This window comes from Beta vulgaris, chromosome 1 (genome assembly GCF_026745355.1).
Source record: "Beta vulgaris subsp. vulgaris cultivar EL10 chromosome 1, EL10.2, whole genome shotgun sequence".
Lineage (NCBI taxonomy): Eukaryota > Viridiplantae > Streptophyta > Magnoliopsida > Caryophyllales > Amaranthaceae > Beta > Beta vulgaris.
The window spans coordinates 45,922,373-45,994,461 of NC_079202.1; the positions used below are offsets into that span (position 1 = coordinate 45,922,373).

Here is a 72,089-nt window from a genome sequence, read left to right on the forward strand (position 1 = left end):
GTGTGTCTATTTATATATTTTGGTGAAAGAAAAAAAATAACCTAATACTTATTCGATTAGGATTATTTTTTCGAGTCCAAAATCTCAGCAAAAATAAAGCGTAAAGACGCATAATTGTAGAAAAATTAAAATCTAGCACAATCAAAACAACCGATCAACGACAAAGAAAAAAGATTTTAAAAAAAGGAAAGATTTTGAACTCTTTGCAAAATTACAGTAAAACACATCCTATTAAATTTGTAACATTCTTTTTAAGCGTTGGGTGTAAAATATATTATATATTTCGATATACTAATTTTGTTCGTCAAGTTATTAGTTAATCTGTTTATTACGGACTAATCCATCCATCTCACAACAATTTATTATTATTTTATTTAATAACTTATTATTATTAATAAATCATTATTATGAATCTATTATTAATTAAATAATATAATATAATATTATATTATATTATTATTACTATTATTAGTTATAATATAATTTAGTTCAGTTCAGTTAAATTCAGTTATTTCTGTTCAATTTAATTCAGTTTTATTCAGTTCAGTTCAGCTGTTTTATGCCGAAGAGAACAGGCCAGAAGTGGATTAGTGCTTAAACTTTTACATTTTATTTCAAAGGTCATATGTTCAAATTCTAGTAATTACATATTGTTAATATTTTTAAATAAAATCATAAACATGTGCATTAGAATTTTGACAGAGTGCCACTTGGCACCATTCCTTTGATAAAAACGCCTTTTAATATATTTGTATATATTCTCTATGATGATAAACTGTATGATTATGGTAATCACATATTATATGATAGAATTCATCAACAAGTTTATATGTTCTTCATATACAATTCAAATATATACTTATCATTTTATCAATAAGTTTTAATTCATGTACAATAAAAAAAATAAGAAATTGCATAATATAGGGTTTGATCCTGAGACCTCAAGTACACATATACTAGAGTTTTAACTACTAGGCTAAGTTATATTTAGTGTTATTATCATAAAATATTATATTAATAAATAATTGTTTTTTCTTACCCGGGGCATAATCCGGGCCTAATAACTAGTCTACATCTAAAAGTAGTGTCATTTAAAATCTTGTTAGATTCAATTCACTTAATTTTAATGTTACCATAAACTCTCAAGCTATCTCTAGACATGCATGTGTATAGTAAGGTCTATATAATCAAGAATTCCAATCAGAAAGAGAATATCTGAGGATATATTTTTGAGAAAATAATTGCTTTATTTGGTATGCAGGAGTTGTAAAAATATTTTACCAGTATAGAGTTCTTTGAATAATCATTTTCCTACTAACAAAAGATAACAGACCTTAAAGTACTTGAAGGTTGAGTATAAATTATGATGAAAGGTTTTTCTTTTTTCTAATTTGATATATATTATATTCATATTCTACATACATACTTATTTTTTTAGGGGTTCTACATATATACTTCATATAACTAAAAAATAATATCATATTCAGTCAACTTCTCTTGTTTACATTCATTTTTGAAGAAAAATAAACATATTATTGAAATTTGAGAATAACAAAAGTAAGATCTAAAAGTTGGAAATTCCTAATTCTACAAATATTCACCCATCTTTCTTTTAACTAATTTCACAGGCTAGAGTATTAATTAGTATGAAAAAAGAATCTTTGAACGCCAAAGTCTAAAGTCCAAACCCTTTACCATGCATGGTTGGTAACTACTACTAATTAGGTTCATGCATCCTTCTTCATTCCCGCATATTGCTTCCTAGATTTTCTACTGTACGTGGCATCCATCTCCATCATGGGTTGTAGCTCGATCTTCTAGTAACTGAACACGAAAAGGAACCTAAGATGTACGAAAACCTTTAGTATAACATGATACCTCTACACATAGTTAAATACTATTATATGAGGAATAAAATGTTAAACGGAAAGTATATTGATACAATAATTAAGAAACATTGTTAGTTGGTTGAAGTTAATTGGTGACCTACAAATTTTTTATGATTGGAAGATTGGACATGTGCGTTGGGTGTGAATCTTGTTGAGGATTGGATAGCTATAGATTGATTAGTTTATATGTTTTCTACATCGACAATCAATATATACACCAATTTAGAATACGTATTTGCATTTATCTTATATTTTCTAAACTAATATATATGAATTTATTGGACATTGTTTTCCTTTTATATAAATCTACCCCTTCCTATCGCTAGGGGTGTTCATGGGTGGTTAACCGTACCGAAATAAAATTTCGGGACGGTAACCTCGGTTCGCCATATTTGCGAACCGTAACCGTAACCGTTCAAACCGGTAACCGCATAAACAGTTAACCGGTTTTTCGGTACGGTTTTCCGGTTAACCATTAACCGTTACTCAAGTTTTATCAAATCAATTTACTTATTTTATATATTCGATTTTAATTTTTTCTCAACTAAAATAATATACCATTAATACCAAAATTATCTATAAAAGACAATTATCGTTAAAAACATTGCACACCATAAAATATTACGATATAATGAAATACATATTTCAAAGTTCTAAGAAAAAACAAGCACAAAGACATTAAACTATTACATGTTGAGCACATTGCCAGTCTGCCACACACTTGACAGTGAGAACTCAAGGATGCTGGATGGCGTGGATGCTGCTAGTGCAGTAGTGCTTACTGCTTACTGCATACTGCTTACTGCATACTGCTTACTACATACTGCATACTGCATACTTCTTACTTGCTTAGAGGCTTAGCTAAGGAGTCTTCATTATTTTGGAGCACATTGCCAGCTTACTGCTTAATGAAATACATAGTCCTTTACTCCTCTTAGGCTCTGATTCTCTTAGCCTTAGGCAAGTTACCAGTGACAAGAAGTGAAGTCACAGACTACATGTCTACACTTTATAATTAATGTCTTTAATAAAAAAAATTAATTAATATAATTATTATAAAAATTAAATAACAATAATAATAAATAAATTTATTCGGTTTTTCGGTTAACCGTTTTATAAAAAATCATAACCGTAACCGTACCATTTAACCGTTATTTTTACCGGTTCGGTAACCGAACCGTTCAATCCCAAATTTCCCGGTTCGGTAACCGCCCATTTTAATCGGTTTTTCGGGTTTTCGGTACGGGATTTCGGTTTCGGTTTTTTGTGAACACCCCTACCTATCGCTGCCTCCGCGTTTTGGCGACCATGATTCATGTCCCCGTCCTTGCACCTGGTAGGCACACTCCCATATTTAGGGTTATGGTTGTTTTAGGCTTCCCCTCCCCCTCCACCTTCCCCCAGGTTGTTGGGTTATCGGTTATCCAACTAAATTAGTTAGATTTCAGTATGTCAACTTTTTTCTTGAAATGCGTGTTTAATATCTGAATAAAAGGATTGCATTGTATTTGTGTTGTTAAAGTTGTTGCCAGTAGTTGGTTGTGGCCCTCGACAAGTGTTTATCAAATGGGTTAAGAATGGTGGTTCAAGATAGTATCAGTGCAGTATGTCGGTTTTTGGCAATATGTGCTGAGGAACAAGGCGAATCAAGAAGATCGTGCACATGGACGAGGCGATGATAGTTTTTCATGGTTGAGACGTTTGTTTTTCGATTTTAAAAACCAAAAGTGTGGTCGAGGGTTCAACTTGTTTGGCTCTATTTTTAGCTTGGCACTGATTTTAATGGTCTTTGCCACAACAACAATGTAAGGCTTTATCGTCCGACAAAATCGGACGGTAAAAACACGAAGACGGTCGCTAATAAAATTAGCGTCCGACAACGAACGCAAAACGGCTGATGCAAAAACCCTGGTCGCTAATTCGGCGTTTAGCGTCCGATTGACGGACGCAAAACTTTTGCGTCCGATTTTTTGAACGTAACGTCTGTTCCTTCAGCAGACGCCAAGTAGCGTCCGATATTGTGGCGGACGCTAATTAGCGTCAGGTAAGACGGACGTTAATTAGCGTCCGCCACAATATCGGACGCTACTTGGCGTCTGTTTCAGCGGACGCTAACTTTAGAAACCAGTCGTTAATTGCTCGACCTCTTGCATGGTTCGAATTTCTTTTAGCGGACGTTAACTTCATAGGCGGACGCAAATCTCCTTTTTTTTTAACACAAAGCTAATTGTATTTGAATAGTTTTTAACCTGTATCGTTTTCCAACAAAATATATACTCAAGCTGTCCGCTAATGCACGGAATTCTGCACTAATGACCTGTTTGCATTAAATATAAATTCATAAATACACTAATATAAATTCATACATACATATATAAATATAAGTTAACGGTTTTAACTAAATTATATGTTTTCACGTCCCGAAATGTAAACAAAATAGATAGTGTAAGCTAATGTAGGATCCTAAGTCGCACACGCATCACCACCGCCGGTGGGGGGGGTCTCGAGGCCCGGGAGAGGGAATGAACCACCACACTGGCTCATCATCTGGCTGTATGTCTCCATAGTCACCTCATCTGCGCCAGGTACTCACATACACCCTGCGATCCTCCTCTCTCTCCTTTTGCCTGGCGATGTGTTCCTCTTCTATCACCTTCTGCATCCGCTCACGTTCTCTTTGCATCTCGGCTCTCTCTTCCTCGAACTTCGCAGACATCTGAGAAAACATGGAAGGACTGCAACTGGAGGACGAACTACCTCATCCCCTCGAAGACCTCTCAAAATAGAGGTTACTCGTCCCCAAACCAGGAACCCACCCTTTCTTTCTGCCACCAACAGTCTCAAAGAAAATCTGGTTCGGGGCCTTGGTTTCACCTCTTTCTTCACATTGAGCAAGAGTTTTGTCATAACTTTCCTGCAAGAATGGATTAAGCAAGTTTAAGACACGTAGCCAATGAAAATGATAGAAACTAAGCCATTTCGAGCCCTTTTTTGGGTTTCATGTTCCTATAATCCTTCCTTTATGCCTATTTCAAGTTCTAATGCCTCATGCAAGTCCTAAAATACTCATTTAAACTTTCTACTACATGGTTGTATGATTCTAAGCAAGTTTAGACACACCATGGAAATGAGAAAAACTAAGCATTCAAGCCTTTTTTGGTATGTTATAATCCTACTTCTATGCCATTCCAAGTTCTAATGGCTCATGCAAGCTAAAATACTCATTTAAATTTCTACTACTTGGTGTATGATTCTAAGCAAGTTTAATACACGTAGCCAATGAAAATGAGAAAAACTAAGCCATTTCAAGCCTTTTTTGGGTTTCATGTTCCTATAATCCTACTTCTATGCCTATTTCAAGTTCTATGCAGAAGATGAAGAGGACCCCGTAGCACGTTCACCATGACATAACCAGTCAAAGTAATTCGGTTTAAAACCCTTACTGTACAAATGTACTTTGACCGTGTCCACATCCAAATAACGCAAGTTATTACACCTCATGCATGGACATTTTATCTTATCACCGTCATTTAAATGAGGATGTTGTAAACAAAACTCAATGAACTTATCAACTCCTTTCACATACTCAGTTCTAAGGGCACGCCCATCAAGTCTGTTATACATCCAGCTACGTTCCTTCCTTTTCATAATTTAAAACTCTACATACAACTAGAAAATATCAATTCACTATATTCACTACTTGTTAATAGGAGTACGTAAGGTATGTAGTAGACAAATATTAGACAATTTATGAATAATAAGAATTACTAACAAATCCAAAAGATTAACAGCACTACATAATAAATAAAGCAAATTAAGTATATAATAAATACATTCATATATTATATATATATAATATATATATATATATATTATATATACTGAACATATACTAGATCTATTATTCTAAACATACAAAACAAAGTCAAGACCGATACTTTCTTTGACTCAATAACCATGATAAGTGATCATCTGCCCTCAAAACTAAATGTTTTCGTTTTGTATTAAAGTTGAATAAATTGAGAGTCAACCAATAAACCCCACAAGCCAAACAGAATATCAGATGATACTCATTATTATAGGGACCACTAGTTATTTAAAATTGGGCATTTTCCTACATGCTATAACTAAGATAATGCTCAGATCAGTCATAACTTATATGGAAAAAAATGAGCAAACAATTCACCAACATTCAACTACCCATTATATTACATTGACAATGTCACACAAAATAATATTAAAACAATAGCTAGCAACTATAATATCAATTTAATTATCAACCACAAGTTCACTTAACAACAATAACAAATTCAAACACCACCAACAACAACAAATTCCCTTAACAACATCAACAACAATGCAATTGAAAACACCAACAACAACAATCATCTTTCACAACAACAACATCAAATCAAATATACCAAAAATCTCAATCAACAACAAGGAATTCAAGCCAAAAATTAACAAAACTAAGGTACAAGTTCATACCTTATGTTTCTGTAGAAGGGAGACTCAAGGCGGCGGCGGCACGGTGCCGGTGAAGTTCCGGCAGGAGCAGCGACAGGAGCAGCGGCAGGCGGCAAGCGTCGAGAGTGCGGACAGACACGAGGCGCAGAGGTGCGAAAGAATAGAGGGTTAGGGCACGCGATTGGAGTGGTGGTGGCGGTCCTCCGGCGACTATGGCGGCGCAGCGGTTCACCGGAGAGAGTAAAGAGCCGCTGTTCGCCTGAGAGAATAGAGGGGTTAGGGTTTGGAGTTTCGTAGATATGTGGTCGAAATGTGATTGCAAGGGTCGTGTTTGCTAATATTATACCCGAGATTTTAGCGTCCGTCAAATACCCTGTAGCGTCCGCCTGTCGGACGGGAATTTACCGTCCGCCACAAAGCAGACGGTAAGTTTCAAAAACGGACGTTAAATTCCATCTGTCTTTGTGGCGGACGGTAAATTCCCAAAATCGGACGCTAAATAGCGTCAGCGCAAAGAACGGACGGTATTTTGACGGATGTCGTCTGATTTTTTGGCGGACGCTACGTGCAGACGCTATAAAGACGGATTCTTGTTGTGTGCCTTGACAACTTCAAATATGCAGGCAGCACCCCAGTTGCATCTAGCAGGGGTTTTTAGCACGCCTACTTATCATTGTTTCTCCTAACTCATGGAGAAACCTTAAATACTCTCTATCGAGAGTAATGAGTCATAATGCAACGTGACTCCTCACATGATAATGAGCTCAGAATCCCAAGCGATATCAGATCATTGGGATTGCTCATGTGGCGAGATGCAACGCTCGCCGTTGGTTGGTCATCGTTCGGATCGTGATCATCATCTGATTCTTCTTCCACTTCCATTAGCCATCTGAGGTTTGCATCCACCATCACATGCATTGACCGGCGACGTCCCCTTCCTATGCGTCTTTGTATCATTTTAATTTTGTTTTGTTTTAAGTGGAATGTACAAGCTCCTAAAGCTCCTTTAGGTTTGTTTGTTTGTTTGTTTTAGTTTGGGTTGCATTAGCATTAGGTTGTACTTCCTTTTCGTTAATGTATGATTTCTCATTGTCAAAAAAAAAAAAAGATGTATACATACATGAAAATTAAAAAGAAATGGTCCAAAATTAATTTTGTGTAGATTAAGAAACTATGGAGTTTTATCTAAATCTATTGCGCTTCTAATTTGTACTTACTAACAGTTGTTTTGATAAGTTGTTACTTATTATATTCTAACTTATTTTATCATAATTTATCAGAATTTATCAATTAGTCTTGAAACTCACTTTTTGACAATAATACATCTAGGGCTCTATTATTAATTGAAATTTGTTGCATGATGAGTAAGTAACCAATTATGAGTTTAAGTTACCTTAATATACTAAAGTATGGAGTAATGTTAACATCAGTATAGCCCCCATGTGAGTTAAGGAGTATATAGTTGTCTCATATTGAAGAATTTAGTGAGAGAATGACTAACATACAGATTGGTGGGTTACTCTACCTATCACCATAATTAGTTTAGGATGGAAACCTTGCTAACCTTGTATGTGATCAAATTCTCATCCAATGTGAGATTGTATTAGGTGCAATGAAATTTATCATGGTATCAGAGCCGACAATCCTAGCGTATTATGACATGCAAGATGAAAGGTCGTAATAATAAGATCTGTTTAGGACAAGTAAGCCCAACGAAAATGTGATGTTCCTAGGAGGGGGGTCCAATTGACCTCATGTTGGAAGTAGTGATGGCCACTGGTGCGGGTCGGACCGTGGGCCGTAGTGGGCTGGGTTGAGATATCACGGTCCGGGACCAAACCGTGAAATTCATGGGATATTCTTTTTTCGTAGTTATCCATAATAGTGAGAACTTGTGATCAAACGTCAAAGTTTATAATGTTTGACTTTTCAAGTGGAAGTAATGCATGAATTATCTCTATTTTACTTGAGGATTTTAATGTCCGCCTTAAATTTCTAAAGTACCTCCATTAATTAATATTTAAATAATTATAAAAGAAGGCCATTGCTCGAGTCATGAATTAAATCCTTAATCTATGTTTATCTACCACTTATGTTTCTATACATCAAAGCACGCATCACGTGCATACAAGACTAGTATTGTAGGCTGTTTGAATGGTTTAAAAAAAGGCTTTAGCTTTTATTAGTAATTTGTAGTGATAGTTATAATCAATATTCTATTTTTTTTTCCTTTCTTTTCTTGAATTATTCTTGTTTTTTCTTTCTTTTAGGAAAATAGAAATTTTATTTAGCATCAACTTTTTTTCCCTTTTAGCTACGTTTGTCAGAAAGATGTGAAATATATAGAGAGAAATACAACAATGTCAAATAATGGGTGGGAATTTAGTTCCATTCCAAAGTGAAAAATAAAGCACGTGGTCCTGAAATATGATTCTATTCATCAACGCATGATCATGCATGTATAAATCATTAGGAGGAATCTAGAGTAGTTTGTTTGCTATGTAGAAAATTTCAGTTGCCGGTCCAATAAACATAAAGCGATAATCATACTCACTTAATTCTAACTACTAGTTTAATTAATCAAAGATGTCTTGGTTTAGTAGTTAAGATTGAGGTGCTGTGAACGATAAGGTCACAGGTTCGAATCCCCCCTCCCCCTTCTTTGTACTTTGTATCGCCTTTGTGGCTCATATGGATTAAAAAAAAAAAACTACTAGTTTAATTAGATAGAATCAATGTCTTATTATTTTTGTAAAAAAAAAATGAAAAACCAAGAAAATTTAGCATTGAAAGATAGATGATAATTTTCAGTGAAAAATTAGAGAAAAATATGGTCGTAAGTCGTAACTTTAACATGAATCTGAAACTCCATTAGGTAAGACAGAAAAGTCATGGGCACATGCCCAAAAACAAACAAATTTATGCTAATTATATGTACTATGAAAGAAACTTCCTTACCAACCCAAAAAAACAAAAAAAAAAAAAATGAAAGAACGCTAACAGTTTTGATTTTTGCTAAAAGTATTGGTGTTGCTAGTATTTCTTTTACAAGGGGCGCCTTTTATATTTTTGTTGGTTTTGTCTTATACTTTCTTTTCTAAAGTTCAGAAATTTAATTGAAGTGATACTTAATTTTATGTACGAGTAGATGCGTTTTGCCTAAAAGGGAAATGGAGGTGGAGGTGGGGGGTGGGGGGCATTTTCATGGTAGTTAAACCATGTAGTAACATGTAACTACTACTAAGTAAATGCGTTTACGTACTATACAACCTTTTGATAATACTAGAAGAAAAATTGCAATTTACTACCTAGAAAGTAGAAACATTTCTCTTGTATTCCTTCATAAAAAAAAAAATTCTCTTGTATAATGATGGTGGTCGTGCACTCCTGTGTTCCTTTTTTTGTTTATATATATTTAGAAGAAAAATAAGTTCGAATAAGTTTATATAAGTTCATAACCTTAAGGGCTGCATAATTTATTATGATTCCTACTTTTATTTATTAGTAATACCAACGATATACGTATGACAATAATAAACCTTTTTGCTTTATCATTATAAATTATGTAATAATCATTGTATGAACTTATGTGAATAGGTAGGTCTGAGGTTTGCTGTTCAAAAGGGAGTTTTACCGAAGGATGTATCCAAGTTGCCCAATCATCGGGTGGGTAAGAATGAAGATTGATTTTATCCATCAACCATTTCATTATCATCTTTTGATTTTTATCTATTTATTTTGTTATTAGTTTAGTTGAGGAATATATCACTAAAACTTTTCTATAAGTACTATAAAAATCTAATTTTAATTAATTATATTACCAGTATTCATGTTTGATCTAATCAATTTTGATCATATGAAAGTATCATAGATAAATCTTGTTTTAAAGTATTTTTCAAAATGAAACTAATTATCTAAGAATTTAATTATGAAGTATAATATATTGTAAATAGAACGTATAATTGGATTACTGTATTTTAAATGCTAGATTATAAATTATCAGCACGCAAGTTATACTCCAAAATTCTTTTTGGGAAAAGCTGTATGCAACCTAAGGGCTGTATATAAGAAGCTAAAAATGAAAATAAGTTGCATTAATTGATCATTTATTACCTCGGTTGATGCAAAATTCTTCCATAAATTTACAACTTATTTCCATTTTAAGTAGTGTATTTATGTCTTATATGCAACCTTAAGGGTTGCATGCATATAGCATAACCCATCATTCCTATTACAATGTAATTTATATTAGCTTTATTTTTCTTTTAGGGGAAATATTAGCTTTGTTTACTCGACACTTTATATGTTGCTTGTACAACATTTTATACAGGGACACATGGTGTTTATTTTTTTTAATAAGGTAAGGAGAAGTCTCAACAAGTTGGGGAAAAATAAAGGAGATCCCAATTTGTCAAGGATGAAAATTGATTACAAGACCTTCTAGAATCGGGATGGAAGCTCTAACCACTAAGTTATCCCTCACTCTCACACATGTTGTTTTACTTTCTCCATGACATTATAACTATTAACAAATAGTAAATTGTTTGTAAGGTATAAAATATTCATTTGTTGTATTTATTAGGTTACGGAGGAAATAATAGGAATGACAGGTGGGTTCCCTCACTCTATTGGCTTTGACTTTTGCTTTTAGATTTATTATATTAAATTAAACAGTTATAGAATAATGCAGCTAGCAAACTTTTCAACACTTAATTAATTATTGATTAAGACCATTAATAACGTGTCAAATTATATATTGTTGAGGAAGGCACGTAAAATTCCAAAGCCAATAATCCATAACTATAAAAAATTTCATTGGGCAAACTTAAATGATTTTACTCCCTCCGTCTCATGATATAGTGCTTGTTTTCCTCTCTTTGGATCAAAATTTAAAATCTTTGACCAAATATTCTCATTTGTATATAGAAAAAATACATATTCATACGAGATGTTGTTAAATTCGCCTCAATGTATAGTTTCATAATATCAACTTTTTATATTTTTTAATAATAAGGAATTAAAGATATCGAATGTCAAATGTTTATCTTAGAGACTGTGTACAAAAAAGAAACAAATACTATATTATAAGATGGGGAGACTATTTAATTAGTGAAACAGAGGGAATGCTCCTACGTTACAATAAATTTTCTTAGATTGTTCATGTTCTAAATAACCAAATGACCTGTTTGGTTCTCTCATTTTCTTTATCAAATGGACAACTCTACATGATACACGCGAATACATAATAGGATTTATCAAATATCATGTCTAAGATTTCTTAAAGGACATACTTTTTTTCAAAGGGAGCTTAAAGGACATACTTGTTGGCACATCAATTAGAGAATCTCCAATTTCTACGAAAATCAGTATATATATTATCTTAGGTATAATTTGAACATTTTTCTCCATTGCAATAAATTCCATATATATATATATATATATAGACATGGACTCAAAAAGAAATATGACGGTGGTATTACCGTAAATTAACATTTAGACGTTTATTTCAATAGTTGTAGTAGTATATAGGAAAAACAAAATGCTAGCTTTAAACCGTTTTGCCACCATGCATGCATTATTACGAATCCTAGTACAAAGGTGATAATGGTCCTCAAACCACCTTGATCACTCGTAACATATCATGAATATACCAATAAACATACCATATGAAACCATGCATCTTGATCGTCATTTACAATATAACCTGCATCACATTGAACTAGTACTACTGTCCTCCACAAACATCAACAAAAAGCAACAAACATTGCGTACTAATCTCACAGCTCACAACTACATACTAGAAAAAATACTTTGGTGACATATTTTGCAAACTTCACAATCACAAATTTACAACCAATAAGAAATTAAAGACAGTTGCTAACAACATATTTTGGTCTCATTATTATTGTTGGTAAACGTCATTAGTACGTAGCCGATACTGTAAAAGGATGTAACATAATAATGGACCTAAATGGAAAAAAAAAAGAGATCACATTTTATAAATTTTAGATTTTACACCTATTCCCCAAAAAATAATAGGCAAAGAAATAATATAAAGCACTATGATTTGATGATTTGTGTGTATTACATGCCCACACTATGTACGCTCGTTCAATTTGCGGACAAAGTATCATAAATGTGCTCTAATCTCTCTTCCTGGGACAATAAGCAAGCAATCAAACTTGATACTCATCAGTCAAATTTTACAAATTATAATTGTTATCAATGTGATAAATTTTCCTAAAAGTTTATATCTGAAACGGAAACATTCGATATTTGTTATGATTTGGTAATAATTGCTAATCTATAGTAATACTTCATCGTGTCATCCGTTTCTTAATAGATATATAATATTGATTTTTTACACTATTTGGAATTCAATTTTGATCATATTTATTTACTATTGAGTAAAGATAAATGTCATTATCTTAATTATTCTTGGGTTAATCTCAATGTATATTTTGAAAATATTATTTTTATAATTTTTAATAACATATAATCGAAAATATTGATGGTCAAAGTTGTACACGGAAAGTGCACCAACTCAATTATGATGCATCTATTAAAAATAGAGGAACTATGGGTCTGTTCTCTTTGGCATAAAACAGCTGGACTGAACTGAACTGAACTGAACTGAATTGAACTGATCTGATCTGAACTGAACTGAATTGAACTGAACTGAAATGAATAGTGATATGTGAGAGTAAAAGTATTGTCAAGAGCTGAATTGAACTGAACTGAACTGAATTGAACTGAACTGATCTGATCTGAACTGAACTGAATTGAACTGAACTGAACTGAACTGAATTGAATTAAACTGAACTGAACTGAAAATAAGCTGGGGAGAACAAGCCCTATATTAACAACTATTTTACTAGTATTAAAACATTTTTCCACAAATAGTAGTGTTGTATAATAAATGACAATTGTCATATACAAAACTATATTGTGTAACAACTTATATATATTGTATAAAAAATTATATAAATTTGACCATGGTATGAACAATTTTGTGTTTCTCCTAAAAAGGAATTGGGCAAAGCTCCATCATCACTGCCTAATATGCCTCGCTACATGCATAATATAGGGCTTGTTTATTTGGTTGCAAGTAGAAAGTTGTATTTTTTTTGAAGTTTCATTACCTAGGAAATGGTAAATATTGTTTGATTGATTATGGAAAGAAAAACTTTATATGGGAAGTTCTACTACCTAGGAGGAACTAGGTTAGTTAATTCCTCCATTTTATGAGAAGTAGAACTTCTGAAAATGCACAACTTCCTATCTTTTTGTCCGTCAAACAACTTCATCTTATACATTTAACTTATTCAGAAGTTCTCTTTTCATGAATTCTTATGTCAATCAAACAATCCATTAGGAAAACAAAAATGGTCACTTTTTAATTTGTTTGTTTTAATAGTAACAAAACCAGTTACTTATAAGCTTGATTTATATATAAAACGAATTTCCACAGAAAGAGAACCTTTATCTTAGGTTCAAAAGCCAAATTCTTGAGAAAATGAAACCTTGAAAGAGAGAGAGAGAGATTAGTTATGTTTGTGAAACTAAAGAGTTGGCCACTAAAAGTTTGGACTGCATCTTTTCAAGTGGACCTCCCCAATGTGAGAAGAGGAGCAGTTTATATTCAACATAGACATAGTTATACGTACGTGCATAATATATGCTAGTTTGAAATTTTATGTTCAGTAGTACATAGTATTCTTTAATTTTCGTATCAATTTTTCAGTGTGAAATTTTCCGTGTTGATTATCATTGTTGATCGATGTGATATAAGTTAATATTTCATGATTAAATTCGATAAAATCTTTATATTCTCTCCGTAGCTTAGGCGTGTGAGGTAGAAGTGTATCAATTATTTCTGTTTTATTGGAGGAGAATCATTCCTTTCTGTTCATTATATTTACATATGTGCATTGCTTAGCTCCTAAGAATCATCTTAGATCCATATCAAAATAACCGCATTTCCTCTTTGACTAATGTCCAAATAAATTTTGAAAACTTTTGCAAATTTTATGGAATTAATTACTAATCTTATCAACAGTCCCTTATAAATCCGAAGTTTTTTATCACAATTATCTTTCCTATAATGAATCCATTTACCGCGTAAAAGATTTAGATCTCACTATTTACGGTTTTCAAAAGACCTTTATATTATGATAAATATCTTAATTACGTATTAATATTAGTCTAATAAGTTGATATAGTAAAGTAAACATTGCGATAATTTTAGCAAGATTCCTTATAAATATGTTGCTTTTATTATATGCATACGAATGAAAATTTATGGTCAAAATTTATAAAGTTTGACTTTGAAAATACCAAATTAATGATTTTTTTTGGAATAAAGGGAGTAATTTTTACCCTCTCCCTCTTTTACACCTTATTCTTCATTACTCAAGATGATACAATAATCAAAGAAAGAATGATCTAATAGATACTATCAAAAGGTTTATAGTTTTTCTTGGTCCCACAAGTTTTATACTCCTACTTTTTGAGGAGACTCACGTTAAATCGTTTGATTGAGTATAAAAGCTACATTTGATATATAGTTTATTACAAACGATTAGAAAGTTTCACTTCACAAAAAGGATTAAAAGTTGTTTGATTGCTTGTAAAAAATAAAAATCTCCATAGAAAACTACTACTTCTATTATATAAGGGAAGGGGAGAGGTATGGTGTCCTCATTTGAAAAAATTGTTTTACCCTTCTTCCCTTTCTAAATTACAAAACCAATACCAAAACGAGACTTCAAAAAAAAAGAAAAATTGGCGAAAATACAATTATAACAATCAATCACAATTCAACTGAAATCAATAGAATTGCATAATTCACGTTATACAAATAACTCAAATGAGGAATCTTTACAAAAGCAAGAAAATTCAATTACAAACTATAACCCATTGGCAATTACATAATCCGTTCCCAAGAACCATTTACAATTACGTACTCCAAAAAAATTACCAATACACTACAACGTCAATACAAATTACAAACTAAGAAAAACGTATGATTTCGACGGGAAGGTTCACATTTGTCCATTGGTGATTTGCGAACTTCTAAAAAAGATACATAATTCTTTTTAATCTTGCAAGTTATTTCAAATTAGTTGGAAAAAAGCCTAACAACTCTTATATTCAAATTACATGAATAATTTAAGTTTGTATTGTATATGACATAAATTTTGAAATAATTATTTAAAAAATCAGTATATGTTTGTAAAAAAATTCCATTATAAAATATAAATCAATTTAGAATATAATAACAATTACACAAACATAAACTAAAAATGAAATTACACTAATTTGCCAAAACAAATAGTGAAATTGAAAATTGATGAAAATGATTAATTTTACTGAAAATTTCTTATGAATAATTTAAAATCCAGAAAAGGAGTAGAAGAAGTGAGAATGATTAAAAATTCAGAAAAAGGAGTAGAAGAAGTCTTGAAAAAAAAAAAACAAAGGGAAAGAAAAAGAAAAAGTGGATGATTCAAGAACTTCAGCCGCCATTTTGTTAAAAAAACCATCTTCATACATAAAAGTTCAAATATTATGTAACCGGATCTTTGACAAGTTTAGTTGATAATAACATTTTTGGGACGAAATCAGGAACATAAAACATAAAGAACGAATTACCTTCAAATTTGAGGTCCCATATTTAATTCGTCAACCAAATAAACTCTAACATTAAACCTATTTCCATGAACGTTTTGAACATTACCACCTAATCGAAATGAAAACCTAAAAAGACCCACAAAAATAGAGACAAAAATTACCTTAAAAATTAATGGAGCATTGGTTGAGTTAATTTTGACATCAGAATTGACTTACTAATGTGGTGTTTGATGTGGATATGAAATCTCGATCTTTTTGAGTGAAATATGAAAGATAGCGAGAATAAGGAGAGTAGGAGACGAGTCGTTCTAAAAAGGAAGATATAAGGTTGTAGGAGGGAAGATGAAAATGTGAAGGATTAGATGAAAAAAAAAGTGAGATACATCAATCATATGGGTATATGGGGTGGACAGTTATATGGTAGGTAGAATTGATAGTCACATGGATATAGGTGGATAAAATTATGTGGGGTTTATTACTTGCATATAAGTGCCTTTGTGACTTTTACCTACAATTTTTTTCCTATTAACAAACAACTAATGTTAATCATACTTAGTTAGATATAAGTGAAACACGATTATTATTTAAAATCATGAAAAGAAATTATATTTATCTTGATTCCTCTGTACATGATTTGACATGAACCTCAATCCATATCAATCTTTATTAATCGTATTTACCTCCTCTTTACATGATTTGTTTCGATACTGAGTAATTATTATGCCCAAAAAAATCTCGCACGTATCGCGTGCATAAAAAACTAGTATCTACATACTTGAAGAGAGTAGGGTAACCGACTTAGTTAGTTTTTGACAAGAGAGCCTAGGAAGTGATTTTTAAAAAGAAACTTTTGTGTTTTTTTCAACCAAAATTACTCTGATTTCTCATTAATCAAATTTTTTTACTTTTTATGCATTGTAATATCAGTCAAAGAAACACCCATCTATGTAAACATCATGACATAACCTCAATGGAGATACTCCCTTTTGGCCTTTTACATTTAGGTTGATCAATCATATTTTATTCCTAATATAAGATTCTAAAAGTAAAACTTGCATTTGTGAGAATAATTATTTGTATGATTTCGTGGTAACCTAAACACAATGGCTTCTATAAATACCCACCCTTAGCTTGCTAATTCATATCAACAAATGAGCACCACTTCTTTCAAAACACTATCTTTCTAGGTGAAGTACCGGTATCTTGAAGGCATTTCTGAGACTTTTGGCATTTGTTAGTTCAAGCCTCAAGGGTTGCTTACTTTGAACCAAGAGTGCCATCCATGAATATGGTACAACACTTTTCCTCTTATACTAACTTTTTCCGCCTTTATTTGTAGTATCCACAAATAATATACATACTATATATTTGCATTAGTGATTTAATTGTTTATTATTGATGCCACTATATATGCATTCATATGTTAACTTACCAGAATCAATGCTAATAAGATTATTATCAAGCATTTTTCTTGTTACTGTTCTCATAAATAATTATTCTTAAAAATCTATATTATTGTTGCTTTCAGTTTCTTCGAATATTCAAATATCGAACCAACAACAATATGAACGTAAGGAAATTGTTTCTACCTTTCTAATCACAAGTACTTGATATGAATTTGTTATTATGCTAAATCACTTTCTTTTCCTTGTTCTTAATGAAAGACCTTTTCGAAGAAAACTAAATCTATCACTTCTTGGAATAGTAGGAAACAGAAGTTCTCCATTCATTGATTTTGTTTTCTAAAAAGAAAAAAAAAAGAAAAAAAAAAAGTTATATAATATAGGTATGGTGGGTCCAAGAGAAGAACATAGATTGTAGGGTCCATAAAATAAAATGCACATTAAAAGAAAGACTTATGCGCTTGAAAGTAACTCTTACAAGGAGCTGGAAAGGTTGTGGTAGTTTCGTCCGTTTGTGGTTCGAACAAGTTATAAATTGAGTCCACTTCCCCCCTTAAGTTACTTGTGTCTTTCTCTTACAACTCTTTTTTCTCTCAAAGTTTTTCTCTCATTTCTATATATATATAAATATTTCCCCTGTTTTTCTCTGTTTGCCTGGTTTCTCTCTTAATTAAAGATAAAAACTAGACACATACATACACTTGTGAATTGTTTTTCAACAGAAGAAGAAGAAGCAAGAATCAGAGAAAATGACTAACCAAAATGTGGTAGTTTCTGATGGAAAACAAAGCTTAAAAGTGGCTGTTGCCATGGCTATGTCAAACTCTTCACTCTTCTCTCCGGCCGTGCCGAAGCCTCCTACATCCACCGCAGGCCGATTTATACGCCGAAAAGTGGTTAAGAAGCTTGAAACTCAAGGTGCTCCACAAAAGATCAATGTTTGGGTTGATTCCATGAGAGCTTCTTCCCCTGCTAAATCTCCTCCTTCTTCTCCTGAGCATGATACTTGGATGGTATACTATATAACTATAACATAATAATCTCTTAATCATCTTCTATAAGTATATCTTTAATTAAACTTTCTTAATCAACAACTTCTTTAATTTATTCAGGTCACTCATCCATCCGCATTGGGAATGTTTGATCAGATCATAAGAGCATCTAAAGGAAAGAAAATTGTTATGTTTCTTGATTATGATGGAACCCTTTCTCCCATTGTCCAAGACCCTGATCGCGCTTTCATGTCTGATGAGGTCCGTACACCATTACCATCATTTATGATCACCACCTGTATATGTATATATACATACATATACCTTAAAACAATATGTTATACATATCTAACCCCTTTTTATTGATTTAATATTATCAGATGAGAGCTGCAGTTAAAACAGTGGCAAGATATTTCCCTACTGCAATTGTGAGTGGAAGAGGCAAGGACAAGGTACATTATATACTCCTAATTATATCTATTTTTAGAACTTACACTATTTACTTTAACAAACTTTTATATATAGTAACAAATTCAAAATTTACTAACTTAAGTAACTTTGAAATATGCAGGTTTATGATTTTGTGAAATTAAAGGAACTTTATTACGCGGGTAGTCATGGAATGGACATAGAAGGACCCGTTAATGGAAGTAATGATAAATCAGTTGTATGCCAACCTGCAAGCGAGTTTTTGCCAATTATTAATCATGTTTACAACAAATTAGTTGAAAAAACTAAGTTCATTGAAGGTGCTAAAGTTGAAAGCAACAAGTTTTGCTTGTCGGTCCATTTTCGCTGCGTTGATGAGAAGGTAATATCCATATTTTAATTCTTAGGGTGCGTTCTATTCAACTTATTAGCCCTAAATTTATTGGACCTTATCTGAACTGAATTTATTGAACCTGAACTGAACTTAGCATCATATACATATTATTATTATTATCATGTTACATTATATTTTGTACAGTTTTATGAACCTTTATTTTTCTTATACAATTGCAGAAATGGCCTGAACTTGCTGAGATAGTCAAAGAAGTTCTTAATGACTACCCTAAACTCAAAATGACTTATGGAAGAAAGGTATTTTTTTTTTCTTTTTTTTTGTTTTAGTAGAACAAAAAGTTTAATTATTTGTGTAAGATAATTCTCATGATATTTATGTTGTTTGACTGAAAATTCAGGTATTAGAAATCAAGCCCACCATTAAATGGGACAAAGGCAAAGCACTAGAGTTTTTGTTGCAGGCACTTGGTGAGTTTTTGCTACCTTAAAGATTGATAAATCATTTTTTTTTTGGTGGGATTGAATTATTTATAATTATTTGTTTATAAAACTTGTTTACAGGTTATGCAAATTCTAAAGATGTATTACCAATTTACATTGGAGATGATAGAACAGATGAAGATGCATTTAAGGTACTTCAGAAGAGAAAACAAGGATTTGGGATCCTTGTTTCCAAATCTCCTAAAGAAACTTCTGCTGCATATACCCTACAAGACCCCTCTGAGGTAATTAATTAATGGACTCATTATTAACAAATGATTAATTATTAAACATTACTATAAATGTTACACTTGGACAATCTAATTATATTTAGAAAAAGTTGCTAATTCTTTTTTCTTAAAAATCGACTTTTTCAGGTAAAGTGCTTCTTACAAAGGTTGGTTGAGTGGAAGGAAGCATCTCTGCGCAGTTACTACAAATCTTAATAAGAACAAGAACAATCAACTTCACCCCCGAAAATTTTTGTTAATGGGGTTGATTGTGTAATTAGTTTTAGTTTTGTTTATGGTAATTAATGAAATGTAATGAAGTAGTAGTAACATATGTAAGTTTAATTAGTATGTAGAGAGCAAAAAAAGAGGGGAGCTTTGAAAATCAAATCTCCCTTAAGATTTTGTTCAGTAGCATATTACCCCCTTAAGATATTAGTATATTAGATCGGGAGTTTCAAGCTATGTAATTATTGTTTTTCCACCGTGAAGATATTAGTGGAAAATATGTTTTGAGAATTGGAATCTATCTACTTTTTTTATAATTATTATGAGTTATTCTTGTGGCATAAAGCACACCACTTAACCATAGCATTCAACAAGCGAATCCTTTTCATTCTGTGTATTTTAATTATACAACCTAAACCATTGAAAGATTGTTGTCTCATAACCAAATTCCAAGGAATATGCAAGAGTATCCTATAAGAAACCATCCTCTTAACTAATGGAGTTTACTACTTTACTCTAATCTAACCTATGTTACTCATCACTCATGTCCGATACGCATATATATCTATATATTCAAGTTGGCTATTCTACAGGAATTTTTCATAATAGAAATAAATACTTAAAATGAAGTGTCGAATTGTCCAACACCCATTTAAATCTTGAGGATCTAACACAACTTTTTGATAAAATAAAAAGTGTAAGGAACAAAGAATCTAACAACGTATATCAATTAGATACATACAGTATTTATAATTGGTCACATTTACCATGAAAAAATGTTTTAAACCACTCACAAACAACACCATAATTATAAGTAGAGCCAATTGATTGTAAAAATGATAGTTAGGTACGTTTTGTATATACAGCCAGATAGTTAGGTACTTTTGTTAGTACACTTGGTAAGATTTTAAAGTTCTAGAGTATAGTACTTATTCAAGACCAAGATTTGTTATCAATCTAAAACACTGTTATATGCCACCTTTTATGAAGCTACTATAATTAGTTATTGACTTAGACAATTCCCTGAGTCGTTTCATAAATTAAAACATATGAATTATTTAATTTTTTTTTCTGCCTTGTACTCCTCATCTTTCCATATGCCTTAATCTCAGCTGTAATTCAATCAACATGACGAGGATTGAACACTAATATTGAGGTGGAGTGATCGTAAACAGTAAACAAATATCTTTCAAATGGCTAGACGTTATTAACTTTTAGTATTTGAAACTTATTGGACTTAATTGGACCTGACTACTTATGCACCTGATTGAAACTTATTGGACCTTATTAGACCTAATTGGAACTTATTGCCTTGATTGGACCTGATTGAAACTTATCTGAACTTATTGGACCTGAAACTTAATTTATTAAGGTGAAGAGAACGCACCCTAATATCAGTCATTCACAAAAAATTAATATTAAAAGTCACCATAATCTTTGTTAGTATTTTACAGTAGCGAATTAATAATCTAAATTCATCACTATTAATAATCTTTCACATTTCAGTTTAATCATAAATACTACGGGCGCACGCATTGCATGCATATGAGGCTAATTATCGTTTAACCGAAGTTGCTTTAATGAAGAACTTATTATTACGTTCGAAATGGATTTTACTGATTACAAATTATCTAAAGTTATTTTTTGTCGAAGGGGAAAGATAAAATTTCATTAATCGAAAGCTATACGACATCTACAATTAATATTAAAGGAGAATGAAACACAACCTAACTTGATCAAATAGAGTCCGGCCTCTAGAGTCTAGGATATAACTATGATAATAATGAGCCAGATTTGACAATAGAGCATAGCATTCGTTTATACGCTGAATCATGTGACCTTCTATGAAAGCGTCTAGCATTCTGGCATGGTTTGATAAGATAAATCTTATTGGACCGTGTAGATAGCATACATATTCCAAATACTGATTGCAAATTTGTACAACAACCAATCAATAAACCGCATCTTTGCAACAAGCCATAAATTCAACTTAAACTCCCACAAAGGGAGACAGATAAATCAAACTCTAAACTCCCAATCTAGGAGGCAAAGAACCTAATAAGTGTGTAGAAAATTCTTGAACAGAGAGAGAAAAAAGAATTATTATTAATGAAAACTAGAAAATAAGTGCATAAAAGTTAGGGCTTACCACCATCGAAAACGATAGTGGCAACCTTGAACTTGTTGAAGAGAAACGAGGGTTTTCCGGAAGTAAAGAGAGACGATTAGGTTTGTGCCCTCCCTAATATATAGTGAACTTTATTGATTCAAAATAATTCTTGTTAATTCTCTAGTATTTTCATATAATGCTATTTATTACTCCCTATGTTATTATTTGTTCTTCATATTTCGAATATATTTTAGAGAGACAAAAGTCAAAGTAAGTAGAAGAACAAATAGGAACGAATGGAGTACTTCTTATGAGATGAATATGATTTTAACTTATTAGGCTATTTTGTCGTTTGAAACTAATATCTACTAAATTCTTTTTCTTGAGTTGAAGCGATCATAACAAGGCTAACGTTTAACTGAGATGAAAAAGTATGAGGGGGCGTTTGGTTCATATAGTGGTATGAGTTTGGAATCAAGAATGAAATCAAAGTGTTATAGGTTTGAAACTTGATACCTAATACCATGTGTTTGGTTGTATCTGGGAATGAAATATTTTCTTTTATTTGATACATAGAGGTATTGGTATGAGCCATACGCACCTCCTCCTTGGTTTTTTAAACCCTTTACCTTAAGGTATGGATTTCGCTCCTTCTAAATCCATGACTTGTACCAGAATCATATGAACCAAAAAGAATTGAAATTCTGTCTTCTGTAACATTTCATTGCATAGGGTACCTAACTGACAAACCATGGAACAGTAAGATCTTCAACCCAATATTGATTCATAAACTCCTGTATTAGGAGAATATACACCTTTGAAAGTCATATTCTAATATTCTATTAGTCAAAATCAATATGCTAAATTTCTCTCCACTATACCTTTTCTCCCCCTGTTTTTGTCCCATATCTTTGTTAAGTACTAAAAATTATTTGTCCAATAGGCAACTATGGGGAACGAAATATCTTCAATATCCTTAATAAATTAACATAAAGTAGTTAGACTCAAATTACTCAAAATGATATTAAGGATGTCTTAGCCTATTAGTCAAGATTGAGTTGCCGTGAACGATAGGTTACAGGTTTGAATTCCCCTTTCCCTTCTTTGTACTTTGTACTGTTTTTGTGGCTCATATGAATCAAAAAAAAAAATTACTTAAAATGATCGATATGTTTCTTCCTATCAACCAACTAATTGTTAGGCAATTAGCCGAACTTTTTTCTTATTCTTATAAGAAAGAAAAAAGGTAAAGTAGCAAAAAATTCCGTCAAATTAAAATGTAATTTAGTTTCTTACACTCTCACAAAAAGGTTTGATTTAAAAAAAACAGGAATTGCTCAAGGACAAAGGCCTTCCTTTGATTATATAAGGGTAAAACTAATCCAAATATCTTGCCCTACAATGTAAAAGCAAATGCATGATATATTGATATCTGCAAAGAAAGTAAGTACACAATAGATCCAGTGCTTTGTAATTAAAAAACCAAGTAAAATCTGATACATAGGGATCAATTCTGTTGTTTAAAAATCAAGTGCAAACTAGTACAAAATAGAAAAAGAGAAAGAGTATCATCTTTATACTTAGTTTATTGTTTATGCCATGATATTAAACTAACGCCTAAAAGATTATTCCATAAGCATCAGTATAATTGCATCCCACCTGAAAACTGAAGAGGGAGCACAGTAATTTATTGCTACAACTTACAAGTGTCACTGTGTCAGTCCAGCAACCATTACCCAAATAAAATCCAAAAACTTTCAGTTTCCCTTCAATATATGCTTTAGTTCCATACAGATTAATACTTAAATAAAAAGGAAAAGAAGAGTATAATCAGAAAAAAGTGTGTTGCAAGAATCTGCTGTATTAGCACTAGTAGAGGCATTTCATTGGCAAAAACATATGATAGCCATAAGACCCTAAATATTCACAGATATATCCAACTTACTCGTGTCTCGATTTACGTATGATTTAAGTCACTCGAACTTTTTAGTGTCGATTCCAATTGTTCTAAGATGTAAACAAACAAACAAATGATAAATCAACACACATACTGATTTACGTGGCTCACCAAAAATGCGTAGACTAGTCCATATAAGCAGAGAAATATATCTTATTACTTTTTTGAGGAGTAATAATCAATTAAAAAGAGGAAAATGAAAGAAAAGTACTTACTCAGCAAGTGATTCAACTTGTTCTCATGTCATTCAATGATTTTAAGGGAATGTCAGAGCAAAGTATATAATATCATTGTCATACTTTTCTAGTCATGTAAGGCACAATGCCACTTCTCATCAAATGATGCTATTAGCATTTCATCTTTCCATCTTTAATTTCCATTATAAGGTAGTGATTAAAGGTTTATCACGACTGCTGTAATTTGGAACTTCTGCTAATAAGGTAAAAATCAACAAGGAAATGTCTGAAATGGGTGATAGTCAAGCATCTCTTCTCTAGTATTGGCATCCAAGTGGAAGTAAAAATGCTCACTTTATTTGATTAATCAGAGGATTTTGGTAATTTGTAGGTATCTAGCTAGCTAGCTAACTCATCAGTCAGGAAAAAAACCAATTAGTACAAGGAAAGCAGGGTGTTCCTGAAATAGTGCAGCTGATATCTTAGTCTAAGTTAAGGATAAGTATGATTGCATAGCAATTTACTTCAGCCTTCCAAAACAACATATCAACATCAGTGTATGAATTAAACAGTTGTGATCAACTTTGGTAAGCCTCCAATTCTTTCACCTAAGTCTAGGATAGATCTATCCTACTAATAAAAAGGAAAGCCAACCCAAGTATGAAGCATAAATGCATGGGAAGTGATACATAGATGTACACTCAGTAGGGATGGGTATGGGCCGGATCTGGAGCTGGTCTAACAAGACCCAGACCCGCTTTTTTTATTTGGACCCAAACCCGCCAAGACTCACAGGGTCCAAAAATTTTGGACCCTTACCCAGACCTAATGGGTCTGGTGGGTCTTGGGTCCAAAATGGGTCTCAAGCATATTTTGACTTTCTATTTATTTTTTTACCTTGCGATTTTTTACGCACATTTCCTTAGTAATTAAAATAATATGGGACCAAAATAGTAATTTAATTCTTCCACAAAATATCCTAAATTAAACAACCACAACAATGTAATACCAAAATGTTACAACTCACAATTGGTCTACAAGAAGTTTAAGTTACTCAAATTTAAAATTATTAATAAAAATTCTTTCAAAGTAAAACTAGGGATTCGAAGTTCGAAGTGAAGCAGAGAGACAAAGAGAAACAGGAAGGTTGAAATTATATATATATATATTATATTATTTCTAATATATTTATATGTTAAAAAAATACACCGGGTCTCTGGGTCGGATCTGGGCCTGAATCTAGAAATATCAGACCCGGACCCAGACCCGTTTTTAGACACTTAGACCATATCCGACCCGGACCTAATGGGTCTCAAATTTTAGACCCAGACCCTTAAAAATGGGTTGGGTCCAACTGGGTCGGGTCCTGGACCCATGCCCATCCCTAACACTCAGGCTCCGTTTGGTAGGGCGTAAAACGTTTTTCCGGAAAACTGTTTTCCTCTATTTTCAGTTTTACATTGTTTGGTTGGCAAAAGAGTGTAAAACCATTTTCTCTTGGGGTAAAATTACTCTCCCAATGATGGAAAACCATTTTCCTTTCAAAATGAAGGGGAAACTATTTTTCTTATCTCTCTTGTACACTCTTCTCACTACCTCCTTACTTTCCCCTTCATTTTCCTTTCATTTTTCTTACATCGAACCAAACAACGGAAAACTAATTTTGGAATTGTGTTTTCCATTGTAAATTGTTTTCCATGAAAATCATTTTACACTGAAAATGTTTTACGCCCTACTAAACAGAGCCTCAGTGTATATGTACACCACTTTTATTAGTGATAAGTTTTCTTTATATTAAGAAGGAAGTTTGAGAGGCAAATTAATTATGATTTTGACCCAAAATTAAAGCAGCAAGAGTTTCCAAAATAATAGTGATATACATGAACACTAAATATACATATAACCTTTTCCAGTAAAAAATACTTTTGGGATCCATCAAGTATCATTGGGTCCAATGATGTAGCTTCTTATTTTCTACATGGGAGATCAAGGTTCAAATCTCAATGGAAGCAAATTTTCAATGTTGTGGGGGTGGGGGGAAGGGAATTGGGGCTTGTTGGATCTCAGGATGAGTAGCCTTATGTGAGGGCAGTCTAGAGAAAAAAAAATTTACCACGAGATTCCCGAAAAAAAAAATTTTTTGGGACCCAAGGTTGCCCAATTTAGGGTGCCTTTATGTTCTAAATCTCAGTTGTTTTCGTGCTAATGAAGCCCAAAAATTGGCAAGTTATAAAAGGTTTTCTAGTTTTAGAGACACTCTTGTATGTAAAATTGCAGATACAAAGGTTGTTTCCATGTTAATGAAGCATGAAAGTTATTGGGACTAGAAATTTTCCCTTTTGAGACGATTATGTTTTCAAGACCCAAAATATTTTCGTGTTAGAAACTCTTAACTTGTTTCATCCTAAAAGTTGTATAAAGGATAAATGAACCTGAAATAATGCGTTCCAAGAGGGGGAAATGTCAAGTTCCTACTAATCAACTATCATGTTCTCCATTTAATGCACGGGAATGGACTCGATAACATTGCAACCATTACTGGACAAAATACAAATGTATGAAATGGAAAGGACAATATCTTGTCCTTATAAGTTGTATTTATTCAATCATATATTCAATTGTGTTTCATATATATATATATCTCTATTATATAAGCCAAGGGAGGAGGTGTGGTGTCCTCTTTTGAAGTGACTAAAATACCCTTAATGATCTAATTAATGGAATGAAAAAGATTACAAAAGCAAATCATTTAAAAATTCTCATTCCAACTTGCCATTTAAAACAAGTTTAAAATGGTATATGCATCAAATACTTCAATCAAAAATTAAAATGGACAAATAAAAAAGATGGCATACATAACGTGCGAATTTTTTCCTTGAATAATGCAAAAGTGGGTTTTAATTCCCAAAATATGCCCAAAAAGATAAAAAATTTCTGTGTACCGTCCACGTAGGACGGCACGCGAGAAACTTTTTTTTTGTTTTGTTTTTGCCCACCAAAACCGCTACTCACAGTAGCGGTTTATTTTAAAATAAATCGCTACTTTAAGTAGCGGTTTATACACATATATATAAACCGCTATTCTGAGTAGCGGTTTTCCTTGGCAAAATATTGCAAGCACATATCAAACTCTGGAGTTAGGGATTTAAGTAAACCGCTACTTGATTAATGAACAGCTACTTGAAGTAGCGGTTTACAAAACAAAACAAAACAAAAAATAATTTTTTTTTTGTAAACCGCTACTTCAATTAGCGGGTTTTACTTAAGTAGAAAAAAAAATAAAAAATTCTCGCGTGCTGTCCTACGTGGACGGTACGCAGGGAATTTTTATTTTTTTGGGAATATTTTGGGAATTAAAACCCACTTTTGCATTATTCAAGGAAAAAATTCCATAACGTGCACATGAAAAGTCTGAACATTCACTACCTTTGATACTCTTTAATTCAGTTAAACCAACTCATTATTTTTGTTCTTTTTGTTCAATATTCATTCACAAAAAATTAATTTTAACAATCACTCACAACCTTTTTAATTTTTTACATTAGCGAATTAATATATCTAAATTCATCTAACTGTTGAATTTTTCACATTTAAGTTTAATCATAAATAAAGTACGAATGGAGTATCTAATAAAATAACAAATTTTGAAATTAACGCATGCATCGCGTGCATATGAAGGCTAGTAGGTCACTAAATGAAGTTCCTGTTTTTGAGACGATTATTATGTTTTCACAACCCAAAATATTATTGTGATAGAAAACACGTGTTTCATAAATGAACATGAAGTAGTGCATTCCAAGAGTGAAAAAATGTCAAGTTGCTATTAACCAACTCATTTTCTCTATTTAATCCACAAGAATAGACTCGATAACATATGCTATCATTAGTGGACAAAATATATATATGAAAAAGAAACATCTTGTCCTTTGTAAGTTGTTGTATTTATATTGAATTGTCTTTCATACTAGTCACCAAATGAAGTTTTTTTTTTTTTGGAGATGATTATGTTTTCAAGATCCAATATATTATTGTGCTAGAAAACACTTGTTTCACCAGCGCATTTCAAGAGGGAAAAATGTCAAGTTCCTACTAACCAATTATCATTTTCTCCATTTAATCCACAAGAATAGACTCGATAACATATGCTATCATTAATGGACAAAATATCGATGTATGAAAAGGAAATAGAAACATCTTGTCCTTGTAAGTTGTATCTATTCGACTGTCTTTCTTACGAGTAACCGAATGAAGTCTAATATCAAAATCAATGAATTAAAGAGTCCTTTTTAAGCGTGCTACTTCCTCGTTCTTTTACAAATGCAATATACATGAAACTAAGCAACGACAACTTACATGATAAACATTTTCTTGATAAAAGTATACCCTATCACATACAAAGTTAATACAAACGCTGCTATCAATCATAAAAGAACGAAGAAAGTAATAACTACTAATTAAGCTTTCACTCCTTTTCTTGTGCTGTCTTTCACCATTCTCCATAATCACAAATGGATTAACTCAAAGCACGGAAAATACAGTTATTTAGAGGCTAATTATCTAGAGGTACGGTTAATTAAGCAATTGATCCAAGGAATTAATATGAATATATATATATTACAATCTCAAGGAGACAAGATTTTATAAGATTTGATTTGTTAGTAACAAAATGAAGGTAACGAGGCAATTGCTCCCAATCAAAAATATGTACACTGTGATTGGGTACCTAGATTCAGCCGATCCCACCTTGAGGTTGTTTATACATTTTTTAATAATTGTTTGTTGTTTCCAAGTTTAGACTAAGTAAGATATTAGTGGATATCACAATTAATTTAATCAACAATATGTTTAATTTATTTTTAAAAAATAATAGAAAAGAGTAGGTGGTGAAAAGGAAATCCACTAAAATATAGAGAGGTGAACAAGAAAAACATTAGAAAGTAAAAAAAAAAAAAAAAAAAATTGGGTTGAAGAGGAGTTGGCTTCCACTAGTGAAGAGGAGAGAGAGAGAGAGTTGATGTGAAGAAGAGGACATATTATAGGAAATGGGGACACCAAACATAATGCTTCCAATGTCGAAGCCATGAAAATCTAAGTTTCTTTTCTTTCAGGCGTGTAAAGAAAGAGTTCCACTTAAGCTCATATCAGTTATCACCCATCATTGGTGTCTTAAAAATTCATAATAAATTAAACAATCCTCTACTCTTTACCCCAATTATTGGAGATAACACTACTACCATTTCCAAACCTAACTAATTACACTCTAACTATACCTTTTTCTTTTTCCAAAAAAACAACTCCCTTTTTTTTCTAAACTTTTATTATATTTTTAATTGCATGTTCCAAACTTTTATTTTATCCTTTATTCTCATGGTGTTTTTCGAGAAAGTCACAACCAATATAGATTGAATGTTTATTGATGGTATCAAATAAGCTTTTTTTGAGTATTAATATAGGCTAAGGTATTAAAGTACTAGTAAAAAAGCTAAGTTTCATATACAGTTGTACCCTTATATATTTCATTACAAATATGAATAAAACCTTTATAATAGTTCCAGAAATCTTTATAGTGTGGTACTTATACGCAAATTTAATTGGTAATCAAAAGTATGTATTTAGTTGGTATAACAAAAATATATCATTATTTCATCCTCCCCAACAGACATTGGGATCTTCAAAAACTATCTACCCTTTTGGCCGAACATATCGTCAAGATTATTAAAGGAATTCCGTTTCCAATGAACCCTCTTCCCGACGAAACCATCTCGGGGATTTCCTCATCCAGAGAGTTTACAGTCAAATCAGCCACTTGGCTAGCCCATTATGTTCCTCTTCAACAAGCCAAATGGGAATATCGATGGATCTGGAAGCTTCAAATTCCCTCGAAACTCCAGATCTTCCTATGGCAAATTTGTCATAATAGCCTCGGAGTTCGCCAAATTCTTGCCCAACGAAACATTATCCCTTTTAATCATTGTAGCTTCTGCAATCTAGCAGAAGAGTCTCTGGACCATCTGTTTCTTTCTTGTCAATGTATTAAACCCTTTTTTTTTTATAATTCATAATTCATTGCATTAATCAAAAGAGGCTAGAGCCCTCTACCAATAAACCAGGTATTCCCTGCAGAAAGGGAAACTTTTATAGTACAATGTACACCCAATTTAGAGGAGAGCTCAACCCTCTAGAATATACATCAATGTTTAGACATCATTGGTTGGACAAGAAAACTACAAAGTCTTACAATGCTAGTAAATGGACAACTCACAATAATCAACTGCCTGAATATTAACAACATGAATATAACTACTATGCTGCCACACAGAAACTTGCACTCCCTTTGCTGCTGCGCTGGCTTGATGGAGGATTCATGGTGCTTATAGAACCTGGCTCCTTGCTGCACCTGTTGCACTACCTAGAGCCATGCTATGAATTCATTCAGCCTTAGTAGGCCCTGCTTGGCAAGAGCATCTGCCACAAAATTTGACTCCCTCTTTTTGTGAGTGATCTGGACATTAAGGTCCTTCTTGCGAACGTTCCGGATGAAATTTAGGTGGTGGCTCATGTTCCACGGACCACCCACATCACTGTTGCTCCAATTTACTGCGTTCACCGAGTCCGATTCCAGAATGAGCGTGCCATTTTTTGTGATATCACATTTTTTTTTTTGTGATATCACATGATATTGAGATTTTTAAGGCCCAATGAATAGCCAAAATTTCAGCACTATTTATTTCCATGTGAGGTATGGGAGAGGAGAAGACACATAAGAAGGTTCCTTTATGGTTGCGAAGCACACCTCCAATGGCCGAGGATGAGAGATGGATGTTGACTGATGCATCAACATTCCACTTTAAGTGGTTTGTTGCTGGAGGGCTCCATTCACACATGGGTGATGGTACAGAGGGAACACGCAATGCTTTAAAGCCCCCGTTCCATACAAGACATTGCGGGTTGCGTTGAATCTCATTTGGTGAATATGGAAACTCATCAATCCACCCTTTTATCCACCATCCAAGCCTTAAAAGTATCATGTCTTGGATATTTTCAAGTGAGCACGAGACATTCTCAAATATTCGAGCATTACGCTCTTTCCAAATCGACCATGTAATGATAAAAAAGCATGCGAGCCATACCTTTTTGAAGAAGGAACCTCTCTTGGGAAAACGCCATTGAGCAAATGCATCCTTTAGCGAAAATGGAAATACCCATTTCACGTTCCATAATCCAATCCACCAACTCCATATTTGGTGCGCAAATGAGCAATGAAGCAATAGATGATTAGAGCATTCGGATGAACAAGAACACAAGGGGCATACATTATGACTTGCCGGAATTATGCCGATTTGAGCAAGCTTTTGTCGAGTGTTTAATTTCTCCATTAGTGTCGTCCATACAAAGATCTCGATTCTGTGAGGAACAAGCCCCTTCCAAATACCCTTAACCGCATCATTGTGGATTGTCGGGCTTAGTTTGTCAAGCTCATAAGAGAATGATTTTGTGGAGAACTCACCTGAGGAGTTGAAGGCCCATGTCAATTTGTCTTTACCTTCATATGAGAGGCAGACATTCATCAATATTTTATCAAGCTGAGATTTTTCAAGACAATCTCGGGGTCTCAACTCCCGCTTCCACATGAAAGTCCACACCCATGTAATGCCTTCCCAAAAACCGTATGCATCAACCTTTGCGTTTGGAGATATTGCAAGAAGAAATAGTCTTGGGAAAACTGTTTTCAGAGGTGAAGACCCCACCCAAGTGTCATGCCAAAAGTAACAGTCCGATCCACTGCTCACTGTTTTTCGTACCCCATTAAGAGCCATGGATTTGGCACCCGGATGCTTGAGGAGGGCAACACATAAGTGTTTCCATGGTCCACCTTTTCAATGTATTAAACCCTTTTGAGAGCTACAAGAGGTCAGCGATTGGCTACCCCAGTCTCTAACTGTCACCCCCTTGCTCACCACTCTACACTCTTCGACAGCATAAGACTCAAATTGTAAAATTCATTTTCATCATTTGGAACATTTGGAAAGAAAGAAACAATGTCATTTTCAATAATGCCACCCTTAATGTTCATAGAATCCTACACAAGGCCAAATTCCTCCACAAAGAATAGACCCTAAGGGAGACAGTTGATAAGTGTTTCTCCAATGGGTCTCCGTCCTCACTACCCCATCCAAATCACTCCACCACCCCCATCATCACAACAATACCATTCTCGTCGCCTGGGAGCTTCCCCCTCCACAATCTTTCAAACTCAACTTTGTCGGTTCGGTTCGTGGCAATTCTACAGCAGGCATTCTTATCCGAAATTCAGCTGGAGACCTCCTCACAGCCTCATCATTTAATCTCGGCTCCTCCGCAGTCTTCATTGCCGAAGCTACAGCTCTTCATCAGGGTTTCTCCTAGCCCTCCAAAATGATATTCACCACATCGTGATCAAGGGCGACAATCTTATGGTCATTAACGTAGTTAAAGGCATCTGGTCACCCCCCGGCAGATCTCCAACATCATCCGAGATATCCACTACCTTCTAAAAGATTTTCAGTCATGGGACATACGTCATGTCTTCCGGGAAGCCAACAAGGCAACGGATTGGATAGCTAATGTTGGTCATTTGGTGATGGTCATTTCTCTATAGTAGATTGTACTTCATATGCTCTCCATAATATCCTTGTAACTGATAAGGTAGGAGCTCCCCTCGTTCGGAGGGTCTCCTAACCTTTTTTCTTCTTACCTTAGTAAAAAAAAAAAAATGTAACGATTAACATATTCTATCCAACTTATTTTTGCTTATCTAAACTTATTAGACATTTTAGTTCTTATTAGACCTTATCTAAACTTATTAGACATTTTAGTTCTTATTAGACCTTATCTAAACATATTAGGTCTTATTTTTGCTAACGGAACTTATTCAAACTTATCTAAACTTATTTAATCTTATTAATCCTTATTAGAACTTATCTAAATTTATTTCTAAAACTTTTTTTTTTTTTCTGATAAAGATTAAAAATGAGGTGGACATATGTGGCCCTGCCACTATCTTCTCCTCACCTTGATATTTGGAGTTACAGTAGTTAGAAAGAATTCAAAGGAAGAGGGCTGAACCTCATATGAGTCTGAAATCTGAATCCACCCACAAAATGCCACCCTATGCAACCTCTCTCCTACAAAAAAGTAGCAGCTATATTTCGGTGTACCTCTTTTCCTTCCAACATATCAGACTCTATTATTATATACAGTAAAACCTTGATTATATTACAAAGTATACTGTATTTTGTATTGTGTATTCTCATAGAATATATGAAACAGTTCACAACACTTCTGCCGTCTAAGATCACAACACAAGATTTCATAATGTGAACAACTAAAGATTTGTTTCATTGATACAGAAAACTATAGACTAAGTTTTCTACGTGTATAAACATCCGTTTTCAAAGGCTGGTCCCCAATACCTAAAACTCATTTCTTTACCTTGGGATCTGAATGAAGAATACTAACCTTTTTTTTTTTTATAGGCATCTTGTGGTCCAGTACCCAAAAGAATAGTTGCTGGGTGTGTGATTTTCTTTAATTTAAGCTAAGAAATTAATAAAGATTAAGGCTATAAATATATATTAATACAGATCCAAAGAAAATTATTAAGCTAAGGTAAAGAAAGGTGCTCCACCATTCACATCTTAGATTCCCACATGCTAGGCAAATGACCTCGTTGCAGGAAACAAACGGATAAGATGTCTGCATAGCAGGGCTGTGCCCTGTTCTTGATCAAGTTTCGACGGCCGCGATTTAACCAATATTAGCTCTAGGATCATCTGTGATTAAGTTAATAATTAGCAGTACAAGTTGTTGGTAACAATACTGTTAAGGGATGCATATGATATTCAATAATAAGTTTAGTACACTAATCGCGTATTATTATATATTATGCAGGATGTATGATATAATAGGCTGGCAATTGGCATTGAGAGAAAAGTTAAAGACATTTTAAGGTCCATTATGGAGAGCAATGATTCCAACTTTGAATCCGTAGAAACAGGTGAAATTTACTTTCATCATCATATCCTCATTATTTTTTGCTAGCTAGGTTCTTTCTATGTAAACTAATGGCGTCTATGATGGTAAATCAGTAGTGTCCCAAAACCAATGGTTTTCTTATATTTGATCATCTGATTCTCCATAACATATTAACTTTTTGAGCCATCACTTTGTCATCATAGCTTCTAGAATCACCACGAGCTACACCATGTGTTTAGTTTTTTTTTTTTTTTAAGGAAAGGTAATAGAATCGAACATGCCTAGCTAGGTCACACATAAAAATATCCTATGCAACAGTTGTGTATCTTATGTGACATAATTTTCTGTGTTATATGTGAGGCTTGCATTATATGTGGAGTAGTTATTGTCGTCGTAACCTATATTATTTTGAAGTTGTGCGAGAGTAGTATTGTCATGTGGCATAACCATTGTAGAGTTACAATTAAAAAAACATAGAAGTTTCAACTTACCAACGGGCAACGGCTTATGTTTTCATGACATATTACGCAACAAAGCTATTTTGTAAACTGTTTGTGACCAAACAAGAGGGAGGGGCGACATTTAAGTAATTCCACTTGTGTGTGGCACCACATTTCCTCTTCCTTACTTGCTAACAAACTGTTAGCTATTTAGCTGTACTGTTCTCAGTAATTCCCACATCGCCACAAACTGACATAAACAGTTCAGTTGCTATAATAATCAAGATTTATGTACTTATATTAATAACATATTAGCCTAACCAATACTAGAGAAAGAATACAAGCTAAATGAGCGGAGAACCTCATATTATACTACGCATTATATTGGTTTCTGACATAAGGTAGAATCTGAAGGCAGCAAATCCCATGTCACATAAACAGTAGAAACTTCACTGCAGCATGTTCAGCTGCATCAATTGGCTACTAAAATTAGCAAATAATTGGCACCCATGCAGCTGGCAGTGTTTCTAACCATTGGTTTTCCAAAATCTTTGGTTAATGCTGTTATTATGTTTCGCCACACAATGAGGGAACGAATCATTCGTTTTCGATCGAAATTATAAACTAATAAACAAAAATTCATGTATATATTCTTGTCTTGTAAAAGAAAATACCAGAAGAATGAAGAAGAAAGATCAGGTGGTTCGACCACATGGGACGATACGTGGAACTAAAAAAGTTAGATAAGAAAACAATTAACAGATAGATGATCTTACCTACTTTGAATCTTTCTAGAGTATTTCATCATATAATGCAAATCAATTGGTGATGAAGAAATACACTCCTATAGAAAGCATTGTCATTTGCTGATTCGTTAATTCATCTTTTTAGTTTTGTTGTTCATTCATTCGATTATTCGAGTGTTCTGATCTGCCTTACTTTTTTCCTTTAATTTGCTTAGAGTGTGTGGCTTTCGTTATCATTTTCGCCCATCATTTCGAGTATGACTCTCATCCTGTCATGACACAGATCACAGGACACAGATGCTACATAGATAATGAAAGCTCTTGTCAAATTGACTTTGATCATTCTGGCAAAGTCATCTAATGACGTGAACTGAATTTTTGTTTGCTTTACTTTATATAGAAAAATTGGACCAAGAATCACTAGTTTGGACCATTTTTGGTAGCTCAGACAACGAATGCTAACACATTAAGGCCAAATCCATGCAGCCGCGACTTCAGCAAAGAAGCTCATCCGATAACATACTAACCTTATCACAAACGCGTAAAAGCAAAGTTGCAATGCAAGGACTTTACTGAAGAAATTGGGCAAAAGGAAGAGGAATAACTTAAGGAGAAAAAGACTCAGAGCTAGAGAAAGGGAAAGGGAACCATATTCCCATTTCTTGTAGCAGGTCAAACCCAAAAGTACACAAATTATTCTGATGTTTTCTTGCAGGACACTTAGACTTGAGCATGTCCTGCAAGAAAACAGTGTATGTATGTACTTTCTCTATATCACTTTCGAGTATATTATACGCGTTTGAACTTCAAAAATGTTAAAGAGCATTCCTCTGATTATCAAAATTTTCTGCATTAATAGGAAATGCCCCATCAGTGAAGGTTAGTATTGCCGTATTGTAACAATTAGCAGTTCTGCAGTTGACTAAGGTTATTCAGAATATTAGTTATATGGTCAGGTCCAACATGAACTTATAGTGATGATATGAGGGATTCTAGAGTATTAGGGCCTCAAGTCAACTAAGAAACTTTGATGCTTAAGATTCTTTTACACTTGTTTTCAGTCTCCTTCACTTTCTCTCAACTCTTTATTCTCCACAAATCTTACTGTTTTCTTCCACACATATATATGATCTTCAATATAACTAATGCTCCTCCCCTTACAATTTTAGTAAAGATAAGCATATATTGCTTCTAAAAACAGATAATGATCTTCCCAATACATTTATGTGAAAGATAAGCATATAAGTTATGTATATAGATATGATCTTTTGAGTACATATGTGGTAAAAAACATATTTACAATCAATGATCTTCCTAATACATTTTCAGAAATGTCAACTTGTTCACTATAACAAGTGTTAACAAGTGTTAGGAATATAGGGGATTTTCGATCTAGAGAATATTTGGCTAGGCGGAGAATATTTTCCATGAAAAATGGTTTTTCTATTCGCCTTTGCCTGGTTTGTCAAGGACGGAAAACATTCATGCAACATTTCGCTCCCTATACCTTACCTTCCCGTCCTATTTATCCTTCCCCTTTCAATTTATTTCTTCCATTCCTCTCTAACTTTTCATGTAAAGAACCAAACAAAGAAATTCTAATCTACAATAGTGTTTTCCCCATGAATAATCATGATAGTTTTCCACCAAATGAAACAGGGCCCTTATGCAACAACCACTAAGGCAGGAAAAAGACAAAGAACAGACTATGCAAGTGTAAAGGTTAGCTTTACACTGAAAAGAAGCAATTTTATAGAAGTAGAAATAAAATTGACTATGTGCAATGAATAAGAACTTGAAGCAAATATAAAATCAGCTTAACTGCAAAGTAATTGTGAATGCAAGATGAAGACATGAGAAAATTAAATTAGAATGTGAATACATGGAGGACGTTGGAATTACAGTGCAACTGCCACTACTACTAGGAGTATTACATAAACCAATGATGAAGTTTAGATTGATTTCCTAAAGTTGTAGTAACTTTTTTGCACGAGTTCTGCAACTGCTCCTAAATGATTATACTTTTGAATGACAGTGATCATTTTGTAAATGGAGATAATCTTAAAGTTTCGGCATCATAAGAGCTTGTTGTATAGCTGCCAAAGTCAACAAACTCATCATCAACCAATCTGAATAAAACCATTTTATAATGCCAAAAACAAATCACAAAATCCATAGATTTGTGTGGTGCACTTGTATATATCAAGTATAGTTAGAGCTCCCCAAACTAACATGCGCCAAAATTGATTTAGACCCAACAACAATATGAAATTAATGGATATGACCCAAACTCAACTCGAATAGCTGAAATCTACATATAAACATAAATTAAGAAGAATTTGACAAATTCATTTCTTGAAGTGGACAATAAATAAAATTTTAAAGTCTATATGCATAAAGGAGGAAACGAAGGATGATACATATATATGTTTTTCACATGTATAAAGGAGGAAACGAAGGGTGATACATATATATGTTTTTTAAATGATATTATCACGAACGATTTTGGCATACATAGCTCCACGAGGTTAAATCAATATATATATATATAAAAGAGGAACTCTTCGGGAGCATAGAGCGCACCACCTAGGATTGCCACGTCATCTTATTAATTTAGAGATAATAAAATTTAGAGTTTGATTGAGAGATAATAAAATTTAGAGTTTGAGAGATAAGAGTTTATTCACTCTACGGCTATGACAAAAACCAAAAAAAATTATCTTTTAGGGATCTATTATAACTAGGAATCTATTATACGTGCTACTATACTGTATATTCACTCTACGGCTATGATTCACATATAAAATCACAAAATAAAATAAAAAAAACTTGATTCTTGAGATTTGCCTAAACCATACGATAACATCTAAATAATGAAGTGCTGCAAATCTACTAAAGTAGCCAACATTTTCAGTGACAGCTTCTATGCATTTGTGGCCACTCAATATCTACTTTATTTTATTTTTAAACTTTTATTATAGTGATATACTGATATGTTAGTTGACAATACCGGTCAACATGCCTTCACTTATTAGAGATGGAAACAACCATTGCAATACTAACTTTATATCACCTTTTTATAAACTTTATTAATATATAATTAAAGATATTAAAGATAATATGAAAATAAGGATATAATGACAAATATTTTATCAATTCTTTTTCTACTACAATAATGGGTTTGGGCATGATTTTTAAGAAAATGAAAAAAAATGTGTAGTTTATCATAGAGGTACTCCTTTGATTAACAAGTGTAGGGAATAAGTAAATCCTTAATAAAGTAAGCGCAACTTTATGAGGCAATTTGATGAATAATTAATGTTGATTTTATTAACATAAAGTAAAGGTAATATTGACAATTATAGTTGTTTTTTTTTTTTACTAAAAGTTGATTGGTCCAAATAGATAATTAACAGATGAAGTATGTAAATAAAATCGTGTTGAAAAATCTCATTTTACAGTAACACAAAATCAATAATGTTAACAAAAATATATATAAAAAACAACCCGTATAATGCACGGGCTTCAAAACTAGTATAAGTACTAAATACATTCCTCATATAATTCATCTATTCTTTATTTTTTAATCTCATTCAACTCACTAAAAATCTGCGTCTCAAATTACAAAAAGTTATCTAACTTGACATTGCACATTAAGATAAATCTAATCTAAATTACATGACCTAGACATTGGAGATAAAGGAATAAAAACAAATAACTTAATGCTTGTTTTTTTTTTTTATCGTTTTTGGTTTCTAATTATTAGTATTTCAGAAAACTATAAGTACAGATATGAATATCAAAAAAAGGAGTTTCCAGATTTTTGATGTCGATTTTCATACTAATAGGATTGATCTCTGAACTGCCGATTACCTTTTGAATCAAAATAGCAACGAGCTGAGTACAACTAGCGCCCTTTGAAATTCTCCATCGAATAGGAAGAAACTACCATGCAACCGAATCTCCCCCGGAAAACACGGTGACATAGGAACACCCAATAGGTGGGTAAATAGATCAAAATTTCTTAAAATATGTGCAAAAACCAAACAGTACAACTAATATAAAAAAAAGGAAAAAACTAAATGCAGCCCTAAAGACTCCATATAAGAAGCTAAAAATAGAAAAAACAAGCATTAACTGATCATTTATTACAGATTAATGCAAACTTTTGTCATAAATTTACAACTAAATTTCATTTTAAGCAATGTATTTATGTCTTATATGCAGCCCTTCGGACTGCATATAGCATAACCCAAAAAAAAAAAAAAAAGCAGTATGACTTGAAATCTTAACCAAATATTGGAAGTTAACAATGATAACGAACAACTCCTATGTTCCATAATTTATGTCATCAAGCAATATGACAAGTTTCTAAACACTGTTCCATTGTAAAAGTTTCCAGAGGAGAAGAAAATACTCCTTTAGTGTAGCTAGTCGACCTCAACTACATAATTCCAAATAAGTCTTTGACAACTTCACACTTAGTGACCATTTTTAACACTAACACACTATAGGGCATAGGCTCAGTACAAAATGTTTAAACTCAACAAATAGGCTCAGTACAAAATGTCTCCTTGAAAGAGTTCCATTTCGATTCCCAGCTCTGCAAAAACATGGAACTGACAATGCAGATAGCATGAAGGAAATTATTTACCAAAAATTCCTGTACTTGTTTTTTCTATACAAAAACAGTCGCAGAAAGTTGACAACATTCAAGTTTGATCGTTTCCATAACTCATCATCAACACTATACTCGACAGGATAGTCTTTCCCTGTATTCTATTAAGAAAACCACTACCAACGCCTTCAAAACATCACTGTCAGATACCCAAGGAACTCTTCGACGCCTGAAATGAAGAGCTAAAGCTGATTGGCAACATCACAACCAAAATAAATGAGAGCTGGATATTAATTTCATAATATCATCACATTATATACCAAATTTTGAAGCATAGGCTAAATGGTGCATCATTGAGGTACTCGATCATCGAAACAGTCTGTTCCTAGCTCTTCAAAAAGTCTCTAGAGATGAGGTTTTGAAGCGGTCTGGTGAAAACTAAATATAATATTCTGCAATGGATGTCATAATTTCCTGATTAGATGCGAGAAAGACAAGTAAAGACAATTAAAGCAAGGTGACAATTAACGCATAATAGCCAGCTATATCATTGTACAGGACAGGTCAAAGAAGCTTGCCAGAGACATAGGTAGTCGCATTTTCAAGCTTCAGTTCCCTCCCTTGTCAAGGTCCTAAAGATGTCATTCAGATATCAAAAGAACTAAAAAAAGCCAATCTCTCCAGCTTGCCATCCCATGAAACACGTGACAAGGCTAAAAATGTAATTGAACAGCAGACCTCTTCAAAATTTGGCAGCAGTTGCTAAAAGAATGTATGCCAACAAACTCTAAAGAGGATTTGGGCCATAACAGAATGACAAGCGGTTTCTATTAAAGGAAAGGTCCCTACAGTCTACATTCAAGATAGTTCCAGGTTATACTCGGTATAGGCAGGAAATGATAGACTCGAGAATTCGCTAGCCACCAAATATTATTATATTCAACTAAAATGATCTATGATCAACCCAACAGCAGAATATTACATAGATACTCATCATTGAGCCTTGACTATACCCCTATAACATGCTCCAGACATTGAGGCTCACAGGTTATCAATGACACCTCCAATTTTCTCCTACACCTGTCTCTTCTCACCTCCTCCTTAAGTCCTTATCCCTCTCTCTTCACCCTTGCTAGTTGCTATGTTTGCCGGAATCCACGGAAAAGCTCCATGTGTCTTGCCTGATTTCGTTTCTCTCTCCTTTTTAGATTCTCTTTCCCAGAAAACCTCAAAACACAGCCAAATTCCTTCTAGACATTCTTGCATTATTACAAAATGCAATAAGGATTATCAGATAGCATTATAGCAAAAGGAAAGCCAGCTAAACAAGATGGTAGTCAAGTAAGATTCTTATTTCCCTAGGAAAGACAAACTAGAAGAGGGTGTGAGGAATAGAGAACACAACTTTCAGAAGCAATAATAAGCCTAATTGCTAGAGTTCGGTTGTGGGCATTACTATAGGGAAAAAGGAACCCCAAAGGAAATTCATGATCGTGCGACATCAGTTTCCATGATCCCCATGGGTGATCAATTGCAGCATATTGACATTGATTAATGAGAGAGGTAGAGAAGAAAGAAGAGGATAGAAAAAAAAGATGAGAACAAAAAAATCATAAGATTAGGGGAGGAGAGGAGAGGAGAAAGAGAACAGGAAATCGAAGGAGCCTGTTTAATTAATCATGAGATGATTACTATGATGCACATAGTTTAGCTTACATACTCACTACCACTACATTATAATATAACTAACATCTACGATATAGCACTAATTCACTAACTGCAACCCCAAATTCACACACATTTGATTTAACTCCTTTGCAAGACACAATACACTTTTAATCCTAAAAGATGATGAAACACTATCTCCACATCTGATAAGCAACACAAAAATTAGTTTCCTAAACCCCAGTCAGTAGCATAGTCCTCATTACCGTGCAGGGACTTGTATGCTGTAGCAGAGGGCAATTTATGAGTTCGTCAAAAGGGGCTCCAGTCGAACTCCAGTAAAAAAAGGCATAGCAATTTCCCATCAATGGATACGCGAGCAACTAAACAGTGTATGCCTTGCAGTAACCATCACCTACTTCTTCCCAGCTCACAAAGCCTTCAAATATCCCAACACAAAAACCTTTAACAATTGCAAAATAACCCTAATTGGAATGATATTATGTTGAGGTATATACCGCATGTTGCTTTTTCCGCTATGATGATAAAGCATCACTATAGCTGCGATGAAGTAAACAAACTCCGAGATGATGACAATCTAGTCCTATCCACGGAGTTTTCATTTCACATGTATGTATATAAATATATGGAACGAAAACCGCAATCCATAGGGACAAAAAAGAATTCAAAACACAAGAAAGCTTTATCAGTTTATCATACACACATCTTCAATCCTTAAACACTCTCTTACCTTCCTAGCAGCCTTACCTTGATCACTCTTCATTGACTGCAGCTGTATGTTCATGTTATAGGGTTAGTTATGTTCAACTTATTTTTACACAAGTTCGAAAAAATTTGGAAAAGTTCAGAAAAGTCAAGAAGAAATTGAAAACTATTTCGGATAATTTTTTTAAAAAAGTTCCAAAAGATTAAGAAAGTTCAGAAAATTAAGAAATATTTTTTAAAAAGGTTAAGGAAATATAACTTGAATAAAGCAAACCCCCAATGTGTTTTTACCTTTACGGCCCATTTGGTAGTCGTTAATAAATTGCGGTGATGGAATGAATTTTAAGAGTAAATTATTAGGGAAGCGCCCTTAAAATCTCCATGGGGAGGCATTTTTTCTCCATGGGCAAACGATCTCACCCCTAAACTTGTGTTTTTGTCACCAAGGGGAAGCAATTTTCATTACCACTCATTACCACCTACAATGTGGTATTGGATGGGAATGAAAATTCAAGAAGGAAAGTTGACACTTTAGGATAAATTAGCATTAACATGGGAATGGACAATGCTATTCTTCACAAATTTACACACAAATTCATTCTCATTACCACCATTTATAACTAACTACCAAACGGGCCGTTAAAGTTTGTGTATCTCTACCAGGCTATCGTATCAATGTAGTTTTTTTAACTGAATAATTATGGAGGAAGTTTAAAATTAACACACTAAAATAAGAAAAATATCCTATTATATCATGACAAACTGAATTAGAAAAGTAATAAATTTTCTGATAGTTGGAAATCATAAAACTATAGATTTCTTATCTTGCAAAAATAAATGACCACTTATTTCAACCAATGCTTCTGATGCAAAGGATGGTCTTAGTGTTCCTCACTTTGGAAGGTGAGATGCTAGGCAATCACAGTTTGTTGTTAATAAGCAATCAACTAGAAAGACTTTGTCACGAAAAAAAAAAAACTAAAAACCAGCAAAGCTCAATGTTTACATTACTGGCAATCTAAAAAATCATGGAATGCACATCAAGTTGTTAAAAAGTAGTGAATACCAAGTTAATTGGTTAAGTATTGCAGGGAAGACAGGTTGCACCTAAGACTTTGGATTTATACTGCCTAAGTCAACGCCCTCTGTCGCTCCCACTTGTAATTTTTTTTCTTTCTTTGGCATGTCTTCCTCTCGTGTTGAAGCTAGTCCTGCACATAGCCTGATCAAGGTGTGAAAGCATGAACTACATTTAACTGCTATCAGCAGCCTTATTAGGTATCTTAGCGAAAATCCAAACCTAATGCTACATAAGAGGAGGTCCTGTAACACAAGTCTTATTGCAAGAACCTCACAACAAGGGTGAAAACCTGAGGAAAAAGCAGCTAATGGTTGGAGTCTGGTGGATTTATGCAGGTAGAGTAAAAACCAGATTGGCATGGAAAGGAAACAACGCCACTCTGAATCGCCTAAGCAGATTACAGAGCCAAGAAAACAAACCAACTCAAAACAAAGAGCTTCCTGATCTAAACTAAGCAGGGATTCACTAACTAGACGGTTATGAACTGACATAAAGGGGGGGAATTAAAAGAAAATAAGATGAGGGTTATATTTGATTAAATTTTGGAGCAGAGTCACGATTGATGATAATACAGGCTTTCAAAAGGATTGCTTTCTCCAAAGTGCGAAGAGAACTAAAAGAAACTCTCAATAATATTTATGATCATTTCCTCTAATCTCCTCTATCTATAGAAGATCAAATTCTCTTGCCTCTCTACTCTAACTAACTCTTTTGTCTTACTCTCAATCTAATCCTAAGGAGGAACTGACTAATAATGCAAATATGCAATGATGTGGATCTCAAACCCGCTTGGATCCAACTTTAAAACTTGCCGAAATAATTAGAAAGAATATCAGATCTTGAAAGCTTTCTTGAACGCTAGATTTGACAACTATAGAATAAACTAAATTCCTTTTGTGGTTCTTATTTAAGAAAGCAACAAAAATTGAAAGATATGAACCTTATTGATCATGACAAAAGGGTGATTAATTATGAACATGACACAAGTTAATCCTCAAGAACACGACTCAAGATTGGTAGGAACACAACCTCACCTTTTGTAGCTCTTTCTCAAGAGCTCCAAAACATATGTTCAATATGAACTTGTAAAAATTATAATCTCCTTTTATTAATTAAAATATGGTCTTTACATAGGAATTACAGTCATAAACCAACAATACTTCTACACTAAGAATTTTTAACAAGCATAAAGCAAGTAAAACCTATTCCAAGTCGAAGAGTAAACCCTGCAAGCAAAAGACTTATAATAACACTAGACTCCCAGCAACTTTAGAGTTTTAAAAAGTTTAGACTTCTAACATGATTAGATCTAGACCTCTAAACTTACAATATTTCTATGATTCTAAAACGAACCTAATGACACTACGATTCTAAGATATGTAGAATCTTAACACAGCCAGGATACTACTAAGAGTCTCAACTCCCAACAAAACTTAAGACTCTTCAAAAAGGATGGAACCATGCTTGGCGAATCGTCAAAGTAAATACAACATTTGATACCTCTAAATAAATTGGCGAATCGTCTAATTAAATCTACGTCGGATTGGCAAGAGATTTTGAGGTCTCCTCTTCAAAACCTGACTATTGATAAAAAGGATGCTCCGGCTTGACTAGACTTAATGAAACTTAACAAAAGGAGTAACAAGAAGTTTTTTGTTGGCTCCCTAGTGTTTAACAAAGTGAAGAGAAGTCCAGGATCAAGGATTTTGATACAATCTTTTATTCTACTATCTTATTTCCTACTTTCGTATTGGGAAAGAGTGTTATAATTGTCATTTCCAAGAAACTCTCTTTGCATGAGTTTGGAGCATGACATCAATGTGTTAAAGCTGTTAATATTTTCCAATTTCCATTCGATTAGTATGGATGATATCTTGGTCGATGATTGTTGATTTAGTTCGTTGTTGGTCGAATGAAACTTGAGGACAAGTTGCTTGGCGGAAAGGAATGACGTAAAATCAAGCATGGTTCCATCCTGTTAAAGAGTATGAGCCTTATAGGGACTCTTAGTAGTATCCGTTAGGATTCTACATATCTTAGAATTTTAGTATCATTAGGGCTTTTGTACAGAGTCGAAGTTATCAAAACTCTTAGAGTCATAAGAGTAACTTAAAATGTTAGAATTGTAATTATGTTAGAACTCTAGCCTTATTAGAGCTCTAAAGTGTTGGAACTCTAAAGTTATTAGGAGTCTAATGTCGCTAGAATTCTTTTGCTTGCACGATTTTACTATACTACTTAGAATAGGTTTTGCTTAAAGTTTGTTAAAAGTCTTGCTATTTTAGAATTATGTTTGCTTTAGGATTGTACTACCTATATAAAGGCCCCAAGTTGATTAATAAAAGGAGATTAGAGCCTAGGCACATAAACGGATACGAGTACGGGTGCAGATTCGAGTACGGGGGACAGAAAACGACAAGATTTTGAAATTTTACGAAAGGGTACGCGTACCCACACAGGATACGTATCGTATCTGGTACGGGTGCGGGTACGAGTACGTGACCTAGAAGAAGTACCCATGCTACATAGATTAGAGCAAGGATCAAAAACTCGTCCGTTCCGTTACAGATCGGTCGTTCTGTAACGGATTTCAAACCCACCGTTTCGAGAAACATCGTTATAACGCGGGGAGTTGGAATTCACACCAAACTCGCAACGATGCCGTTGCGTAACGGTGGAACGCCGTTCTGTAACGGGTTTTATATAAGAACGCCCATTATTTGTGAAAAAAAGATAAAGGAAGAAGAAGAAGTGAAAGAGAAAAGAGGCTCATGATCATTAGATCTAACTTAAACTGAAAATTTAAATCTTACTTAATCATTAAATCTCAATTTCGATCAAAACCCCTCAGTTAATTTCTTTGAAATACTTCTTTTAAACCCTAAATTAGATCCCACTTTCATAGAAACCCTAATATACGTGACACTGAGGGATGCAATTGACGGCCACTACGTCGTCCATCAAGGCAGAATATGCCGGCAAGAGATGTTCGGTCGCCTGTGGCGCACAATATCTGCCGGTGAGAGTTTCTCAGGAAAGTTTGTTTCTCCCACTCATAAATCATTCTTTTCTCCTTCTCTCTCTCTTTTTTTTTTCTTTTTCTGTTTTATTACTCCATAGGCCATACTATTTGGTCAAACTGAAGACAGGCTGTCTATGGTTACCAATTGCATGAGTTTTCTCTTTTTTCCCTTTTCTTTTATAAAACCGTTTTTTCCACAGTAATTTCTCTTTTTTTTTTATTGACAAATGCTAATAAAGAGGACTAGGCTACTCTTTCCTTGCTCTAGTGGAAAGGAAGTAAGTCTTTGACACTTCCTCTCTTTTTACTTTAACTACAGAAATAAAATTAAGGTCAGATGATCGTAACTTTATTTGGTCTATAAGGTTCCTTATTTCCACCGGCGCCTGAGTTGTAGAGATGAGAGCTAGAATGACTTCCAGACAATCTGATTTTATCGATATTGCTCTTGATTCTCTCTTCAAAGCTTTTAATGCAGTGTAGGATAGGTTTGGCTTCAGTTTGGAGAGGCGAGGTGGCAAGGACTTTTGTTGACTCCCAGATGTTTGTATTATTCTCATTTGCCCACAACAATGGCTGTTGTCCATGAATTTAAAGCTTTTTTTTTTCCAAGAGGCATCCACCTGAAAACACTCTAATTGCCCGTTTTGAACGCGTCCTCGCGTCCAAGCAGGTGGGGGGATGCTAGGAGCAGTTTGGTTAGTGCTCTGAATTCCTTGAACCTGAAGAGAAAGAGCTTACGATTGTCTTTGAATCAGCTCTTCAAAGGAGGCCATTGTTCTTTGTGAGTCGGGCTCGCAGCCTTTGAAAGTGATTTCAGTTGTGTGAAGCCATATAGCCCACATGGTGGCTATGAACTTTACAATTATGTGATGCTCGTCTCTTGAAAGTGATTTCATTTCTGTGAAGCCATATAGCCCACATGGTGGCTATGAACTTTACAGTTATGTGATGCTCGTCTCCAGGGTCTATGTTGAAGTTAACAATTTGGTTGGATCTGCTTGTAGTTGAAGTATTATTCTCCCAAAGGTAGCATAAGTGGCTCTTCATCCCTTCACTGAGAGAGGTGGTGGGATTAGCTTCATGTCTGAACCCCATGGTACCAAACCAAATAGTTTTGGAGAATTAACAATCTCTAAAGAGATGCTCCAATGTTTCATTTTCAGACTGACAAAGTTTGCATTTTGGATCAATCTGAAATATCTAAATGTTTCTTTTTGTAATTTCGTGAGCTACAGGAAGCGCACGATTCATTATCTTCCAAATAAACAGTTTTCATTTTGGGAAGATGTTTTGGGAAGATCTTTTACAACTGTACTTTTCTAAAACCTTTCTTTTCTCCTTCATCTATTCAAGAATTCAACGCTTGTCCATTTTCCCAAATCTTTTAAATTAAAGGTCTTTTTAAAAAAGAAAGGATTATCGATTAACGAGCCTTGTAGTGAATAACAAAACTACAAACAACAAATAAATAAATAAAATATATTTAAAATATATTTGTAGATATCCCAAACAGTGTATTTATAATACTATTAGACACAACATAAAGAAAAAACATAAAACAAAATTTAATTGCCACTTATGTGAATTTCTAAAAAAAAAAAATTCACGCCGCGACAGCCACGAAACGTTCTAATTGGCCGTTACGGGCCGTTCCCGCGAAAACACGACTGTTACCTCGAACGCGTTTTTTTCCCCTGGATTAGAGCTTTTACAACTTCATACAAAAGGTGAAGTTGTATTCCTACAAATCTCGAGTGGTGTTCTTGAGGATTAATCATCCTTGTATCGTGATCATGAGGTTCATAACTTTCGATTACCTTGCTTCCATAATAAAAAACAAACATAAGGAATTCAGTTTCTTTTTTAGTTATCAAATATAGCGTCCCAGAAAACATTCAAGATCCGATCTTTCTCCCAATGACGTCTTAAGTTGGATGAAAGTGAGTTTGAGATCCACATCAATTGGTATCAGAGCTATAAGGATTCATGGCCTACTAAAGCAATTTCAAAGTAAAAGAAATCTTCCCACAAAAATCAATTTTTGAGATAAACTTTAGATAACTCGTTGTCCTTCCCCTAAACGTGTTTTGGGTGTTTCTTTCTTTGAAATTGGTTATTGTTGTCTTTTATCTGATTATAACATTTTGTGGGATGGATTTATGATTGAATATTAATTTGGGTTCGATTTGAAAGTGTGGTCTAAGAAAACTTAAAAATTGCAACCAAATGGGGAGGAAACTTTGCATGAAATTTGGGTCGAGTGTTAAGGACGTTCAGGACTTGAGCTCCTCCACTAATTTTCATTGGATTTGAGGTATTTTGAACAGGTTTTGAATCTCAAGCTTTCAATCAATTTCTAGACAGAATCTGTCGATTAGTTGTTAATCCTTCTGTTTGATTTTTACTTCTTATAATGGATGCGTAGAGAGAATTTTACAAGAAGATCTATCTTACATGAACTTTCAATACAATATTTGATGCCTATAAATAAATTGGCGAATTATCAAAGTAAATCTACGTTAAATTGACAAGAGATTTATAAATCTCCTCTCAAAAAGTTAATATTTGAAAATACTGTTGGTCAAAAGGATGCTGCATCGTACAAAGATTTGGTGAATACACAAAAGGAGCAAAAAATTTCGTGTTGGCTCCTTGGTGTTCAATAAAGTAAAAAAACAAAGCCAACAATCAATGATTTTGATACAACCTTTTACCTTACTATCTTTATTCCTACTTTGGCAATAGCAACGTGTTGGAGTTGTTGATATATCCAATTTTCATTCGATTAATATGGATGATATCTTGGTTCATGGTTGTTGGTTTATTATGTTGCTCCCCAAAATGAACCTTGAGTGCAAGTTGCTTTTAATTGGGACGAAATGATGTACAATCAAGTATGGTTCCCTCCTTTCCAAAGAGTACGAGTTTTTTTGTGACTCTTAATGGAATCCTTGTTTTGTTAGGATTCTTCATATCTTAGAATTTTAGTGTCATTAGGACTATTATAAGGAGTCGAAGTTATTGAAACTCTTTAGAGCCATAGAAGTATTGTATGATTAGAAGTCTCATCATGTCAAAACTCTAGCCTTGTTAGAACTTTAATAGTGTTGGAAAGTTGGAATTATAAAGTTGTTTGGAGTTTAGTCTTATTAAGAGTCTTTTGCTCACAGGGTTTCACTATTCTACTTAGAATAGGTTTTAAGCTTGTTAGGAGTCTTGTTGATTTAGAAGTATGTTTGGTTTAGGATTGTAATGCCTATATAAACACCATATGTCAATCAACAAAATCAGATTTTAGAGTTTTGCCATTTTACGAAATCAAGAGTCTCTTTGAGGATTCTTGTTTGTGAGGTTGTTTTCCTACAAAACCCAAGTCGTGTTCTTGAGTACTAATTTGTGTCGTATTCACAATTAATCACCCTTGTGTTGTGATCATAAGATTTATTTCTTTTAATTTTGTTGCTTTCATGTACAAAACCACAAAAAGAATTCAGTTTGTTTTAGTTCTCAAATCTAGTGTTCAAGCAAATAATCAAGATCTAATCTTTTTCCCAAAATTTTATTACGTTTTCAAGTTGTACCAAAGTGGGTTTGAGATGCACATCATGCAATGCCTACACTACCCCAACCCATTGAGCTAGTTCATAGCGACAACCCATGGCAGCAAGACCCACAATCCATGGCACCCTAGTTAGCAGCAACAGCACCCAGCAAAACGATCCTACAGCAGTATCCACACCTTAATAAACTCGTACCAATAGAGGCATAGGACCAAATCTTTAGATAATTGCCTATATTGGCGCTCACCTCTTGGGTCTAGCATGCAAACATAAGCATGACTTTCTCCTTCATAAAAATCTCCACTTAGCCACATTAAGGGCCAAAAAATTTGTCTGACAGAAGCTCAACCCAAAAGAAACCTTAACCTTGCAACCAACAGCGCAAAAAACACTCATAAATCACACTGATTTCAGAAGCCGACCTCATATGGAACTCATCATCCTTTACTATTGCAATACAACAGACATGTGAACCCCGCACCATTTAGATATCATATAAATTGATTTGACAGCGGCAACACGAAGATCAGCGCCCCATTGGCCACCAGCCCATCACTGTACCCTCGAACAGCACAACCTAGGTCTTAACCACAATTTTCCTCGGATCACAACTCAGAGTAGATTTTTCTGCAGCTGACTATGTACAAATCCAATACAGAAAGGAGGACATTTTGGCCCACTGATAGAGTGGGTAGAAATTGAAAAGAAAGAAAGGATATCGAGCTCCAATAATCATAAAATTGATAAGATTAAACTTTAATAACTTTAAGCTCAAATGGCCAAGAGAAAAAAAGAAGGGGTAGGCAGAGTCGTTCTCTCTCCTGTATTCTTGGAGAAAAAACATGCATTATTTATACACAGACTTCATGCCGTTAATCTTTCTCTATGCTTATGAAAAGTCTAATATCATTCACTAAAACATAAAGGCCGATGCAAGAGAAAGAATTACGCAGCCGGAGCATTATAGACACAACACAAGCACCTAAGTTTTACCATATGCTTCCTGTTTGTAAGAACCAAGCAGGGATTATGGTTAACACTTAAAAAATGACAAATTAAGAAGCTCTCAAGCAACCCTAGCCCAATCACACTATAAACATCAACTCTATCTATAACCTTAGGTATTGCAGGAAAGAACCCCAAAATTCACACGCAGACGAACATTATGTTATTATTTATACTCCCTCCGTCCTCCAATAGATTTCTCATTTCTCCAATGCACGTTTGCAAATGCACTTTTGTATCATTAATATCTTCAATTACATATTAGTACAAATTGTAGAAGTTTGATTTCCTAATGTACACAATGAGAAGAATCAAACAAAACCCCATCTGATTATGTTTTTTTCTTATATATTGGAAATTTTTATGAGGATTTTCTTTACCTATGAATAGTTCCCCGATTAAAAATGGGGAAACTATTAAGAGATAGCGGAAGTAGAATAAAATACCTCCTCTCTTAGTTACTTACCTAATGTATGCACTTCCTTTTAGGCCAAACCTCATAATTCTGTATATTTATCGACTCAGAGAAATAAACTGAGGCAGAAAGATATAAGATTAACCTTGTCATGAAATTTAGCAATAAAATTACAAAGAGTCGAAGAGGCAGTTCTCAGCAAGAAATTAAGCTAAATATGTGAGCATAAACCAAATCAATCTAATATAAGAAAACTCATGAAAGCTATTTGAGCAATGTATTGCTGGCCATAGCCCAATAAAGACATAACACTACATGATAAGTGATGGGAGTTGACAAAATTGTTGCGGTACCAAAAAAATACATTGATGAGAAAAGGGAGGTTGCAAGAATACATCATAGCAGTCATTCTCTGCAAAATTTGATTCAAGCACAAATATAAAAGAAGATGATACCTGGTCGAAAATTATGTCTTTATGGTAGAACAGCCTTGAGTTAATTATCAAAGTCATCCTCTCTACAAGCAAGAGCTAAATAGCTGTAAACCCTGTGGTAGCAAGGTATTTTGCACCAACCTCGCCAATTTCAGAAGCATATGGAAGCACAAATCTCCGGATGAAATACTTATCAGCCATCTTACACGCAAAAGTCATTGTGGGCTCCTTCTTAAGCAAATTCTTTGACACGAGTTCATTGATGATGGCCAACCGAGGCTCAATTCTAGAAGCAGCACTATATATAAGCAATTCCGCATGTTGAATCAAATATGTTAAATCAACCCTCTCCGTGCTAAGTAGGAGCTTAGAGACCTCTAATATCTTTTTCTCTGATAATGCAAACGTCTGAGGCGTCTTCCTAAACACTAACAATATATCATCTTCACTAAAACCCAACCTCCTGAATACATTCAATTTTGATTCCCACTTTTCCTGACTCATCGAACACACAACCCGAACACCATGAATGTACATTTTCGAATTCTTTCCCAAGCCCAACTCATCAACCCTCCTTATACAATCCCTCATTAACTCAGGTTTCACCAAGTAAAACCTGGGAAAATTGAACAAAGTTCGCCGAATTTGGATTTCACTAATCCCACAATTCTTCATCAACTCAATATTAGGCACCAACAGCTTATCCAAATCATTACTCAGAAACCAATTGCAAGTCTTTAACAACTTAATGACATCAGAATTTGAGCACAAAACACTTTGCAAAATAGAAATCGAGGAAACAATAGCATTAACAGACCTGGGTAAGGTTATAATGGCAGGAACATTACACAAAAATTCAGCTAAATCAATGTCAGAAAACCCTAATTCCCTAATTCTTTCAACTCTTACCTTAATACGCCTGTTAACATCAGCAGCAAGAACACGAGGACTGCATAAGACTAATTCCTCCAACTGGGTACTCGAAATTCCACTTTTTTTGAAAAAATCAAGAACTATGTATGAACTTTTATAATCTTTCAATCGGGTGAGAAAAGTCGAGGTTTTTGAAGCTGATTCTTCAGAGAAATTGTGATGGGTAATCAAGTAATTAGTGATTTCAGAATAGAGTTTTTCAGTTGGGGTTATCAAAGTGGAGATTGAAGAAGAAAACAATGAGAAATGGGAGAAATTATATAGATTGGTGAGATTTGAAGGTTCATGTTTGAGTGACAAATTGTAAATTAGGGTTCTTCTTAAATTATGGATAGACATTGTAAATGTTTTTGAGGGAATTTATTTCTCAATCAGACATTGAGCGGATATATGATTCTTTGGAGTGTGAAGATGTAAGGCATAATAAATTCTGCACAGAAGATGAAATGGCAAAAAAGATGAAGATAGATTTTGTCTGTAAATTTCGCTTAAGCTTCCAAAATGGATTATTGGACGCTTTAGCACATTATCTGTTGGAATTAAGCCCGTCAATTTGTTTTCAAAAACAAAAGCCCATCAATTTGTTTTCGAAAACAAAAGCCCATCAATTGGGGTTTTTTTTTTTTAAAACGCAATCCTACTTTACTACACGCAATCCTAAAAACCTCATTATCATGCTTTCTTTATAAAAAAAAAACCTTCTCTCTAAAAAAAATTATTTCCTCTTCCTTCCCACTTTTAGAGAAACATCAATTGCAAAAAACCTAATTGACCAATATGAAATTTATATACGATGGACGATAATTTTGACTCAGATGAATTTTAATATGATGTAAGTAAATCGATTTTTTTTTCTTTCGTAACTACTGAATTTCATGCAATTTTTGTGAATTAGTTGGCCCTATTTCGTGTGATACATAAGAAACAAATAACTTTGTTTCATGCAAATTGAAGGAATAGGGTAAGTTGTTTCTTTGTGATTGTATGAAACATATACAACTATTTCGTGTAAATTTTATGAAACAAAGTATTATGTTTCATAAGACCTCCAAGAAATAGGTTACGTTTCTCGTGGACATTACATGAAGCACTTTATTCCAATGTCGATGTCTTGTGATTATTTCGGAGTGGAGGTCCCCCAATTTCTATATTTTTTGGTGAAATGCCCTAATTTCTTCTATTCACAACAACTGCAAGTTGTTTCAATAGCAGAAAAACTAATACAAGAACCAAAAGTCAATGAAACAGAAGATTGACATCCAATTACTAAAAAGTTACCCTACTTGATGTAACCACTTTCTCTAATCTAAAAAATAATCTAAGTCATTCATGTGTTGATTTACAAGTGTACAAATACGAAACAGTATAGCATGTGCCATTCAAATTTCAAGAGTATGGTGTAATTTCCATTACTTATACGTTTTAAAACTCTTGATGAACAAGTCTAATCTAGATAATACTTACCATCAATGAGATTGACAAAGAATTTATGTGTTGGCTTCATTTGCAACCTCTTTTGGCTGCATGGTCAAGTTGAAAATTATCTCAACAAAATGAAATAAAGTTCCTTGTAAACAACTAAGAGAAACCAATTGAAAACTGTTAGCACTTTATATATGATACTCCCTCCGTCCCTAAATAGAGTGCCCACTTCTTTTGAGCACAAGTATTAAAAAAAAAGCATGTGTGGGACCTTAGTTGTATTAAATAAGAATTGAAAATAGACGTTGGTACATTTTTTATAATTTTAAGGAGAGAGAATGTGGGACCAATTATGAAAGTTAATTTCATCTTCACATGAAATGAAAAAACATATACAAAATTCCCACCAAGTGTTCTCTGGCGCTACTTTTTTGAAGCCAAAAGTTCGACTTTCAGTGAAATTCCACTTTTATTGTTTGGGAGCTACTTTTTAGACCAAAAATCTACAGTGGCGCAAAATAAAAAGGGGAATATGGTGGAGCCAAAAATTAAAAATTCAAATCTTTATTGAGAAATTTGTACAACTTACATTTAACAGAAACAACTATAAATACCCAACATGTATTACAACCATAAACACAATCAATGCTTATACAACTTCAACTAAAAGAAAGAGAAAAAAAAGTGTCTCCCACAATAAATTTGAAGAGAAAAGTATTAGAGAAAAATAGAGGGGATGGGGATGTAAAAAGGGAGTGATTTTTAATATTTTTTCAAGAAAATATAACCTCTCAAAGAGTTTTCATCATTGAGGTTTTGGGATTTCCTTTTTAGCCTCTGAAATATATGAGAAATCAATGGAATATGAGTTTCTAATTAAGCATCCTAATTTCACACTTGATTATTTTGAGTGGCTTAATTTAGCCTCTTTAAAAAAAATAAGGAAATCAGGTTCCATTATTAGCCAACTCAAGAAATCAGTTGATCTCTTCAAATATCTACGTGGCATAACAAGGAAATGGGACATAAGGAACTCACCAATGATGAAAGGAGAAATCTGGTTGAATTTTTGCGTCAACAAAGCCCTCATGGAAATGTACAATGAGGTGGCTTCAAATCAGCAATAACAAAGTTCAAAATCTGCAGAAGGCAAGTTTACAACATATGGAAAAGAGCAAAGCATTGCAGGGTGCATGGCAAGCCCATTGACGTTAACTCATTGAAAGGGAGATGCGGAAGGAAGGGCTTGAATTTTGATATTCAACAAATTGCTGAAGTTCCATTGCAGAAACGAACCTCAATCAGATCACTTGCAATTACCTTAGGAGCATCGAGGTCCTCCATTCACAGGTTAGTCAAAAGAGGTTTAATCAAGAGACATTCCAATGCCATAAAACCCACTTTAACATATCACAATAAGAAACAAAGGCAAATTTTTTGCATGAATAGTTAAGGACATATTCTACAACTTCAGATCCCCTTTTTTTAGAAATGTTTAACACTATTTATGTTGATGAAAAGTGGTTTTACATCACAAAATGCAAGAACACTTACTACCTTCTCCCACATGAAAACAACCTTATAGGCATACCAAAAGTAAACGTTTCATAGCAAAGGTCATTTTTTGTTGCGGCAGTTGCAAGACCAAGGTTCAATGTAGCAGGAGAATGTACTTTTGATGGGAAATTAAGAATGTTCCCTTTTGTGCATTGGGTGGCAACAACGAGGAAAAGTGACAACAGACCTCGGGGCACATTAGAGTTGAAGCCAATCACTAAAGTGAACAGAGTAGAGTACAGAAAATGCTCATAGAGAAGTTGTTGCCATGAATTGTAGCAAATTGGCCAGGGTTAGGGCAAGGGACAATTTACATTCAACAAGACAACGCGAGGCCACACATTGATGGTGTTGATGTGGAGTTTCGTAAGGCAATAGATGAGCTGAATTTAGACTTGCAACTAATAACAACCCCCAATAGTCCAGATATGAATATCCTAGATTTGGGATTTTTTAGGGCCATTCAATCTTTGAAGGATCAAACCTCCCCCAAAACTTTGAACAACTTGTTGTAAATTGTCAAGAAGCTTTCAATTTAATACTCCCCAATTCACTCAATTATGTTTTCCTAACTCTACAGTTATGCATGATAGAGATTATGAAGGTAAGGAGAGACAATAATTACGATCAAGTCCATGTAGGAAAATAAAGATTAGAAAGAATAGGACAACTTCTCATTACATTCAACCCCTCTCCAACTTTGGTGCAAGAGTGTGTGTTCTATTTACAGAACATGGACGAATAATGCAACGACCATGTGTGGCAGCCACTTAGTAATTTTTTGGATGAACATTTTGTAAATTTTTTGAACAGTTGCTAATGTGAAAATCATGTATTTTATGGAACTTTTTTGTAAGCAAATTAGAAACTTATGTACTCATGGATATATTAATGGAGTTTTTTTTTTTTGCTATTGATTATGTGATGTAGATCATGGATATATTAATGGAGCTTACCCAATACATATTATACCCACACAAAAGTAATAAAATTTCAGTAAAAACGAAAGAATAAAGTTAAAAAAACATGAACACAAATGAAACATCCTATACAAGGTTTATGGAATTATCCACCTACACTAATGAAAACTATGGGAAAATGAAGAAGCATGTGGCATCAAGTAGGTAGCAGAGCATATGAAAATCAACATGCATGTTATCCCACAAAAACGAATCAAACAAAATGAAGTTCATATCAACCACATGTAGTTATCTTCAACATGTTATACAAAAAATTACAGAGCACCATATCCCACACTAAACAAAATTCATATCAAGCACAAAGTACCATTTTTAGATGATAAAATTAGAAACTTATCTTCCTCCTTTTTTGGGTTTGTATTTTGGAAGGTAGACTTTTATCAATTCCTCACAATATTCATGTAGTTCAGCCTTGTATGGAGATCTTTCAGGGGTGTCAAGAACAATTGGTTCCTCTGATTTGTTTAAATTCGAAAATTTATCAGAAAATAGTGATAAATTTTCAGATCTAGCCACCAAATCATCACTTAATGGTAATTTTTTAGTCTCAGGAGTTTTAACTTCCTTTATGGATCCCAAAATAATCTCCTTTGCTACTGAACTTGCATAATCAGTGAGTTGAACTTCACTTTCAGGTACATTAACCCATGAGTCAAAAGAATCATCCGCAACTACAACTCACAATTGAGAATTGAAATAATCGTCGAATTTGAAAGACCAATTTTCCATTTCCACAAAATTACAATAGGCTTTGGTGAGAGAAAGAGAGAAGAATTTGGAAGTTTGCAGAAGAAAAATGGCGAGAGAGAGAAAGAAGATAAAAAGTTGCAGAACAGATAGAAATGGCGAGAGAGAGAAAGAAGGTTCCAGATTTTTTAACCAAAAGGGTTGGGTAAATAAACGAGGTGGGATCCATTGCTCATTAAACTATTATTATACTTGTTTATGGGGAACTGGGTCATATTATAAAAAATAAAAGCAACATAATATTTTAATTAGTGGACCCATACCAAATAAGAAAATGGGCAATCTATTTAGGACAGACATAAATGAAAAAGTAGGCACTCTATTTTGAGCATCTACAATGGGTGAGTTTTAATTGGTCTAGCAAAATAATAAAACTAGTTTTAATTGGTTTTACTATTGGGGAACTTGGTCCTTGGAGCTGGTTGGTCTAGAATTCCAGACCAACAACACCTCGGATGGCATGCTTGGGGTGAGGGAGAAGATGACAAGTGGCAAAAAAGCTGGGCCCATTTTTTTTTAAAAAATACACACGCTGAGTTGGATAAAAAAAAGGTGAAGCATGAGATGCTGCCATGTGGAAATTTCAGAAAGCAAACGCTTGAGATGATGCCACGCGGATTTTTGTCACGCGGATTGAGGCCCAGCAGCTGGTTTGCTGTCAGTGGGTCTCACGCGCGTCAGACCCCACTGAGCAGCAAATAAGCTGCTGCCACGCGAGAGAGAAGTTTGCTGGAAAGTTTACCACGCGTATTGAATTTGTTCTGGCCAAATTTATTTCTTCCTCCCTTTTTTCAAAGGTAATAATTAACGTTACAAAATTTTGTAACGTTAATAAAAAAACCAGGTTAAAATAAAATTAAAAAATTACAATAACGGTTATAAAATATTTTAATCTATAAATTGAGCCCAAATTGCAATATATTTTACCACACCTCTTCCTAATATATTTTTTTTTCTAATTAATCTCTCCTACCTACTCCTCTTTTATAAAATATTTTTATCTATAAACTAAGTCAATATTATGGATTCAAATAATCCTAATTACTCCCAAAATAATCCAAACCACCCACAAAATCCCCAAAATAATTTCCAAATCGATCCAAGTGTGCTACAAAATTTGAAATTTCAAAGAATGTTTATGTTTTTCCAAAGCCAATCGAATTACCAAAATTCTCAACAAGCTACACAACAATCTCCACAAAGTTCTAATCATCTATCCCAACAACAAGTTCAACCATCTTTTCCTATATCGCAACATATTTCACAACAACATGAACAACCTAACAAAAACGACGATGTAGTTGAAATCCAATCACGGGAAATTGAAAACACCCCTTCTTCAAAAGAAGCCACAACATCAAAGTTTCAATAGAGTGTAGATGAAGATCATGCACTCATTTCAGCATATCTAGAGTGCGGAGGAGATGTGTTAAAGGGAACCGACCAAAATGGTGACGGTTTTTGGGGTTCGGTATTTGAGAGGGTTGAAGAGTCACGGCGACCCAATCCAACTTTACGCCCAAGGACATTCAAAGCTCTCACTAGTCGTTGGAAAAAAATCAACGGAGATGTGAATGCATGGGTCGGGATATATACCGAGGCGAAAAGGAAGAAGGGGTCCGCTGCAATGACGAAGACATCCTGACTGAAGCCCGTGAGATGTGGAAAAATGTCCATGGGTCCCGATTTATATTGGAGCATGCATGGAATGTTCTGAAACACTACGACAAATGGACAGATCGCACCCAAATGAGCGACGGGAGCTCAAAACGGTCTGGTCCAAATGAAGGTGTGAGCTCAAAACGTCCTGACGGCGTCAAGAAAGTTAAGAGTAGGAGAAAAGCCCCAATATCCAGTTCTACATCTCCATCTCCATCTCCATCCTCTTCGGAATTTACGAGGAGGATTAGTTTGGGAGAAGACTTACTTGAGTATCAAAAGGAGCGTGATGCCTTGAGAGAATCAACGAAAGAGGAAGATAGAAAGTTCAAAATTAATGGCTAAGTCTTCCCTTGATCCGGATGAGAGAGAGATGTATGAAAAACTTAAGCTACAATTTAAGGATAAATATGTTTAGTTAGTGTTCATATTTTTAATTGTTTTATTTTGCAATTTAGTTGTATCATAACTTTTAATTATGAATATGTATGTGTCGTAACTTTTGATTATGAATGTATCATTATCATTATCATTATAATTATTATTACCATATCATCATCGTTTTCAAAATTATTCTAATTATTATTATCATTATTATTATCATTATTATTATTATTGTTATTATTACTATTGCATTGAATTGTCTAATCACCTGATATTAAATTATGTCACAAATAGTACTGCATTGAATTGTCAACTCACCTGACTTTGAATGGTGTGATGCATAGTGTCGCATTGAATTGTCGACTCCTACATTGCATTGAATTGTCTGCTCCTATATTGCATTGATATGTCTAATCTGTAAATGAATTATTGTTATGTACATATGATGGATTTTTCCTATATAATAGAGCATAACTTCAACAATAAAATCACAACTCCATTCACTTTTCCTCTCAATCTTTTATTTTCTAGAAAGCACTACTTCAATCAACATATCTCCAAAATGAACTATGATTCAAGTTCTTCTAGTTCAGGTTCTGAGTTTTTTAATTACATGGTTCAAGATTACATAGAATGGAGTCAGTCCATTGATGCTGAGCAGCAAAACGAAGAAGAAATTGTACACCGTACAAGAAAATATATGGAGAGAAGGTCCGAGATGGAAGACGGAGAAACTCACACCTCACTAAAAAATAACTTGGTTGAACACATATGGTGTAAGTTTGGGCCTAATCGTCAAGTTGATTAAGTAACTTTTATTGAATTGCATATGGCTTATGATTTAAGTTATTTAAATTTCATGTATTTGTATGTTTTAAATTATCTATCTTTATGTATCAAATTATCATGTATTTGTGTGCTTAAAATTATCTATCTTTATGTATCAAATTATCATGTATCTGTGTTTTTTAAATTATTTATCTTATATAATGTGTTCGTTGTTTTTAATTTATGATGTCAAGTTAACATAATTTAATTTGACGTAAGCTAATTAATACGTAGTTACTATAATTTCAAGTTAACACTAATTTAATTTAACGTAAGCTAATTAGCTTTTAACGTAAATTGATTTAACGTAATTTAATTAGTTTTTATTAATTTAGATCATCTATTTCAAATAAAAATAAACATTGAGTAGGAGAGAGAGTATATAGTGGGGTATGGTAAAAGTAGGAGAGAGAAATAGAAAAACCAAGTAAGACCAACCAAACCATTGTGAGAAAAAAACTATGAGTTGGTGGGAGTTTTAGTGGGATGTGAGGTGTAAGAAAGAGGAAAGGAGAGAGAAGAAAAAAACTCAAGACCAACTAAGACCAACCCACCCATTGTAGATGCTCTTAGGAATGGAGGGAGTATGTATTAGGAATAAGATTGTTATTCCTAGTAGGACTCTCTAACTAAGTTGTATAAATATATTATGATGATGAATGACAAAGGTGACTGAAATTGACCATAATTTAACATGGTATCTAGAGCCTAAGAAAATTTTCTCTCCCCAAATTCGAAAAAAACCACCAAATCGAAAAAAATTAGAACCAAGCCTCGATTTTTTTTGCACCCTCGATATCTTTGAAGCTTTGATCGATCATCATGGTGTCTCCTCTTCACACTTACTCTCGTGAATTTGACGAGTAATCATGACCGAAAAATCCGACCTAACCCCCAAACCCGATCCAACCTATTATATAGGCTCAAACGACAATCCTGGCAACGATATCACTCCAATTCAATTAAAGGGGGATAGTTTTGATGAGTGGGCACATGAGATTCGCATGTCTTTGAAAGCAAAACGGAAACTTGGATTCTTGGATGGCATGATCCCTAAGCCTACTACGGTAGAAAAACTCGCATATTAGAGCACAATTCATTCAATGTTGTGTTTGTGGCTGTTGAACACAATTACCCCGACCGTGCGTTGTTCTCGTAGCTCATGATCTATGGTCTCATTTGAAGGAACAATATTGTGTTTCTAATGGAACCAGGATTTGTCAATTAAAATCCCAGATTAGTAATTGCAAACAACAAAAAGGTGAATCTTTGGCGGAGTATTTTAGGCGTTTGACTCGATTATGGGATGAGTTGGCGTAACAGAAAGAGGCGCCTACTTGTGAGACGGGGGGGCGCAATTTGCACGGTTCTTCGGTTCCTCAAACAATAACGTGTCGGCAATCGTCTGCATCTATTCTGATTGGTCCTGATGATGGCTATGGCCCGCTTCGCTCACATATTCTCGCGCAGACTCCTTTGCCGATTGTGGCTCGTGCTTATCAATATCTCCCAGGAGGAGCGCTTACCGGGGCCACGCCCCTCTTCCTTGCCTTCTCCGGGTGAGAATTTGGCGTTCAAGGTAGAATCTCAACCAAAAACTCAATCTTTTAATGAAACTGTGGTGTGCACTAACTGTAACTTGAAGGCCACGACATTTCGAGTTGCTTTGAACTCATTGGTTACCCCGAATGGTGGGGGACCGACCCCGTGGCCGGAGTGGCGGCTCGGTGGCTCGAGGCGACAGGACTAGCCGTGGTCGTGGATGTAAGGGATGCCAGCTGCACGCGCAAACTAAACTGTGACTGGTTCGAATGACCAATCGAGTGGAGTGGGGAGCCACGACTCCTCTTCCACGTAATGCAGTTAGTGCAGGACTCACATGCGTCATTACTGAACAGTGGCAGAATCTCTTGGATTTACTGAACTTGCCCAAACCAAAAGATCGGTTTAACAGTGACTATTTATGGATTATTGATACAGTGCTACACATCATGTGACAGAAAAAAATTTCGATGTTGTGTGCTGCTCGCAAAATTAAAGAATGTCTGGTGGGTTTGTCGGATGGTAGTTCTGCAGAAGCTACCCATGAGGGAGATGTGATTCTTCCTGGAAATCTGACACTCCATAATGTTTTATTTGTGCCTAATCTTGATTGTAATTTGATTTCTATTCTGTAGTTATTAGATTCTGCAAATCGTATAGTTCAGTTCACTAAAACATTATGTGTATTACGAGACCGCAGTCAACCTAGAACTAGTTTTCCTAAAAGTAATAGTAGAGCTAGTAGGATTTTTGAGTTAATTCATTGTGATTTATGGGGCCATATCGGACTAAGTCAAGTTGTGGTGCTTCATTTTTTTTAACAATAGTAGATGATTTTTCTCGCACAGTTTGGACGTATTTATTATATAATAAATTGGAAGTTAAGACTAGGTTCATGCACTTTGTGGCTTTGATTGATCGTCAATTTGAACAGAAAATCAAACTGTGTCGTGATAATGGAACTGAATTTAATTGCCTAAAACCATACTTTGTGCAACAGGGAATTATTTTTGAAATCTTGCACTAAAACACCACAACATAATGGGCGGGTTGAAAGGAAACACCAAATATTTCAAATGTGGCACGTGCCTTGCGCTTTCAGGCTAACCTACCTTTAAAATTTTTGGGGGATTGTGTGTAGGTATCTTGTCATTTAATAAACCAAACTCCAACTGTTGTTCTTGATTATAAAACTCCCTATGAGTGGTTGTTTGGTAAACCCCCTACAATGACTTATATAAGGATTTTTGGGTGTTTGTGTTATGCCTACAATATTTCTTATGGAGGAGATAAGTTTGCTAGTAAGAGTCGTAGATGTGTTTTTGTTGGTTATTAATATACCCATAAAGGATAGAAATTATATGACTTAGAAACCAACACATATTTTGTTTCTCGTGATGTGAAGTTTCTTGAAAATAAATTTCCTTTTGGTGTCTGAGCCTGTAAATGAGTTGGTTGTGGAGGGCCAGACTGAAATGGATGAATTATTTGATGAGGAAGTACATATGCATGTTATTCAAGTCCCCGTTGATGTTGATAAAGGACTTAACATAAGAGAAAAGATGTGCAGGTGGTGCCGGCAGAGGAAGCCGAGCCATGAGACGCAGTGGCGCCGACCCCGGATGCCGAGTCACGTGCACCGAAGAATGGTGCCCCAAGCTCTGCAGGTGTGGCTAGGGATTTTGGCGCAAGGAGGGTGCAGGGAGGATGGTGGAACTGATTTGGAGCGAGGAAAACGCACTAAAATTGCAAATAAAAGGTTGCAGAATTATGTGACTCATACTGTAGTGAAAAAGAAATGTTCATCACCTCAGGCACCCATTTCATCATCTTACTCAGGTACTGTTTTATTATAATTTTTTCATTTTTATTATATTTTTTGTAATTAGTCATTTAGTTGGAACTGTTTTTTTATTTTTGCTTTTTCATTTAACTTTTTTGATATTTTGTATTATTTATGTAACTAGCTTTTTTATCTTTATTTATTAATGAGATTCATATGTCATTTCATCTTCAGTTCGTCTGCGAATTTGATGGATAGTGGATGGCTTAGTTGCCTGGTATTAATCTTTCAAATTTGATTGCAAAATGCACAAAACTTTTTTTTTTAGCTGTATCGTGACCTATTACTGCGGTTTTGGGCAACTACCACGACAACAAGTCAAACCTATTGCTGCAGTTCCTAGCCAAAATCGCAGCAATACATTGTACTTTTTTTAATAAAAAAATAAACCTATTGCTGCGGTTTTGGCTAGGAACAACATCAATAGCTTGGCATATTGATGCGGTCAACAATCGCACCAATAGGTTAATTACCTATTTCTGCGCCCTTAATTGCTATGCGGCCGAAACCGCCGCAATAGGCCACTTAATGATCGTAACAATAAGCATCTATTCTACCAGTGTTAGTTCGTCCAAGGTCTCAATTTTATCCTCCTCCCATGGCGCCAAATTTTCAAACCTTTTTATTCTCGTATAACTTACGTTGATCAATGGGTCAAAATCCCATTCCTTCCCAACGAATTATGGTTCTAGACTCACTTAGCCACCCTCACCCAAAAGATTGGCCACCTTATCAAACTCGACCGATTCACCCTCCAAAATGGTGAAAAAGCTCAGTTTGCGCGCGTATGCCTCAACATTAACATTACCAAACATGTTCTCAGGTCCATTACCATGACTGCTGAAAACGACTCTTATGAATTCTTCCTCTCCTATGAGGGCGTCCACGAGGTATGCCCTCTTTGCAATGCCAAGGATCACTTCTTGAACAACTGCCCTAAAAAACCCGAACCATGCATAGAGCTTGTTCAAATGGAAGTTAATAACCTCAACCATACTCAACGCTCGCCTGACTGGATTTTGATTAAACCTCAGAGACGTCAATATTTCCATCGCCCAACCCCTTATGGTGGTGTCAAAAATCTCTCTGCCCAACAGCCCCAACCTGCTCTTTTACCCAACCCTAACGTTGGAAACTCCCTCCTTTGCAACGAAACTTTCCTACAACATGTTGCCTTCCCCCACCACCACCCCTGCGTCTCCCTACTACCAACCTACCCCTGGCAAATGCCTTTACTACTCTTGTGGACTTTCAGATCTCTTGCGATGCTGATCTCCAGCTCAACCCCCCAACCGCTGCTCAAGACCTTCAAGAAAACTTAATGATCCAGGGGAAGATGACCTGGACAAAGAATTCCTCCACGCTTTGGGCGTCATTCACCACAATCCTCACATCACCTTTGATGCTGATATGACGGAGTTCGAGCCTTCCATCGATGAGCAACCTACCGCGGAGCCAAATGACACACCAAAGAGGCGTAAGAGGGAGCTTCATCAACTGGCCCCTTCCTCCTCCTCCGATCCTCCCTTCCATGATGTTATCAACTCTATTATTTTTCTTAGTTACCATGAAGGTATTTTTGGGTTCCTTTTGTGATTGTCTAGCTTTTGTGCTCATCATGTATCAATTCTAAAACTAAACACCCTCATCACTATCTTATTCCCCCCTTCCCAAAAATTTTATGTGCTCTAAATTTTGAAGGGGTTTATTTATGTTTTTAATTTTCAGTTGTAATGTTCTTAATCTTCCTTTTAATCACTACTGTTGTTTCCTTTACGAATGTGTATGTTCTCAGTTTTTACTTCTTATTTCATTCTTCCACTGCTATGAATCTCACCTCATCATTCTACAGGACCATTACGGTCATCTAAGGCTATCGACCATCTCAACGCCTTCAAATTATGTCCATATGCTAACTAATTCTTCTGCCTTCATCATTTTGCTCGCCCTCTATATTTGGATTTGAGTGTTTTATCACTCGCTAATTACTCGAGTGCTCTATCACTCGCAATGTTATCATGGTTTATTCCCCTTACAGTTTCTTCGTTTTCGATTTATCAAATTTCTTGGAACAAGTTTATCGAAGTTTTGCCTCGGGCTTACATGCCTTTCATGGCCTGATTCTAATCCACTCAACACTGCCAAAGGTTTGTGTTTCTTGGGCCAATCCATATTCAAGCCCAAAGGAATAGCCAATGCATTTTCTAAAACTACCACAATTTTAAAGCTAGGCTAGTTAGCACAAGATGCAACTGTTTTTCTTACCAATGCCACTAGTCCGGCATTGTTTTTTTAATGAAAATATTAGCATGAAACATCCAAGGGGGAAAAACCCAACACCTTAGCCGAATTAATATATTTAAAAAATAAATTTCATCCAGACATTATCTTCATCTTTGAGACTCTCACTAATTCATGCAATAGCACTAAGATCCTAAACGCTTTACGTTTTGAAATAAGTTAATCATTGACCCCATTAATCATTGTGGAGGCCTTTGGGTGTTTTGGAATAACAACAACATTATCCTCAACAATCATGTCAATATAAATCATTACGCCAATCTAACGGTTACTTAAAAACCAAATGCAAAAACTTATTGCATTCTTGGTATCTATTGTCCTGCCAAGGAACAAGAAAAGGACCCCTTTTGGGCGCACCTCTCATACGAGCTACAAATATTACTACCCCATGGATCTTACTCGGGGATATTAACGAAATGCTAACTTGTCACGACAAACTTGGGGGTAGACCACTACTCCCATATCAATTAAAAAGATTACCCCGTCTAATGACAAATACAAATGCACTTGATATACAATGTTTTCAAAATTCATTTTCTTGGAAAAGCAACCTACCAGATCAATCTATCTATGAGCGGCTTGATAGAGCAATTGCGCATCACTCTTTTAGAGATGATTTCCCGGATGGTACTGTTTCATACGGAAAATTTTCTGTATTTGACCATTCCCCTATGTTCTATTCCTCAAACGATATTCCGAAAATAACGCCAACCTTGTTCCATTACTAAAACTTATGGGCTCTAGAAATAGAGTCCCATTCAATAGTGAAAAAATAATGGAACATTACCATCACAATACCATGGTTCTTCCGAGTTCAATAATGTCTCTGCCATATTAAACTGCTTTAAAAACATGGGCGAAACAAAGGTTCTACCACACGCAAAACAAATTGCTCCAAAATGAAACAAACATACAAGAGCTACAAAACTGTTCATGGCTCTAAACATTCAATACGATTCTCATAAGCCACATTGGCCGCCTAATTAAACAACGAGAGAAGTTTCTCCTCTATGGGAAACGCCACTGGGGAACAATAAGCAGGAAGACTTGGTCCAAGGAAATCGCAACTCCAGATTCTTTCACAATAAGATGAAGAAAATGGTTGCTTCCACCACTATTTACAGACTCAAAAATGACCTTGTTGAACCCTAGTTTTGATGATGACAAAGAAACAAAGATGCAAACTAAGTAGTGAACTAATGAGTTATTTAAGTGTATGGTGTTTAAGGTATCAATGAAAGGAAGTGGGAGAATACGAAGTCAAGGAAGAAGTCAAGAGAGAATTTCAAAGGCTAAGTAAAGAAGTTTCTAAGTTGATACTGGAGCAAGCATTGGATCAAGAAGAATAGAAGCTAGGCGTTTTATTTTCTAGTTCCAATGTAAAGGAACAAAGAAAGAATGGTAAGGAACAGTGGCAGTTTATTTGAGAATGAGAGTTTGTTCCTTTGTAAGGAACAAACTAAGTGGCACTAAACAAATATGTTAAAGGAACTTAGTTAATAAAAGGAACTAGACTTAGGCGTGCCTAAATTATAGGAAATTAGTTATATCTAATTTCAAATGATAAAATCAGTTTTAAAAAGAAAATCTGTTTAAGAAAAAGATTTTATTTTTCGGAAAAATAGAAAATAAATATCCGTTTTAGAAAGAATTTGTTTAAAAGATATTATTTTCTTAAAGATTAAAAATTCAGTTTTAAAGATAAAAGAGTGTTTTTAAAAACTGATTTTCGGATAATCTCAAGGAACTCCTATTACTTAGGAGTAATGGCTAAAATATATCCACGTTCATTTATAGTTCATGGGATCATGGGACATATGTGAAACGTGTTCCTTAGGGGAAGGAACATCATGGGTTAATGGACTAAACATGTACTCTAGTTTTAATCCCACGTTCTTCATGATTAACACTATAAATATAGAAGTCTAGATAAGTTCCAAATGTGTCTGACTAAGTAATTAAGTGAGTTTAACTAATTAAGTGTCAGTGCCTTCATTCTCTCTAATAGCCATTTGTTCTTTGCCTTCTTACTCTAATTCCACTAAGCTTATTTCGATCAATTGTATTTTGGTTTTTGGGGTAAGGGAACTTTGAGTGAAGTTCTGAAAGAGAGGCTTTGAGTGAAGCTTGTATGTGTAGAAAACTTCGAGTGAAGTTGAGAGGAACTGCTGTTAAGGGAACAGTGGCTCAGGAACTTGAGTTTAGGAACTCAAGGTGTGGCTCGAGTTAGAATTAGGTTGTAACAAAGTTGTTTGGCCTAATTAGTGAAAGTGTTGAGTTTAAAATCCCTAGTGGTCGAGGTTGTTTCTTCTTGTTGGGCCCAAGAAGTTTTTCCTCGTAAAATCCCTTGTGTTCCTCTAGCTTGTTTATTCGTTTAAGTTTTAATTTCCGCAAAAAGTTACGTTTATTTATACACCTACAATTCACCCCCCCTCTTGTAGTGTTCCTAGGGAAATAACAGACCTTAACAATCGGGTCGACTCCCACGAAGATATAGCAAACATACTAAATAATTCGTTCAAAAAACGATTCACCTCTATAGCAGATCCCAACAGAAGAATAGACCTCGATCATATCTCCACCGTAGTCAATGATATCGATAAAATTGCCATTTTCGCTTCTGTTGCAAAAAAATAAATAAAGAAAGCTTTCAATGACATGAACCCCAACAAAGCACCAGGTTCTATGGCTTTGGAACTAAATTTTTCTAAGCCTACTAGCCTATAATTGAGAATGATGTATGTCTTGCAATGCAAAGTTTTTTCCATCACGGCAGGCTACCCCCCTCTTTGAATCACACTATCATAAAGCTAATCCCAAAAATCGACCACCCCCAAAATCCAAATCATTTTCGGCCAATAAGTCTTATTAACACTATATATATACAAAGCAATCTCCAAAATCTTAGTGCAACCTTTCCCCATTTTAAAAAAGAGAAATATCCCCCTTACAAAATACATTCACACAAGTTCGTTCCATTCATGACAATGTCCTCGTTGTCCAAGAAATTCTTAGTCTTTGAAAAATCACAAAGTAAGACAGGATGGTGTGCCTTAAAATTGGATATGTAAAAAGATTATGATCGCATGGAATGGGATTTCCTTTGGCAATTGTTGGACTCCTATGGATTCCCACCTCAATGGGTTTCCTGGATCAAAGAATGTTTCACCAACGTTTCCTACCCTATTAAAATTAAGGGCTAAACTTCCCCATGGTTAGACATTAACAAGGTTGCGTCAGGGATACTTTCTCTCCCCGTATCTGTTCATTCTTTGTATTGATGCCTTCATATGAAAACTTACACTTGCTTCCCAAAATCCAAAATCGGAGATTGGTTTCAAGCTTATCCCTAAGAGATCAAATATCCCATGCCTCATGTTCGCAGACGACAATCTTCTATTTTGTAAAGCCTCTCCTACAACTTGCCACAACTTAAAAGACTTATCGACAACTTCTGTCACCAATCGGGCCAACTTGTCAATTTCCATAAATAAGCTTTTATCTCTTCAAGACACGTCTCCAATGCTTGCAAAACTAGTCTAGCAGCTTGTTTCAATATGCACCGCACTACCAAGTTGGGTGGTTACCTAGGAGTTTATTTCTCTTCTCACTTCCCTACAACAAATGACTTTAAAATATCATCCAAAAATTAGAAGAACGCATTCACCAATGGGAAGCTGCCTTTCTCTCCAAAGCTAGTTGCCTAACCTTAATTCAATTTGATCTTGAGGCTCTCCCTTCATACGTCTGCTCTTCTTCCCTACTCCCACCTAAGATTGCTTCTTTTTTGGATAAATTACATCAAAATTTCTTTGGCGACAACAAAACTAAAAGAATGACATTCCCCTCGTTGCTTGGGATACAATTTGTCGTCCAAAGTCAGTCGGCAGCCTCGGCCTGAGAAAGGTCCTTCCCCTAAATCAAGCTTTTCTGGCTAAATTAGGGTGGAAAACCCTAAATGATCAAAATAACCTTTGGGTTAAGCTCGTCTAATAAAAGTACCTCTCATCCCAATCTTTCCTGAATTGCACTCCTAAAGCTAATGCTTCCCCAATTTGGAAAAATGTGCTGAAGCAATGCCAGATCATTAGAAAGGGCATTCGCTGGAAAATTGGTAATGGTCGATTACTCAATTTTTTGTTAGATGATTGGCTTTCCTCAAACAACCTTCTAACGATGCTCAATCTCAACCCTTCTCAAGTGAACACCAACCTCCAAGTGAGTAATTTCATCAGTCTTGACAAAACATGGGATATACGCCAGCTTACATCGCTGGTCCCCAACCGCATCACCCAGCTTAGAAAAGGCATACCTATACCAGTTCATTCTCTTCAAGATGAACCCATTTGGGGCCCAACTGCCTCAGGAAATTTTTCTGTCAAATCAACAACTTGGATAGCGCACAATATCCCCCACAATAGTAAAAATTGGCCTTTCGCTTTGATTTGGAAACTTGATCTCCCACCCAAACTCTTAATTTTCCTATGGCAAATTTGTCAAAATAGCACTGGGGTCCGTTTGATCGATCCTATTCAAAAGAAAAATCATTCTGCTACCCACTTTCCCATTTTGTACACTTTAGGAAGAAATCATCCACCATCTCATTGTTAATTGCCCTAAAATCAAACATCTTTGGAGCATCACGCAAGTTAAACAATGGCTTTGCAACAGCTACACACCATCGTCCCTCCTAGATACCTTCAAAAACATAAACCAAATAAGTCTATCATTTCAAAGATTATTTTCTTAGTTTGGGCTATTTGGAAAGAGCGACATGACATTAATTTTTAAAAATGTCTCTCTTGATTGTTTCAGGATGTTTCACAAAGCTACGTTCCATCATGATGAATGGGCTCACAGGCTATCTTTAGATAAAATCCTCCTCGCAGGTACTCCCCACCACACCACCAATCATCCTTCCACTACCAACACCACCTCCACCCCTCGTCTCATCGCTTGGTCTCCACCAGCAGCTCCCTACCACAAACTAAAATTTGACGGGTCAGTTCGTACCTCCTCCGCCGCAGCAGGGGTCATTATTGGAGATCACCAAGGGAATCTTCAGCAACCCAAAACTTACAACCTCGACAATACACAAATTATGGTGGCCGAGGCTATTGCCTTCCAAAAGGGACTTCAACTAGCTCTTTAATCCGGATACAAGAATTTAGAGATAGAAGGCGACAACCTCCTGGTCATCAACACCATCCAAGGCGTTTGGACCCATGGCAGATTTCACACACCATCCAAGACATCAAACTTCTGCTACCCCTCTTCGACAACTGGAAGCTATGTCATATCTACAGAGAAACGAATAAAGCTGCTGACTAGATCGTCAATGTTGGACATTTAATTACTGATGATTACCCCATTGTAAATTATTTACATTCCTCGCTTAACCCCTTCATTCCTTGTAAATGATATTTTAGGTATTCTCCTCGTATGAAGGGTGCCAAAAATCTTTCTTCTTACCTTATAAAAAAATGTACGTAAATATTTAAAGCATCCTTACATAACTATAGTGTAAATTTCATAATATAATGAATTTGCTAGTATTAGCATAAGACAAACTAGCTTCGTACAATTCAGTCAAAAAAACATTAGATTAGCGGTTACCCTAACATTCTGACTTGGTGATGAATTGGGCCTTGATCATGATTTGCCTTTGCAAAGTATTAATACTTCTTTCTTTTTCTTTTCTTTTTTCGTACTTCTTTCCTTATTTTATTATCACTGCCACATGGTTGATCACCAATATATTTTTTAAAAAGATGATTGTATGTGATCTTGACATATTTAATTTCTACTAATAATAT

The 72,089-nt window shown here is 34.5% G+C and overlaps 3 protein-coding genes and 1 long non-coding RNA gene across 8 annotated transcripts; 3 read left to right on the forward strand and 1 right to left on the reverse strand.

Moving 5' to 3' along the window:
- The first annotated feature begins 17,613 nt into the window (after positions 1-17,613).
- On the forward strand, positions 17,614-20,422 carry LOC104892603 (probable trehalose-phosphate phosphatase D). Its single transcript, XM_010678588.4, has 8 exons — positions 17,614-18,405; positions 18,505-18,645; positions 18,765-18,836; positions 18,956-19,195; positions 19,387-19,464; positions 19,566-19,635; positions 19,729-19,892; positions 20,025-20,422. Exons 1-8 carry the CDS (start codon positions 18,142-18,144, stop codon positions 20,091-20,093), a joined length of 1,098 nt encoding a protein of 365 aa, XP_010676890.1. The 5' UTR covers positions 17,614-18,141; the 3' UTR covers positions 20,094-20,422.
- Positions 20,423-33,304: 12,882 nt separating this feature from the next.
- Positions 33,305-36,561, forward strand: LOC125496815 (uncharacterized). The gene is made up of 3 exons (XR_007273116.2): positions 33,305-33,901; positions 34,279-34,384; positions 35,949-36,561. It is a non-coding gene; the product is annotated as an uncharacterized LOC125496815 (long non-coding RNA).
- Positions 36,562-39,861: 3,300 nt separating this feature from the next.
- On the reverse strand, positions 39,862-53,549 carry LOC104892587 (hypothetical protein). Of its 5 annotated transcripts, none has more exons than XM_048642434.2 (4): positions 52,099-53,549; positions 42,098-42,270; positions 40,487-40,618; positions 39,862-40,395 (listed from the first exon to the last, which is right to left on the reverse strand). In XM_048642434.2, the coding sequence occupies exon 1, from the start codon at positions 53,347-53,349 to the stop codon at positions 52,174-52,176; it is 1,176 nt and encodes a 391-aa protein (XP_048498391.1). In that variant the 5' UTR covers positions 53,350-53,549; the 3' UTR covers positions 39,862-40,395; positions 40,487-40,618; positions 42,098-42,270; positions 52,099-52,173. The 5 variants fall into 5 exon arrangements, with proteins under 5 accessions (XP_048498391.1, XP_048498389.1, XP_010676860.2 ...); XM_048642432.2 differs by lacking the exon at positions 42,098-42,270 and adding an exon at positions 42,583-42,624; XM_010678558.4 differs by lacking the exon at positions 42,098-42,270 and having other exon boundaries at positions 52,099-53,548.
- A 5,745-nt stretch (positions 53,550-59,294) lies between these two features.
- Positions 59,295-59,720, forward strand: LOC125492379 (uncharacterized). Its single transcript, XM_048634784.1, has one exon. The coding sequence runs from the start codon at positions 59,295-59,297 to the stop codon at positions 59,718-59,720; it is 426 nt and encodes a 141-aa protein (XP_048490741.1).
- Positions 59,721-72,089: the final 12,369 nt, after the last annotated feature.

Excerpts from the sequence above, each read along its gene's own strand:
- LOC104892603 (XM_010678588.4), top strand. The coding sequence starts at position 18,142 with ATGACTAACCAAAATGTGGTAGTTTCTGATGGAAAACAAAGCTTAAAA. Across the intron at positions 19,465-19,565 it reads AAATGACTTATGGAAGAAAG|GTATTAGAAATCAAGCCCAC; the intron begins GTATTTTTTTTT and ends CTGAAAATTCAG. Across the intron at positions 19,636-19,728 it reads GTTTTTGTTGCAGGCACTTG|GTTATGCAAATTCTAAAGAT; the intron begins GTGAGTTTTTGC and ends ACTTGTTTACAG.
- LOC104892587 (XM_048642440.2), bottom strand. The coding sequence starts at position 53,349 with ATGTCTATCCATAATTTAAGAAGAACCCTAATTTACAATTTGTCACTC.
- LOC125492379 (XM_048634784.1), top strand. The coding sequence starts at position 59,295 with ATGGGTCGGGATATATACCGAGGCGAAAAGGAAGAAGGGGTCCGCTGC.